General features: G+C 44.4%; 5 protein-coding genes and 1 long non-coding RNA gene across 6 annotated transcripts; 2 read left to right on the top strand and 4 right to left on the bottom strand.

Moving 5' to 3' along the window:
• The first annotated feature begins 14,041 nt into the window (after positions 1-14,041).
• LOC127301390 (F-box/FBD/LRR-repeat protein At1g13570-like) lies at positions 14,042-17,122 on the top strand. The gene is made up of 4 exons (XM_051331621.2): positions 14,042-14,960; positions 15,515-15,667; positions 15,768-16,047; positions 16,812-17,122. Exons 1-4 carry the CDS (start codon positions 14,142-14,144, stop codon positions 16,823-16,825), a joined length of 1,266 nt encoding a protein of 421 aa, XP_051187581.1. The 5' UTR covers positions 14,042-14,141; the 3' UTR covers positions 16,826-17,122.
• A 236-nt stretch (positions 17,123-17,358) lies between these two features.
• LOC127301389 (O-fucosyltransferase 35) lies at positions 17,359-23,197 on the bottom strand. The gene is made up of 9 exons (XM_051331619.2): positions 22,480-23,197; positions 20,551-20,676; positions 20,390-20,459; positions 20,229-20,299; positions 20,055-20,143; positions 19,827-19,959; positions 19,512-19,744; positions 18,247-18,723; positions 17,359-18,090 (listed from the first exon to the last, which is right to left on the bottom strand). The coding sequence occupies exons 1-9, from the start codon at positions 22,972-22,974 to the stop codon at positions 17,889-17,891; spliced, it is 1,896 nt and encodes a 631-aa protein (XP_051187579.1). The 5' UTR covers positions 22,975-23,197; the 3' UTR covers positions 17,359-17,888.
• A 1,663-nt stretch (positions 23,198-24,860) lies between these two features.
• Positions 24,861-28,149, bottom strand: LOC127301392 (uncharacterized). Its single transcript, XM_051331623.2, has 8 exons — positions 27,502-28,149; positions 26,778-26,829; positions 26,639-26,687; positions 26,017-26,112; positions 25,724-25,777; positions 25,590-25,655; positions 25,322-25,400; positions 24,861-25,165 (listed from the first exon to the last, which is right to left on the bottom strand). The coding sequence occupies exons 1-8, from the start codon at positions 27,721-27,723 to the stop codon at positions 25,088-25,090; spliced, it is 696 nt and encodes a 231-aa protein (XP_051187583.1). The 5' UTR covers positions 27,724-28,149; the 3' UTR covers positions 24,861-25,087.
• Positions 28,150-28,286: 137 nt separating this feature from the next.
• Positions 28,287-30,076, bottom strand: LOC127301391 (protein transport protein SEC13 homolog A). The gene is made up of 2 exons (XM_051331622.2): positions 29,894-30,076; positions 28,287-29,424 (listed from the first exon to the last, which is right to left on the bottom strand). Exon 2 carries the CDS (start codon positions 29,372-29,374, stop codon positions 28,457-28,459), a length of 918 nt encoding a protein of 305 aa, XP_051187582.1. The 5' UTR covers positions 29,375-29,424; positions 29,894-30,076; the 3' UTR covers positions 28,287-28,456.
• Positions 30,077-31,914: 1,838 nt separating this feature from the next.
• Positions 31,915-34,323, bottom strand: LOC127301393 (uncharacterized). Its single transcript, XM_051331624.2, has 2 exons — positions 34,034-34,323; positions 31,915-32,635 (listed from the first exon to the last, which is right to left on the bottom strand). Exons 1-2 carry the CDS (start codon positions 34,204-34,206, stop codon positions 32,137-32,139), a joined length of 672 nt encoding a protein of 223 aa, XP_051187584.1. The 5' UTR covers positions 34,207-34,323; the 3' UTR covers positions 31,915-32,136.
• A 5,460-nt stretch (positions 34,324-39,783) lies between these two features.
• On the top strand, positions 39,784-42,640 carry LOC127301394 (uncharacterized). The gene is made up of 6 exons (XR_007852042.2): positions 39,784-39,941; positions 40,068-40,177; positions 40,323-40,403; positions 41,123-41,283; positions 41,378-41,526; positions 41,687-42,640. It is a non-coding gene; the product is annotated as an uncharacterized lncRNA (long non-coding RNA).
• Positions 42,641-63,368: the final 20,728 nt, after the last annotated feature.

The raw sequence follows: 63,368 nt of genomic DNA, 5'->3' as shown, positions 1-63,368 counted from the left end.
ATTGCCGTTGGGGACTAAGGACAAAGTGTATGGTAAATGGTCTCCAAATTGGCACGGCCCGTACAAAGTCGATCAAGTTTTAAAGGGGAATGCATACATGCTTGAGCAATTGGATGGTGTGAAGTTCCCAGTGGCCGTTGATGGCGTGTAACTCACACGTTCGTTGGGAACCCCAAGAGGAAGGTATGATGCGCACAGCAGCAAGTTTTCCCTCAGAAAGAAACCAAGGTTTATCGAACCAGGAGGAGCCAAGAAGCACGTTGAAGGTTGATGGCGGCGGGATGTAGTGCGGCGCAACACCAGAGATTCCGACGCCAACGTGGAACCTGCACAACACAACCAAAGTACTTTGCCCCAACGAAACAGTGAGGTTGTCAATCTCACCGGCTTGCTGTAATAACGGATTAACCGTATTGTGTGGAAGATGATTGTTTGCAGAAAACAGTAGAACAGGTATTGCAGTAGATTGTATTTCAGTAAAGAGAATTGGACCGGGGTCCACAGTTCACTAGAGGTGTCTCTCCCATAAGATAAAAAGCATGTTGGGTGAACAAATTACAGTTGGGCAATTGACAAATAAAGAGGGCATGACCATGCACATACATATCATGATGAGTATAGTGAGATTTAATTGGGCATTACGACAAAGTACATAGACCGCCATCCAACTGCATCTATGCCTAAAAAGTCCACCTTCAGGTTATCATCCGAACCCCCTCCAGTATTAAGTTGCAAAGCAACAGACAATTGCATTAAGTATGGTGCGTAATGTAATCAACAACTACATCCTTAGACATAGCATCAATGTTTTATCCCTAGTGGCAACAACACAACACAACCTTAGAACTTTCTCACATCGTCCTGTGTCAATGCAGGCATGAACCCACTATCGAGCATAAGTACTCCCTCTTGGAGTTACAAGCATCTACTTGGCCAGAGCATCTACTAGTAACGGAAAGCATGCAAGATCATAAACAACACGTAGATATAACTTTGATAATCAACATAACAAGTATTCTCTATTCATCGGATCCCAACAAACGCAACATATAGAATTACAGATAGATGATCTTGATCATGTTAGGCAGCTCACAAGATCCGACAATGATAGCACAATGGGGAGAAGACAACCATCTAGCTACTGCTATGGACCCATAGTCCAGGGGTAGACTACTCACACATCACACCGGAGGCGACCATGGCGGCGTAGAGTCCTCCGGGAGATGATTCCCCTCTCCGGCAGGGTGCCGGAGGCGATCTCCTGGATCCCCCGAGATGGGATCGGCGTTGGCGGCGTCTCTGGAAGGTTTTCCGTATCGTGGCTCTCGGTACTGGGGGTTTCATCACGGAGGCTTTAAGTAGGCGGAAGGGTAGGTCAAGAGGCGGCGCGAGGTGCCCAGACCATAGGGCCGCGCGGCCAGGGCCTGGGCCGCGCCGCCCTATGGTGTGGCCCCCTCGTGGCCCCTCTTCGTTTCGTCTTCGGACTTCTGGAAGCTTCGTGGAAAAATAGGCCCCTGGGCTTTGATTTCGTCCAATTCCGAGAATATTTCCTTACTAGGATTTCTGAAACCAAAAACAGCAGAAAACAAAGAATCGGCACTTCGGCATCTTGTTAATAGGTTAGTTCCAGAAAATGCACGAATATGACATAAAGTGTGCATAAAACATGTAGATAACATCAATAATGTGGCATGGAACATAAGAAATTATCGATACGTCGGAGACGTATCAGCCGTCAATGGCCAGCATCTCAAGAAGTATTTCCCAAGCATGTGGGATGATGGGCAGTGAGGTATGGGGGCCGATTTTAAATCGGCCAGTAAAAAAAATGTGTACATACAAATCACAGCCGATGCATAGACATCGACTTGAGAAAATATGCGAAGACAACAGTATACTAGTACAGCCGATGCACGGACATCGACTTCAGAATAATAAAAGCCGATGCATTGCTATCGACTCTAGAGGAACAAGCTCAATTGAGCAGGATAACAGATCGGTTTCAGACCAGAGATCATGATATCTGAGATGAATCTCCCAGTGGATTTGCTGAGGATTTGAGTCTGCGCGTTTGAGGTTGGAGGATAGTTTGGACATGGACTGGACCTGTTTGACCGTGTGAATAGGCAACTGTTTGGCCTCAAATCGCGTTTGTAGTGCAGGCCGATGCCTTGCCATCGGCTCTTTGTACAGTGACTTCGTTTGACAATCGGCAAAATTGACAAAGAAAGCAAAATTAATAGGGGAATATTTTCTTCATTAATAATAGGAGTTCTTACAAAGAGAGAGCCGATTGCTCAAGGGAGGAAGAACAAAAGACAGGTCTATTGACCAATCTGCTACTACTACTAGGCCTACACTAGTAGATCCTAGTCTACGGGCCATCGCTGCCCTCATCGTCGTCCTCGGAGCTCTCGTCGGTGCTGCTGTCGGCGGGCTCCTCGCCGCTACTCCCGTAGCCCTCTACGGGAGCCTCGTCCTCCTCGTCATCGTCGCTGTCGTCGTCGTCCCACCAGGTGCGGAGGCGCTTCGCCGGTGGGAAACCCTCGAGGGAGTCGTCGTCGTCGTCTTCCTCCTCCTCTTCCTCGGAGGAGGTGTAATCGTCCCAGGAGAACGAGTCGTCCTCGCTCTCCGATTCCAGTTCCCCATCAGCGAGGAACTGGAGGTCTTCATCTCCGTTGGTCAAGGACTTGTCGTCCTCGGACCAGACGGAGGAGGCGTGGTCCTCCTGGTCCCACTCCTCTGGGGCGTGCTCGTCGTGCGCCGCCATCTGAGCCGCCACCGGATCCCACTCTGGCGTGGGTTCACGGGAGGAGGAGGAGGAGGAGGAGAAGGTCCGGGAGGAGAGATCCGACGAGGCGGAGGAGGAAGAGGAGGAAGACATTGCTCTAAGATTGGGGTTTGTTGGTGCCGATGGCCAGAACAGAGCAAGGGGATGAAGTAGCGAACTGTTTGGAGCGGTTAAATAAGAGGGGATATAGTGGAGATTCAATACCACAGCGGTTTCCAAGGAAGTGGTGCCAGGTCACGCGGAGAAGTTGAGGAGGCAAGGCATCATCATGATGGGTACTGCGACGGTTCTGCTCTGCCACGACATGACCCGACGAGGAAAAAACAGAGTGATTTTGGAATTGTCATTTCCAAAACCAGGGGGCATGTGTTATCACCAGAATTTGACCGGATCAGAGGTGGGCCGCGATTAAGATGGACTTGAAGAATATACCTGGAAGAATTACATGAATCGGCCTTGTATACAAAGTTTGGGCTAGTTTGCCCGTGTATCTGTAAATGTAGTAGGATACGTGTCGGTTAGATAGAATTTGGCTCGTGCACGGTTGGGATTACTCCCACATTAGAAAGTCTATGGACTATAAATATGTATCTAGGGTTATTGAGAAAGGAGGACAATCACGTTCACAACAAACACAAACCAGGCGCATCGCCACCCCTTATTTCGAGGGTTTCTTCCGGGTAAGCATCATGCTGCCTAGATCGCATCTTGCGATCTAGGCGATATCGTTATTCGTTACCTTGTGTTACTCGTGCTGAAGCGTTGTTGATGGCGAGTAGCACTATTTATCGTAGATGTTTTGGGGCTTGCATTGATGCTTTTCTTATGCATATTTGCTTAGCAATGCCGTCCCTCGATATCTAGCTGTCCTTACACCTATTCAGGTGTAAGGGCAGCACCTTGCTTGTTCGTTACTTAGTAGATCCAATCTGTTATAGTTGCTCCTTGTTTCAAGGATTAGTTTAATATCTGCATGATTAGGCCTTATGCTGGGGTTGGATGATCCGGTAGTGCGTGAGGTGTTGTTTTACCGTTCCTATAAGGGATGTTCCGGGAATTGACTTAACGTTGGTTTTTAGGCCTCTTTTAGGGATAGTTTCCATCATCTTTCGTATCTGCTAGGCCCAACTACGCGTAGGATGTTCCGATTATGCGGTGAAAACCCTAAACTGTCGTAGATTGGTTTAGCTTTGTTTTGATCAAGCAGGATCCCCATGTCATCGTAAATCCAACGTGAACCATGGGGCGATCGGCTCTTTGAGCCGATCCACAGGGCAACCTGAGAGCCGATCGGGCTCGTATTTAATGTTTACGTGTCTACCATGCAGGAAACTAGTTGAAGCAATCCAACACCTTCCTGATCAGGTATAGGTCAGGTGGCACGCCCTTGCAACCGCCAGGACGTGTGCTGGGACTTTGCGGGACGACGCGAGGCACCAGGGCCCACTTAGCAGTCTTGGGAGTCTCCCGGCTCTTCGTGTTGCTTAACCACTGCTCGCCGGTGGGTTTTGGAAGGCAACTGTGTTATCACCAGAATTTGACCGGATCAGAGGTGGGCCGCGATTAAGATGGGTTTGAAGAATATACCTGGAAGAATTACATGAATCGGCCTTGTATACAAAGTTTGGGCTAGTTTGCCCGTGTATCTGTAAATGTAGTAGGATACGTGTCGGTTAGATAGAATTTGGCTCGTGCACGGTTGGGATTACTCCCACGTTAGAAAGTCTACGGACTATAAATATGTATCTAGGGTTATTGAGAAAGGAGGACAATCACGTTCACAACAAACACAAACCAGGCGCATCGCCACCCCTTATTTCGAGGGTTTCTTCTGGGTAAGCATCATGCTGCCTAGATCGCATCTTGCGATCTAGGTAGTATACGGTTATTTGTTACCTTGTGTTACTCGTGCTGAAGCGTTGTTGATGGCGAGTAGCACTATTTATCGTAGATGTTTTGGGGCTTGCATTGATGCTTTTCTTATGCATATTTGCTTAGCAATGCCGTCCCTCGATATCTAGCTGTCCTTACACCTATTCAGGTGTAAGGGCAGCACCTTGCTTGTTCGTTACTTAGTAGATCCAATCTGTTATAGTTGCTCCTTGTTTCAAGGATTAGTTTAATATATGCATGATTAGGACTTATGCTGGGGTTGGATGATCCGGTAGTGCGTGAGGTGTTGTTTTACCGTTCCTATAAGGGATGTTCCGGGAATTGACTTAACGTTGGTTTTTAGGCCTCTTTTAGGGATAGTTTCCATCATCTTTCGTATCTGCTAGGCCCAACTACGCGTAGGATGTTCCGATTATGCGGTGAAAACCCTAAACTGTCGTAGATTGGTTTAGCTTTGTTTTGATCAAGCAGGATCCCCATGTCATCGTAAATCCAACGTGAACCATGGGGCGATCGGCTCTTTGAGCCGATCCACAGGGCAACCTGAGAGCCGATCGGGCTCGTATTTAATGTTTACGTGTCTACCATGCAGGAAACTAGTTGAAGCAATCCAACACCTTCCTGATCAGGTATAGGTCAGGTGGCACGCCCTTGCAACCGCCAGGACGTGTGCTGGGACTTTGCGGGACGACGCGAGGCACCAGGGCCCACTTAGCAGTCTTGGGAGTCTCCCGACTCTTCGTGTTGCTTAACCACTGCTCGCCGGTGGGTTTTGGCAGGCAACACATTCTGGCACGCCCGGTGGGACACTTTCTACAACAACCACGTCAACATCGGCAGCCAAGATGTCGGACGAACTGATCAAGTACGAGGATCTACCTGCAGAGCATAAGAAGAAATACGATGAGCTGAAGGCCATCTTTGAAGCCGATTTCATCGGCTCTTTTGAGAAGACCCGTTCGCACGGCATTAGGTTCAAAGGATTCACACCCGAAGGCGCGTTCGAGGGATTAGATCTGTCTCTCCCTTCGGAGGAACGTACCAGAGCCCTGCGCCAAGAAATTAACTATGCTGTGGCTCATTCTCTACATCGGCATTCTGAGAGCCTGGTGAATACGCTTGAACGAGTTGCGCTTCGTGTGGTGCAAGAAATCATGAAACATCAGTATTCTCCGTCAGGACCTGCTTTAGGGACTCACCAGGGAGAGATACCATTCCACTCCAGGCCACCACTGCCATTCGCGATGGCAGCTCCACAGCAACAAGGTTCACCGGCATACGTTGTCTACAAGGTTGGAGGTGATCCTGGCGACTACCAATTCTTGTATGAGCCGCCCAAGGAGATCCCACATGGATACGTGTGCACATACGTGCCGGACTGCAACAACTGGACGCGCGTGATCCAAACTTCAGCAGGAGGAATTGCCGGAGCAGGAGCGATTGTTACGGCAGGAGGGATTGCTGGAACAGCAGGGAGTTTTGGAGCAGATGCTGAGAAACAGGCGTGGCTAACTAAATATGCCACTGCAACGAGTCATGAAAGCTCAACCCCTACAGCCCCTACGGTGGATCAGATCAGCGCAATCTTGAGAGACCAGTTCGGTATCCTGCCGAAGAAGAAAACAATCGGCTATTCCAAGCCGTATCCCAATGAGTATGACCTGATCCCTCTGCCACCTAAGTACCGGCTCCCTGACTTCACAAAATTCAGTGGATCAGAAGGATCTAGCTCCATCGAGCACGTGAGCCGATACTTGGCACAGCTGGGCATGGTTTCAGCATCAGAACCGCTACGTGTGAGGTTCTTTGCCCAATCTCTCACGGGTCCAGCCTTTGGGTGGTACACCTCGCTATCCCCAGATTCAGTTCGGACATGGAAGCAGCTGGAAGAGCAGTTTCACATACAATATCATTCAGAAGCTACCGAAGCGGGCATTGCCGATCTGACGCAGGTTCGGCAAAGGCGAGGAGAGACGGTGTCTGAATACATTCAACGTTTCAGAACTGTCAAGAACCGATGTTATTCGGTTCATTTATCTGAGAAAGAAGGCCGAGCTGGCCGTGGCAGGCCTCGCAGCGCCACTCAAGGATCTGACGTTCCAAGTGGAGTACAATTCGTTGGCGCACATGGTCCAGAGACTAACTTCGTATGAACAGCGCCACCCAGAATTGTACCAAGACAAGTTCAAGCGCACGATAGGCCTGGTCGACGCTGAGGAGGAAGACCTTGCAGAAGATCAGGAAGTCGTCGTGGCTGAATGGACTCGGACGGTAGTTCCCGTGTCCTGCAAATGGGTGAAACAACCAGGGCCTCCAAAAGGGTTTGACTTTGATTTAAGCAAAACTGAGCAGATTTTTGATTTGTCGAAGGAGAAACAGCTGAAGTTACCCGAAGGCCACAAAATTCCTACGTCACAAGAGATGAACGGTAGGCCATACTGCAAATGGCATCACACGTTCACCCACGCCACCAACGACTGCAAGGTGTTGCGCGCACAGATTCAAATGGCGATAGAGTCAGGCCGATTAATCTTCGGACAATTTGCCATGAAAGTAGACACACATCCGTTTCCTGGCGTCAACATGGTGGATCTCAGTCACTCCCTGAGATGCGAGCCAGGTTTCTCTTTTGATGTCAACATGGCAGGGCTTGGGACCCGCCATGGCGAAGATAAAGCAGAAAGTAGTCGCTCCCGTGGCAAGGAGAAAGAGGAGGCCGATCCACGCGACCGGCCCCAACATGATAACAGACGGTACCTGACAAAAAAAGAAGTGAGAAGCGTGCGGTATCAACGACCACTCTCCGCGCATCTCCTTAACAAATATGAGCAGCAGTATGACCGACGTCGGCGCTACGACGTGGATGACGAAAGATATCGTCGGTCTGATGCAGATGACAGGAGGTATCGTCGATATGATAGAGACGATGAAGGGTACGAGCGTCACTCTAGAGGGAAGTCAAGAGAGCAAGAAGACATGGATAGGCATTGGAACTGTCCTTTCTTTAAACACTGCTGGGACTCAGGAATGAGCCGATTGCCTACAATCGAGAACTGCCCAGAATGTAGACCGCAGAGGAAGGGAACAAATGAAGTTTCAGTGTTCAAGCGTCTCGGGCCTCTCCCACCTCAGGACAAACGAGCTGAGTCGTCTCAAGATGAAGACTTCGAGGAGTCAGATGAAGAAGAGGATAGGTACCACCGGCCAAGGTGGTGCCCTGATGGACTCAGCCATTCGCAGAAGCGTAGGGTGCAGCGGCTACGAAACCTGGAGGAAGCCGAAGCACGCACTCAGACACGTTGAGGAAGGCACGGCCCGATCTGGCCGTGAAAATTCAGCAAACGCTGGAGACAGAAATGCGCCCGCCAAAGAAAGTGTGGCGCCCTAAACGGACAAAAGCCGATGCAGAGGCATCGGCTGATACAAACATGGTGTTCATACTCCCGTCGGAATTTTGTGCTCCAAAGGACGAGGAAGTATCGGTGGCTCAATTCGACTGCGGTCCACGGCCAGTGATCTTTGAGAAGCCACGAGAGAGGAGCTACAGGCATTTGAAAGCTCTATACCTAAAAGGTTATATCGATGGGCAGCCTGTCAGCAAGATGTTGGTTGACACGGGGGCGGCAGTCAACATAATGCCGTATTCCATGCTACGACGTTTGGGACACTCCAATGACAATCTGATCAAGAACAACGTCACGTTAAGCGATTTCAACGGCCAAGCATCAGAAGCAAAAGGTGTTCTGAATGTAGATCTGACCGTAGGCCGAAAAACCATACCTACCTCGTTCTTCATCATCGACAACAAAAGCAATTACGCTGTCCTGTTAGGAAGGGATTGGATTCACGCTAACTGTTGCATCCCATCCACAATGCACCAATGCATCATACAGTGTGATGGAGATGAAGTGGAGGTTGTTCAGGCAGATGACTCAATCGAGATCTCACTAGCTGCCATGAATATTTGGGATGCGAACGACCAAGAGCCGCTCTCTGGAATCAGTTTGGACGGTTGTGAACGCATCGAAGCTTCAAAAAACGGGGTGAGGCTGGTCTTATCCACCGGCTTGACAGAGTAACAAGATCTAAATCAGTAGGTGTACGTGGCAAGGCCGATCCCTGCGATCGGCCCCCAAAAATAAAAAGCTCGAATCTCATCTCGAGCATGTCACGTAGCCATAGTAGGAAACCAAGAAGTTGTAGACCCTCATTGGGCATTGCGATGAAAAAGGAGGCCGATTCTAGCAATCGGCCAAAATTATCCTCGACATGCATTTTGCCTGTGTTCAGCATTGATCTAAGAAAGGATGCCTGAAGAGCCGATATCTTCAATCCCTTTGAAAAATCGGCTCGGGGGGCACCTAAACGGATAAGATATAGGGCCATGAAGTATGTACTGATTGGCGATGACATGTTCTACAGGACATTGGAAGGATTACTTCTCAAATGTTTGGGACCAGCCGAGTCCAATCGGCTCTTGCATGAGGTGCATGAAGGTGCCTGTGGAACTCACCAATCGGCTCATAAGATGAAGTGGCTGATCAGGCGATCGGGATTTTATTGGCCCACCATGCTTGAAGATTGTTTCCAGTATTATAAAGGGTGTCAAGCATGTCAGAAGTTTGGGAGCATTCAGATGGTACCCGCATCAGCAATGAATCCTATCATCAAACCTTGGCCATTCTGAGGTTGGGGCATGGATATGATCGGCAAAATTCATCCTGCATCGAGCAAAGGCCATGAATGGGTTCTGGCCATTACAGATTATTTCACTAAATGGGTGGAGGCCGTCCCTATGAAGTCAGTGGCATCGAAAGATGTTATCAGTTTCGTGTTGGAACATGTCATTCATAGATTCGGGATTCCCCAGACTATCACGAGCGATGGAGGTTCGGTCTTCGTTTCCAAGGAGTTTAGAAAATTCTGCGAGGATATGGGAATCAAGCTGATCCGATCGTCTCCATACTATGCTCAAGCAAATGGGCAGGCCGAAGCGTCCAACAAAAGCCTGATCAAGCTGATTAAGAGGAAAATCGACGAGCACCCTAGACGATGGCATGAGGTATTGTCAGAAGCTTTGTGGGCTTATCGCATGTCGTGTCATGGAGCAATAAAAACCTCGCCATACCAGCTGGTCTATGGACAAGAAGCTGTGTTACCCTGGGAAATCAAGGCTGGGTCGAGACGGATAACATTTCAGAATGATTTAACTGCTGAAGAATATGCAACCCTAATGAGCGACTGCATTGAGGATGCAACGGAACTCAGACTATGGTCACTTGAGAAAATCAAGGAGAATAAAGCTAAGGTGGCTCGCGCATATAATAAGAAGGTGAAGCCAAAGGAGTTCCAGGTTGGTGATCTGGTATGGGAAGCTGTATTGCCGTTGGGGACTAAGGACAAAGTGTATGGTAAATGGTCTCCAAATTGGCACGGCCCGTACAAAGTCGATCAAGTTTTAAAGGGGAATGCATACATGCTTGAGCAATTGGATGGTGTGAAGTTCCCAGTGGCCGTCAATGGCCAGCATCTCAAGAAGTATTTCCCAAGCATGTGGGATGATGAGCAGTGAGGTATGGGGGTCGATTTTAAATCGGCCAGTAAAAAAAATGTGTACATACAAATCACAGCCGATGCACAGACATCGACTTGAGAAAATATGCGAAGACAACAGTATACTAGTACAACCGATGCACGGACATCGACTTCAGAATAATAAAAGCCGATGCATTGCTATCGACTCTAGAGGAACTAGCGCCCTTGAGCAGGATAACAGATCGGTTTCAGACCAGAGATCATGATATCTGAGATGAATCTCCCAGTGGATTTGCTGAGGATTTGAGTCTGCGCGTTTGAGGTTGGAGGATAGTTTGGACATGGACTGGACCTGTTTGACCGTGTGAATAGGCAATTGTTTGGCCTCAAATCGCATTTGTAGTGCAGGCCGATGCCTTGCCAAAGGGTTTAAAGGAGTTTTAACAACATATAAAATACAACTCTCCTCATATTTTTCCCACGGGGTTTTTGGGGGAGAGATTTTAAAGACGATGACTTTCAAGATGATACAAAGAGCACAATTGTTTACAAGGACATCCTCATATAAAAGCAAGAAGATTTTCAAGACTATGCGAGAAGATCTTGAAGATTATACAAGAGATTTTCCAGAGACAGCATTGTCCAAGGGGGAGTGTTAGAAATAGGATAGCTTTGATACTAAGCTAACTAGGCAGTTATTAAGATTAGCTTAGATCATAAGCTAAGTAGGTAGTTACTTTTGTCCAAACGCTGTAATCCCGAAGGGATGTCTTTGTAACCGCCTTATAGGCGTCTGTTCGGTGGGTATATATACCCCCAACAATCATCAATGAAAGATCACTTGATTCTCTCAATCATTAGTCTTAAACATAACTGTTGGTGGTGCAAGTACCAATTATGTTTTCCTCGGTGCTGCTTATGTAGATGTTGCTTTTGTTGTTCCTTTCTTACTTCTATTGCTTTTGACATAGTATTCCTTTGTTTTCCTTTGTTTGCTACTATAATATATTCCTTTGTTTTCCTGACTGTATATAAATATTTCGTACTTCGTTTGTAATCCGTGTGCTTTATCCTAAGATCATTCTAATGACTTTGTTTTCTGAAACCTAAAAGTCAGATTATCATTTTCCACCTATTTTTTAGCAGTGTTATACAAAGTGTGCATGAGCATGAGTTTTACGGGATCGTGCGCCAAGGCGCACATTTAAATCTAGTAGAAGAATATTGAATCATGTCCAAGCTTCTCTCCCTATGCTTATGTTCCTCTCCTCCTGCTACTGTACCCCCTCCCGATGCTTTGCTGATTCCTCACCTTGATATCTCATGTATCTATGGTTTGATTGTAACCATATACAAGGGAACTATGGTGGATAACCTAGGTGCAGGTGCACCTGATTTCAAAAAAAATCAAAAAATATTATTTAAATATTTCAGTAAAATAAAATAATTCATGCAACTACATGCCATCTTGATACTTACTCATGTAAATTTTCAGAACAAAATACGACTGTGTATGAGCAACACAAAAAAGAGAAATTGAACTTTGTTATACCGTGAATAGTATACCTTTACTCATTACATTGTGAACAGTGTAATTTATCATTTTTGTGTAGGTTGCATACTTTTATATTTTAGATTCAAATTTTAGATCAACACGACTGCATGCATGATTTATGACATGTATTTATAGTATTTTCTGATATATGTTTATATGGGTTCACGGGCACCCATGTGCCAAAAATTTACGCCCCCATATACAATCACTATCTTGCCTTTTATGTCCAATTTATGGTGATGATCTGGTTGTTCACCACATCTCTGAGTGGGTTGTGACACTGTCCAAACAAACCATAAAGGTAAAGTTACATGTTCAGCATGGGGAAAATACCAAACTGCAAGTCTGTAGCTCTGGGGGAGCGTTGGCACATCTTGAGGGTTCAAGATGGCATGTGCAAATTCAGCAAACAGGCAGGTGACGGAATCAGATTGCACTTTAGTTGTTCGAGCCTTCAGTCAACCGATACGTGATAGATCTGAAGTGTGTCTTATTGCTAAAGATTTAGCACAGCAAAAACACCATATGACTTTGAACTACTGTAGTAGAAAGAGCAACAAGGTTAATCATTAATATCTGTCAATTTGGTCCTGGGAGTTGTGTTTGGGTGTGTTACAAGGTGTTGTTCTGGCCTGCGCGATGAGATCAACCCTGGATGATTGTAACTCAACTAATTCAAACAAGTTAATACACAACACCCTTTCAAAAAAAATTGCAATTTTACACGGTGACAACATTAAAATAAATTCCAATCCGGCCTCGCTTATCCAACAATCCACGTTTATCTTAAAAGAAGACACGAGCGGAGATGTTGAATATAATTGACTAGCCTCTCTCATCGCATCAGTCTTTTTAATTGAATTGGCTAGCTTGCAAACCTACAACGCCAAGTTTTCCACACTTTCTTTTAAGACCGCTGTTGTCCAGAAAAAGCAAGCGAGTGATCTTCGAAACTGTGCTAAAGATCACTGTTGTTTTCGAACAAATTGTGGCATGAAGTTATGTGAAATCTGCATATAATTCTCATTGTTTTTCGCTATTCTCGTACTCACTAATCTTTTTTTTAACCGAAGGCAATTATTTTATCTTATCTATTAATTAAGAAGAAAATGCCTATTTAATTAGCAAAAAAGGGGCTAAAACCATACACCAACATCAACACCACAGGGCCAGGCCCACTCTCGCCAAAGGGCAAACCCACTCAAGGTCCAAGAACAACCATGACCAAGCTCAAGACACCACTCCACCCTAGATTAGATGACCTCGCACCATTACCGGAGAGAAGACGCCATGACTGCTATGAGAGGAGCAAACATGGGACACTACAACATAGATGAAGAGAGCAACACTTGGGAAGGTTGCCCCAACGTGATAGCAACAACGAGCATCAAGGGCAACCTCGTCGACCGCACGACACAAGGTCGACGGCCTCAACAAGGTCAAACTTTCGGGGCCACCAACCAACACCCATCAGACCGCCAACACCACCTTCCGGGACCGCCGTCTTGACGTGCCACTGCCCGCTCTCGAGCCACAATGCCGCATGACCCAGTCACTCGCAGCACAAGCTCCACAGGGCAAACCGCTTGTAGACCTCGGCCGTTGCACCAACATCCGGAGCCACCGCCCTGGCATAAAGTCAAACCGCCTTCTCTCAAGCGCGTCGACCGAGCCAACAACCTTGCCGCACTAGCGACACAAGAATGTCGCCCAAGCCACGCAAGCAACTGCCACACCTCATAAGGTTGTTGCCCACCATGGACCCCGAGTTCGTCGCCTCGACACACAACCACCATCAGCTGCTGCCCCGACATCGACCAACCACAACGCAAGAGAAGCCACGGACAACCGCTAAAGCTAACTCTCCAAGACGAAGCCCAAAAGAGGGAGGCGATGATAACGCCATCGACACCCGCTCCGACTAACCAAAGCTTCACCCGAAGAGCCCGAGCCATTCTCATCGGAACACAGGAAAATCCTACGACGATGCATCCAAGGAGGGAAACGACGTCCGTAGACGCTGCTCTCATCGGCACCGACACAAAGGTCGGAGGCAAAGCTTTCGTCCGGATCTTCTCTTCTTCGATAGAAGGCATGATGGGAGCTCAAGAAGCTTTGCCGCACATCTCCGATCTTGGTCACCAACAGCCAAAAGCGTGTCTGATGTGAACAAGATCTTCAGTAATGAAAATATTGCGTCACGTTTAACAGCCACAACATCAATACGATTGCAAATTTAGAAACCTGAAGGCCTCTATTGATGCAAAAGCGGGAGGCGTCTTCTCCTCTCCTCGATGAAATGTTGCGAGGAGTGAACTTTTAGAAGGAAACCCTAACACTAGGGTCGCAGATTCACAGTACTGATAAATGGCGCCACCGTGCCACCGCGCGCGGTCGAGCGAGCCGGCGGCGGATCTGCTGACCTCCCTCCCGCCGCCCCTGCTCGACTGCATCCTCACCCGTCTCGACCTCCGTGACGCCGTCCGCACCTCCGCCCTCTCTCGCGCCTGGCGCCGCCGGTGGGAGGCCCTCCCCTCCATCTCCCTCTCCTTCCTCGACAAGCGTGGCACACCCCCGGTGGCTGTCGACCGCCTTCTTGTTCGGTACCCCGGCCACATCTCGCATTTCTCCTTCTATCTCGACGAGCACTCCTTAACCCGCGTCGCCGACTGGCTCATCGCCCTCTACAACCGCGCCGTCAAGTCTATTAACCTCCAATGCGCTCCCTACCTCCCCGACTTCAACCTCCACTCCTCTGTCTTCTTATGCACCCAACTCGTGTACCTGGAGCTGCACCAATGCTGCATACCACCTCTCCCAGTGGGATTCACTAGTTTCCCTGTGCTTGAGGAGCTAAAACTAGACTTAGCCAGATTCCCCGAGAATGGGGAGAGCCTGCTGGAAGCAATTCTTGGTGCGTCACCCTTGCTTAATACCCTAAATCTGTCATTTCTGAGTATCCGCGGTGATGGCTCAAACGAGTGGGTGATTGGGGGACCAAGCCTGCGGAGCCTTACGATAAATTGTATGGATTATTATGGCTGGCGAATTGCGGATCTGCCATGCCTTGATGAAGCCAGCATCGATTTGGTTAACTATGTGAGGTCTGGCGATTTCGAAGGATTCATTGCCAGGTTTGCTCCAGTTAGGAAGCTCAGTCTCCATACAAGCTACCCACTGCCACCGGTACATTCTTTTTTTTTCCTTACCTCTCATTAGGTTGCGAGTTGGTAATTGAGATCAGATATCCTCATATCCACTAGTGGAATTAAGTTATATCAAGCAACAGGGAGTTGAGCTTGTAAATCCATGTTCTGTGTCTGATAGTTTCAATTCTTTTCTCCTGCCAAACTTTTATTTGATTTGTATCGCAATTAGTGTTCTTATTAATTGATGCTACAGATTGTTTTCTAACTAAAAGATTCTCAAAATGGAAATTGAATGCTTGGTGCTTATATTAGTACTTGAATTGATCTTCAGTTCCAAGGCATTGGAACATTTCTCGTTGTAGCCTGCTCAATTCTTTTTATGAGTGGGTTTCCTTGTTCTAAAAGCAACTGTTTAATTGTTCCTTTGTTCTGAAGATATACACACGGTGCCTACATGTGCTTTAAAAAAATCTGATCGTTTTAGTATTATGACAATAACCTTTTTTAGTGAAGCTAATAATGCCAGTTTTGCAATAGTTCACCTAACTCACCTTTGCATTGAGATTCACAATGTTTGTTTTTATTTTACAGCTAACCAACGGTCATTTGATGGAAACACTTCCATGTACCTTTAACAACTTAAAGAGTTTAATCCTCTGGACACACTTCTGTGAGACGCCTGCCATTCTGTCAACCTTTTGCTTACTAATGAATGCTCCTAATCTAGAAGAACTTGAAATCACGGTATGAACTCAGAACACCCCCTTGCAGACTATCATATTTTTTGTGCTTGGAGGTGATCACTGCTACGTTTGGTGTTTGACATTTTTTTTTTGGTTTCAAGATCGACCGTGGTGACGTGGATGGAATTGAAGCAAATGCAGTGTATCAAGATACACAACTGACTGATGCCTTTTGTGCCAACCTTCGGGTTGTGAAAATATATGACATTGGCTGGTTGTCAAATGAAATGTGTTTTATCGAGCTCGTTTTATCGAAAGCAAAAGTTCTTCGCACAATGCATCTTAGACTTGGTTGCTTAAGCTCAAAGTTTAACGAGGATGCTCTACGTGAACTAATGACATACAGAAGGGCTTCACCTCATGCTCAAGTCTTCTTTAATGGTAAAGAACCTTTAAATTTTAGTCATTTATACTATCATGTATTTCCTCCAAAAAAATATGGAGTATAACATTAATTTCATAACTAAAATTAGTCATTGGGTTATTACAAGTGTGACTGTATGAGTACTATTATCAATACCCGAGAGAATGGCATTGATGCTTAGGAGGAAGGGATGGATGGTAATACAAGAATCATGTGAGAGGAGATTGGATCCATCCAAGCTTTCTTTACAACATCATGACTTGTTTGTTTGTTTAGAAAATAAATGGAGTCATTGATTATCTTTTCCAAATGGCTACCTTCTGGTTGGATTCCATTATCATCACATAAAGAACATGGGTTTTGTGCTAGTATCTGTCTTTAGCTTAGTTGCCGTCTAATGCTAACAACCTCCATTCATTCTTTACAAAAAGAAAATGAAAACAAGACAGAAGTGCATATTTTAACATCGGCCACTGAACAGACCATTAAGTGATAATCTGGCTGCGTGTCTTGACAGCTGACATAGGTTTGTACTGCACATTGGGATCCACAGTGATAGCATTGTGCTGAAGCATGTGGATGTACAAAAAATTGGCAGTTTTCTAGCTCCTTGTTGACTCCCGCGGGAACCTGACATTCGAGTTTCATGTTTCACTGAATGCATTGTAGATCTGTGAACTACCATATGCTGCTAATTCTTCACTAGTCTGATATTTTTATCACCTGCTTAATATCGTGTAACGAGTCGCTTAAATTCATATTGACTGCTATCTTTTTGCAGGTGAGATCGAATAAATTGTTAGGTGGAGACAGTATCTTTTGTGTCTTGCTGGGAATGGGCGCATACAATTAGGTGGCTCACTTGCACAAGATGGTGTAACACCTCTTTTGACCTTCTCTAACTACGGACCCTTGGAGGCTAGATATGCATCGTGAAGAAAATAGCTCCTGGCAGGAGCAACTATAATGCTCTGTTTTGGTTATAAGTAATCCTTGTACGAGTGAACGGCCTGCAACAATCTCCTTGGAAAAACCTCTTATTATGTATTGTTTCAAATTTCTGAGAACTTACAGGTTGCTATTGGATCACTAGCTTAAATTCCTTACAGAAGTGTTTGCAAGAGCTTCACGAATGGGATACTTATGCTGACAAATAGTGACGTAACCATAATGTATGGGCACCATTACCCTTCATTGTTACCATTTCTTGGGTAATTCTCGGCACACAGCCTTCTGCACATAACTCAGGAACCACGGAAATGTTTCTGGTAGCACATTAGATTATGCAATAACCATGTTTTGTTACTTGCATTTTACTGCCACAAGCCTCCTGCAAGATCTACGTGGTATACTTCTGTATATATCTGGGTAAAAATACACGTGTCAAAATTTTCAGTTGTACACATAAGGGCACAAGGCAACCCCCATGCGAACATCTGCATATATCCAATGTTTTCTAGACAAAATGCAACTTAGCAGCAGCAATAATGTGCACACTATAAGTGCAACAAAAAATGAACATATACCAAGAATAACCTAGGCATACTCAGACAATGTAGGTAATTATATACGGCAGCAAATCATTGTGATATGCTGGATCTCCATGTGCTCTGGTTGTATGGGAATTAGTTTACCACCACCAATTGCTTCCGCATTTTGATCATCTGCTTGGATTGAGCTTCAGGGGAGCTCATCTATCAAATTTCTTGCATTGAGCTTCAGGGGATGCGCTTGAAAATGGATGTGGAAATGCCCCATGTCTCGACAATGAATGATCAGCGTACATGCTGCAGCTGGCAGGAAGCAGAGGGCCTCAGGCAGTTTGTCAGAGAACTATCGACTGGGCTGGATTACTTGTTCATTGTTCACTATGTTTTTCACATATACAGCCCGGCATGGGGTTTGCGAAGAAAGACTCCTCTAGCTTTGGGAATTCTCCAGGCTCCCGGAAATATGGAGCTCCTGTTCTATCTTTGTGCAACCTTCTCACTTCTGAACTGAATTTCTCCCAATCGATCCTTCCTTCATCAAATTCATCTACCAAATTCACAAAATCCATCCTGCAAGAGCTCTATACATTGAGAAAAGAGTGGAAACCCAAAACCATAACATATAGTGCTACTTCTTATAAGGGAAAAAAATGCAACACATAAAATTGGGTTTCTGCCTGTTGGGTCATTGGTTGTAGAAGAATGACCATAGGAAAAAGGTGTTACCTATCTGGGTTAATTGTCTTCCTGAAGTCCTCGAAACGCCTATGGCCTTGTACAGCTTTTGCCATGTTTCCATCGTATGTGTACATAAAGACATCACTCTGAAGAGCTACACTATAGTCAAGACCAGCAAGCATGTTTTGGTGATTTTTGAAGGGCTCAAGTTCCTCTTCAGTTGCAAGGGTAGAATGAGAATAGATATTGGGAAAATCGTCCAGCAGCGCTTGCATGCTTCCATTCCCAAAAGCTTCACCTGCAACTAAGTAAATTCTGGTGCTTCGTGTGAAACCCAATCCCTTCAACAGAAGTGAAGTTTCCCTTGGAGTCAGAGGACATCCACCGATGCTTCTTCTCTCGGTTCCGTTAATTTCTTTCTCTTTCCAATGACTGACCTCATAACGCATCTTTTGCAACTCCTCTTCCTCATCCGATGTCAAGCCATGACTACAACCAGTAAAAGCTAGCATATCCTTCTCATACCTGCAAAAATCAGTATTGTTAATTCAGAAAATCTCATTGCAAATAAAGAATAACTAACAACCCAGAGGCTAACCCATCTTATTTTCGTGCAAGTGAATACCACAATGTATACTAGTGCATGGTTTCTCACTTGTAAGCTTGCTAAATGGTGCATCTGAAAAGAGTTCATTAAGTCATTATATGTTATGAAAGATTTCAAGTTAAGAGTTACAAGAGCTACAACACAGCTCAAAACTTCTGGAATTTTAGCAAAATGGTTGTGTCCCATGGTTTGCTGCTATAGTTATAAGAACTAGTAGAACTTCGCAACCTAGTTGAAGCAATCCAAAACTTTCTTCACAAGATTATTTTGTGAAATGCCTGTGAAGTATCACGCCTAACATCATTGACCAGTGATTTACATAGGCAACCTATTTTATCAATAAAACATCACCGCAATGAGACCCACTGCACTTCAAGGTTCACAAGGACACCTATCTTTACTGAAGAGATCAACGGTTGATTAACTTGTGGTAGAAGCTACCATAGACAGAACGATTAATGTGCCAAACAAAAAAACAATATGCTCAAGCCCATTCTACTTGCAGTATATTTGGAGACACGCAAACCAATATTTCATTCCTTGGTATGACTGAAATGATAAAAGCTGCAGCTACAACACAAATTGCGATAATTAGGATGAAAAAAATACTTACTAAGAGAACAATGTTGGTAAGTAAGTATGCAAAACAACAAAAAATAGTGCAGACAAGAGCATACTGAGATAAATGTAGGAGCATAAAACTTGCCTTAGATGAAGAGCAAGATATGGGATTCCATCCTGGTGCATCCTCGAAACTAAGGTAGCACCAAGATCTTCGATTGTATGAGAATACTTCAAAGATCTATAATTAACTCGGCATCTTAGTTTCTGAATATAACTAGGAAGCTCATTATTTGCTAAGCGAGAATCTGTATGTGTGAAGTAAATGACTTTGTGTTTCTTCAAGAGAGGGAGTATTTCATCTCTGTAATAATTCACCTGCCAAGATAAAGTAGTGAGTGAGTATTTCCAACATATATCGATGTAAAATTATATGGATCAAAAAATATCTAGTTTTAACCTTTGACCAGGATATTGGAGCTTTAGCCATAGGCTCGATATGCTTGTATGCAGGAGGTAGTGTTTCAACAATATCAATGTCTTCTTTCAGCGATTCGATGAAGTGCCTCCAATTGAAAAGATCCTTAAATTCACTACAGAATTGAGGAGCACAATAACTGTAATGAGCACAGTGATTGATAACCTAGGGTGAAGACTGAAGAGTTAAGGCTAGGGCCAAAGGGCCAACCTGTCATCTGCCCAGTAGGATGTATGATCAAGTGAAGGTAGAACCAATGTTGCCTTCAAAATCTTAGCAACAGCAACCATATCGCATATCTGAGATGTGAAAAATAATCAGATATCAGGCCAAGGAATTATAATGGCTACAAAAAATCAATAGTATATAGGATAGCAATCACACCCCAAATCTCATTTGGTTCAAGCCTCCATTTGCGTTTATGAGAATGTAGCCACTCGTGCGAGAATCTTGCTCTATACATCAAGAACAGGCAGTCATATCATGTTAACAAAGGTGTAAAAGATTGATAAACAAACGTATTTATGAGATAGAAACCAACCTACTTTTATGAGAGTTTGAAACAATACATTGTCTGAAGTTTGCACTGCTTGGCTGGGACCAGACATCAGAGGCCTATATGAAGCATAAAAAAAGAGAACCAAATGTTACTTTGACTGATTATGGTATCAACAAAGGAATAGATCTAGCACGATATATTACTTGCCTCACCCACACTTCCTTGTCTTTCAGCAATGCTAGATTCAACTGTAATCAACATCCTGTCGCGCTCTTTCCCTCCCATGTACCCGAAGTGGTGATGCCCTTTATCACTGAAGGAAACAGAGAGATCCTAGAATCATGCACAAAAGACAGCTAGGTTACACTTCAGTACGAAAGCATTTCATTCCTAAATGTTACGACATAGAGTTCTAGATTGAGTCAATAACTTGGGATAACAGTTATGTCCAGTCATATAAACTTCATGCGATGTCAAAATAATTGAATAAGCTCAATAGCTCATCATATTCATAATATAACTGGGAAAAGAATACAGGCCAAGCACAATACTATCATGTAGATTTTTACGCTACACTAAAGCCAATTGAAAGTATATAACCCATACTTGCAATATATGCACAAATTTGAATTTATCATCAGCTTCCAATATCACAGCTACAATCAAGGATATGTGACAGTTGCAAACTTTTAACGTAAAGGTGGACATTTGCAAAAAGAGGACAAAGTATTAAAGATCAGGTGTACAATATTTTTTTATGAGCAACTGAGGAATTATCTCTCCATCTAGTTCTGGTTGGTCAGGGCCCTGAATGAGAAGATTAGTCTTATGAAACCTGATGCAATTTTAACTCGATATTGCTTGATTCTGCCAATAAAAAAATTGTCCAGTTGTGGCTCTACACACTATCATATTATTATTATTAGTTTCAACCATAATTTCCTCTTGAGTAACCAGCAATGGAACATTTTAATATTGCGACAGCAGACTCATAGATGCCGTATATCCGCACTATGAGTAAATATTATATCACATGTTAGCAGCTAATTTCGTTGTTGAATCTAGCTTGGATACGCACACTAAAAAGCACCATATGTATGTAGTTTTTTTTATTAAAATTTGCATCGTCAAAGCACTATCTAGAACCAGAGCTAAGGAAAATCTGGAACCGATGGGATAATTTACCAATGAAGTTCTGAATCGTAGACGTTTGATCTGAATAAACTCAACTAAGCACACCTACTAGCACATTATACTCCATGGAATAAGACAGTAAAGCGTACTTCCTGAGATCCTATGGACATAAAGAATATTCTGCCCAACTCTACAACAACCAACAGCCAACAACTACAAGTACCAAAGTGGCAAGTGTTTTAAGTAAACCAACTTGAGAAGGGCTCCAAACCTACAACAAGTGAGGAAACGTCCGACTAAAAGGTTAAGTGTCTGCTAAAACACCCGTGCTCGCGGAGTTCCAAATAAAGCTATATAGCCTAGAGTGTATTGATTGCATGCTACGACCAATTCACTCGAAAGCTCAAGCTGAAGGAAGACAAGGAACCAATCTAGCGGTTCTTCAAGCAGACCAAGTGCTTCAGCGTGGCATTACACTATGAGGCAGTCCGGCGCAGGAACCGCAAGACAGTCCGGCTAGTCTCGTTCCCAGCACGACGGACAGCCCCCCCCCCCCCCCCCCCCGACTGTCTAGGGCGGATTGTCCGGCTGTTCATCGCGCCGCCACACGGCCGTCTAGCCTGCACGCCGCCCCAACCCTGCCGGCACGCACCTACGAGGCATTGCCGAGGCTCGTGTCGCCCATCGCCGCCTCGCAGTGGCCGGCCAGCACCGCCTTGTCGTCCTCCCGCCCGGCGGCCACCACCACCACCGCGTGGAAGAGTCGCCGCCAGCCCTTTTGACTTTTCCAGAACGTTGAAATATGGTAGTAGAACATTACGCCGGTGGCCGAGTTGGAAGGTTACAATTCCGAATGTGAGTGGTCATTGCAAGTTATTACTATTTATTCGTGGTAAGCACTAAAGAAGCGAGGAACAAATGCAGAGTTCTCGGAGCACCACTTGCTGTTGATTACTACCAAATGGCAGCTAGCAGCCTAAAGCAGAATGCAAGTTTCCATACCTGCAAATCATCGCCAGCCGGCAGCGCGGCCCGGCCGCCGGCCCAGATCTTGGCGACGCCGAGGAGGAGGCAGACGCCGCAGAAGGCGAAGAAAAGCAGGTTGCCGAGCTTCCTCCGCTCCCGGATCCCCAGCCCCAGCACGACCTCGCCGGCGGACCCGCCGGTGCCCGGGCGCTTGAAGAGCCGGAACCGCAGCTGCTGCTGGTGGCTCTGGTGGTGGCCGCCGCCGACGGCGGAACCGGAGGAGGAGGAGGAGGGCTCCGCGGCGTCGGAGGGCGGGCTCCCGAGGGCGTCGGCCCGCGGCGAGCGCGGGGAGCCGGTGATCTGCAGCTCGATCTCGCCGCCGGGGGCGCAGCGCTTGAAGGAGCTGGCGCGGCGGGTCATGGAGCCGCCGACGCCGACGCCGACGCGGGGGCTGTGCAGGCGCGGCAGGTGGTCCCCGGCGCCGCTGCCGCCGGCGCCGCCGCCGGCCCCGTGCTTGGGTTGGTAGCCCATGTGGCGGTGGGGAGCTCCAGGAGGCTCCGAGGACGTACTGCGTGGACCCTGAAACTGGTGGCGGGCGGGCGGGCTAGGTTCGGCGTACCCCGACTTGGTGGCGATGTTATAGTATGGCGTGATTGCTAAATTAGGGGAGGCGCCATTAATGGAGCTCGGTTGGGCAGTGAAAGGGGGAGTGAGGTGAGGCGTGAAGGAGACGGCAGTTACGGAGTTGCCATTTGGACGCGTCGGCGCGGATTATTCCTTCTTTTTCCGTGTGAGGTGATTAAAGGCCGTTTTCGTCCGAACGGCGAAAAAGTAAGCCGATTATTAGTCGACTTCGTCACGTGGGCCGCACCCTCCGGCGCTGTAGCGTGGTGCCTGCATCTGATCTGACCGAGTGTGAGACCAACGGAACGAGGTGCGTTTACTTTGAACGGAGGAAGGTGTCTCTACTGCTTGACGCGCAAAATGTTTCACGTGCTTCTGGTTTTTCTACTCCCGTTTTTGGAATCAGGCTCACGAACGACCTATCGCTGTCCGCTGATCGAACCATTTGTATACTGCCACCACTTGGAGACTTGGAGTATTGCGCAACATTTAAGATTTTTCTTTTGTTTTCTCATTATTACTTGCCACTTGGATAGTGGGATTCCGGGAATGTAAGGGGCATCTCCAACTAGCAAATGTGTCTGTCTGTTTCGATACTAGGATCATGGAAATGTAGGAGCATGCATCTCCATCGGCACATGTCGGCAGGTGCGTCGGTAGTGTCTTGTTAAGAGCGGAGTGGAGAGGAGACAAGTCATCCTCCGGGTCCTCATCGTCGCCGGTGTACGCCACCTGCGCCTCCGCCTTCGATCGAGCTTTCGCCTCCTTCTTCTTCGCCGCCTCCAGCTGTGCCCACATAGCACCTTCATCCTCCTCATCCGCCTGTCCGCCAGCAATGCCTCGCCCTCCTCTTCCTTGACATCGATGGATGGTGTTTCCCTCCTCCTCCTGGCCTTCGGCTATGGCGTCATGCGCCTCCTGGTCGTCGGCATTGGCGTCGCTCGACGAGGAGCTTGAGCTACTGGGCGTTTGATCCCTTTCCCACCAATGGTGCCATCCGGGCGGCTTGCCCTCGCTGTCGGTGTCCGATGGCAACGACAGGTTGCTCATGGCGCCAATATGTCGTCGATGGTAGCAAACAGAGCTTGGCTCTAGTGGTTAGGTCACTTGTGGTGGAACCAACCCACCCAGGTTCAAGTCCTAGATTTGGCATGTGTGTTTGCATTTACCCAGGATTTAACCGGCGCTATGCTTTCAGTGGTAGATGATGTGCCCGCCAACAGCGAGACGCCAGTGGTGAACCTCAAGATATACCGGCTCAGTTGAGATGTATATCGATGCGGACGGTAGCCGAGAAGGTGCCATGGAAATCGAGGAGGGCGGTGGTTGCTCTTCAGCGGCTGTTGGGAAGGCACCTCGATCATCACGGTTGCCATTCCGGCAGATGTTCTTCCGCGGCAGTTGCTCTTCCACGGCAATCACGCCCTTGGGCTGGCCGACAGGGCTGGCCCGCGGCGTTAATTAGGCCATCCGGCGTCCCCGCTAGCCCCCATGGCCTAGGAGCACCGGATAACTCGTTGGGCCGCACTTGCGGAAAAACAAATATGCGGGCAAACAAATATGCGGGCGCGTGCACCTCCCATGTGGCTATTGGGGACCCCGAGTGGAGATGCTCTGATAAATAGAGAGCCAGAAAGAGCTTCAGTACGTTAAAACCTATGGTGTTAACTCTCGTGGTATAACTACCCTCTTATTCATCCTCACACTGGTTCTCAAATTTAAGTGATTAAAGGGGGGAAATAGAGTTCTTATTTGATCAACAAAAAAGTTACAAGCCGGCTAGAAGAGCATGATGATGTTTGAATCCAGGGGCTTTCTGAACATCAGAACAGATTACATCTCCACACCACAGGCTGATCAGTTTGCGCTAGGTCTACTAAACACATGCCCGACAGGATCTTGATACAGGAATATATTTATGTTGAAGGTGTCGTACGCCCATTAGTTAAGTCCGGAAACCTATGCCCCTGTACCTCCGCAGCATCTTGCCATGATCCCTCAGCCGTCAGCAACAGATGCGCTATGCCCAAAGTACTGTTAATCCAACGAACATGACGGCAGCAAGTGCAAAGCACAACCCTACGATTGTGGCAAATGCCTACAAGATGGTAAATGTAACACAAAACAGTTAGAAGATCAGTGACTAAACCTAACACATGCTGTTCCTTTTGGTTTGAAGGAACTGTTTCACCCTCAGAAGGGAGTTTGAAGGGATTGCTTAAAATAGAATTTGAAGGGGTGGCTTCATGTTTACCTTTCCCTCTGACTTGAAATGGAACTTGACTGTGAACCATTTCAGCCCTCTATCAACAAACGGAGCCATTGCCAGGGCTCTGGAATATACCAAATGAACCATCTTTCAGGATACAGGGCAACGTATTTTGAACCATACATTCTCTAAAATTTAAAGAGGTGTGTGCATGAGGATGTTCCTCAAGTACCCACTGAAAAGTAATAGCCAACTATGCTTCACTACACTGATTGATTAAACAGGTTATACAATAAGTTGGATACCGACTTACCCTCCTGCCCGAAGAACTTTAGTAACTTGACTGCCAGCCCATACCATTGCCATTAATTTAAGAAACCTGCTTTAGTTTGTTTAGAACACATTATTACAAGAACTGCTGGAAAAGACAGATTTTGCAACGGTTACCTCTCCACTGCCGCAGCATAACCCATTCTACCAGGAGCAGGAGAAAAGCGGAACCTGAAAAGTAAGTCGTTGAATAACTCCCTTCCCACCCAGTTCTCCTATTGTATATATGCAGTTGTTTTGGCTCATTGAAATGCATGAGTGAAACAAGTGTTCAGGTGAATCATGACCAATGAGTTGCCAACTTCACATTTGATGTTACAAAACAAAATGTTTCTTCTGAAAGTAACAATTCCATCAAGATAAAACTTATGTAAAACCAGCACGGCGTCACCAACCGTGCATTGACTTACCAAACTAATAGAAAGGTTGTGACATAATACACGGTATTAAGCAGTCCATATGCCAAAACTCCAGCAGCACCATATCTTTTCAATTTTTCTAGCAACCTGAACCAGCAACATGGCATGAGGAATGATGAACTATCACCTTATCTCATAACATTAAAAGAGTAAACTGGGCGCACTTCATTCCAAGTATTATTGGTATAATAATTCATGAGAAGTGCTGAGAGATGGAAACTGGCATTTGCTAGACTCAAAAACAGATATTCATGAGAAAAACAGATCATGTTAAGCTCTTTTGTAATACATTTCAAGGTTACTGCTCATGCTGCCACTATGCTATATCTTGGCCCCAGCCTCCCATCCAAGCAATTTATTTTTCTTCCAACATATATTTGCATAAAACTAAAAGACAATTCTGTATTTCATGCGAAGCCAGATAAATACAGGAGAACCAACTTATGTGATGACTTCTGCCTCTTTGACTCTGAGCACATTCTAGTGCACAGTACAAGCTTAACTGTTGAACTTATTAAATGCATGTACATAACTACTGAAGAACTATACCATGAGAACAACATAAAACAAAAGATGTATTACTGTCTTTGGATTTACAGTTAGTTGTGAATACTCTTTGGGTTGGAAAAATCTCAAAAAATCTTTGCCATAATTTCTTGTGCCTGTATGAAAGAAAAGGAAAAAAATAGTTCAGCCCTATCCCGAAATGTGGATTGGTGAAGCAAAGTGAGTACTTGTCACAAATGTCATACCAGTGGAGCTTCCTAGTGGCTGCTTGGTTTCTTCAATATTAAGTGCGTCAACCTAACAAGGAAATGCATATCAGCATATACATCAAGAGAAACATCTAATGAAAGTTTCTTTTTAAATGCATTTTAGTGATCTCTTATTCCCCAAATTAGTGGCTTACTTAACAATGCTGCAATTTCCTCGTGTTCTACCGAAACAACATTACATTGGATTTTTCATGTGTTTTGCAATCCTTTGTTCCTTATCAAATTCCCGTGATTTTTCTATCACAAAGTTTCATTCTTGTTTCCCATTTTCACATCAAATTAACTCAATTGAACCATATGCACAAACTTTCTTCAATATATAAAACCAGCTAAATTTTCCATATGAGACAAAAGGGTTATTGCTAACATATGAAGGACAAGACTCAAAAAAATCTCATGATTATTAACCGGACACTGTGCTGTCCAACCAAACAAGATTTTCATGTGCCAATTAACTGACTCCTGAACTGACAAACAGGGTAGAAAGTAGAAACCATCCTCTCCAGCAGATTCATATCTCCGCAAATGAGCTGACCTAGATCTCTAAGAAATGTCATATCAACACTGATAAACTGAGCCTAGAATGAAGAGTTAATATAGTTAGACAGCATCCCCAATCTAATATAGTCTAGCAGCAAACGAAATGTGCAATACATTACCAATTGATTAGAAATGATGGAGTAAAATGAGAATTTCATACCTTGCCGGAGCCGTCAGAGCAACGGGTGGGGCTCGGTTGGCGCCGCCTTCCGATGAGAGGGGATTCTCGCCGTCGCTGGAAGGAGACGGAGGAAGCCCTCGAGGTGCCGCAAAGAGAGATGAGACCACGCGAGGAGGCAGCTGGGAATGAGGAGGAGGGGCATATGATGGGCATGGGCCGCGCGCCAGCGGTGGGGGTCGGCGTGGACGACGACGACGCCATGTTCCCCGCCGTGTTCGCGGTAAGGTTTGGTGCCGCGGCCGTGTTGCTGTATCGGTTGGGAAGCCGATGGATACGGCATGGTGTGGCCGTGCGTGCTACTACTGCGTGGTCACTGCGACAAATTTTTTTTTGGCACAATGGTCACTGCGACCTGAGAATGCTGTACGTTCTTACTGAAAGAAATTCATGCTGTTTCGTTCAAACCGACAGGGGAGGTGAAATTCTCGACACAAATTACAATCCCGAGTCTTCGTGCAAGTCTCTGCTCACAGGTCCTGATTTTGGCCTGAGGATTCCTTCAGACAAAGTTGGCCTGAAAATAGTGAGTACCCTTAGCTGTCTCCTCTGTGTGTTTGCTCAAGATTCGTCAACAATTTGAAGAACGGAAATAGTTTGCCAAGTCTCATTGTACTAACACATGACAGGATTAACAGTTTACTGAATATGCAATTCCATACATGCTCAAACCTCAAACAATGCAGATTGTGCAATTATGCTTCTGTTACAGCATCATTGTTATCACACATGTTCAGCAGAGAAATAACAGCAAGACAGCATGGCGATGACAAAGTTATAGGAGTATTAGAGAAACAGGGGAAGTGGGCTGGTCCTCTGATGTTACCCAAGTCGAATGTTTGATCTATCATTTCAAAAGAAAGAAAAATGTTTGAACTAGCATACAGCAAAATGAGACAGTAATCATGATAAGCAGCAAGCCAAACATGCCGACCGCCTAGGGCTCAACAGCCGTCACTTGCTGCCATTCACCATCAACAGCTTCCTTCCACAGGGTCACATTGTTATTGCCATCAGAAGCAGCCAGAATGTTCCCAGTCAGCGACCACGACACCCTCCACACAGGGGCTTCAAAGTCATGCAGAACCCTGCCTTCCCATTGCTCGCCTTCCTTCGCCTCAGTCCAGATAACAACGGTTCCATCTTGAGAGGCACTGGCGATCGTAGATTTTGGAAGGCCAAGGTTCGGAGCCCAGGCTACATCCCTCACCCAGTCCTTGTGCATCTGGAGAGCTGGGAAGCAATCCATCCTCCAACTTCCATTGGTGAGCTTCCATACCTTGACAGTGTTATCACAACCTCCAGATGCAAGTTTCTGAACATACTCAAACTGGCCAGAAGGTCCTGTGGTGATCAGGGAACCAGGGGCCATGGCTGGAGCCCAGGAGACGGAGGTCACCCCCACTGGATGCGCCTGGTCAATGCGCGAAGTGTCCCAGACACCATCAGAGCGAGCCGTGAAGACTGAAATGTTCCCGTCAGACGAACCACAGGCTAAGCACAGCCCAAGCTCATGAGGCGCCCACGCAATGGAGTTGACAGAGGAATTGTGCTCAGTGAACGTATGCGCCTGAACCCACTCATCGGGCTTGTTGCCTTCTTTCCAGATGATGACACGGCTATCGTACCCGCAGGACGCGAGCATGGAGCCGAACTTGGGATGAGCCCACGCCACCTGCCAGACTGGCCCCTGGTGCCCGCTGAGAGTTGCGAGCAGCTGGTGCGAGTTGCCACTGACGCCGATGACCTTGATGGTGTTGTCGGAGGAGGCCGTCGCGACACGCTTACCGTAGTAATCCATGACAACATCGTGCACCACATCCTGATGTCCAGTTTCTATCTTGTGGGGAGGCATCTTCACACCCAGCAGCTAAGCACTCCAAAATCTTCTCCTGTTAAGAAAACCTGTTTCATTGAAACAAAGCACGAATAAATTACAAAATCCTCGTCCACGTTTCTTTTCATAGGAGGGAGTAAAGCAAACAGCAATACAAAATTGTGAAGGAGTAAAGCAGCACAGTGCAAAAGAATCCCGAGAGAATTACACAATCTGATACTACTTGCCACTCTACTTGTCACTTCGCAATACTTCAAGCAATTATCGTCCAAAGCGAACTATTGGGCAACAAATAAATCTTGTGGATCCCTTTTGACTCGTCGAAATCTGATCCACTACTGATGAACATATCGGTGTCCTCGAAACGGATAGAGAACTAGTGCGGTGTACGGGATTGTTATCATGTCAAAGTCGATAAGGAAAACTACAAGCCGCATACGTGATTAGAATCTGCATCAAAATTTCCCGTGTGAATAGGATTTGGGGGAGGCAGAGCCGTGGGCGTCGCATGTGGTGGAAGGGAGGAATCCGACTCACCGTCAGCGGCGCGGGTGTCGCCGGAGTTGACGACGCGAGACCTCCTTGTCGCCGGAGTTAGCAGGAGGTAGGGCTTGGGCGTCGCCCCCCGCCGCTAACCAGAACCACGGAGAAGAGAGCCGGCGAACGGATCTGGCTCGCCGAGTCGCCGTGGTTGGGTCGACACACCACCTTACCAAAGGTCCACATTACAACCTGGCCCAATGGGTAATGGATGAGACAGACTGGGCAGGCCTAAGCCCAAAGAAGACCCAAATGGGCATGTTTGTCCTTTTTTCGGGCGAAATTGGTTCACACACGACATTCTTCGTCCGATAACTGTACAACGATTCATTGCAGCACTTCCCTTCCTGCCTTCCCCGAGCGCGTCATCTCCCTACTTTTGTTTCGTTTGTTCCCGAGCATCAGCAACAGCTATGCCAGAAATCGCAACAACAGCCACGCCTCGATCCTCGCCGTGCGGCCGCTGCGTTGGTCTTCCTCGCCGAGCAGCCGCTGCCATAGCCGCGGTCGAGCCAGCGCACAATCTCTCCATCCGCAGCCGCGACGCCCCATATTTTCCCTCATCCAGCCTTTCTTCTTCCCCAGTGGATCTCTTCCTTGTGTTGCTCTAGCCCTGTGCTCTTTGCGTCCATTGGAGATGGATCGGGATGTTGGGAAAGAATCACATAAAATCAATTTTCTTCCTGGTGGGTCCTAGATCGATGCCAAACCGTTGTTTTCTTGGACTACCGACATCGTAACAAAATCGTACGAAATTAGTCGTACGTATAGCAGCGCTCTTTTTCGGGTGGCTGAAAAATGATTGCCCCCTCAAGTTATAACAGAAAGTTATGAAAATGTTTTCCATACTAAATATGATGGTACATCAGCTTACATATATAAACATTTTGCATCTATTAGTAGTCAAAGTTGCATACTAAATCTGATGGCATATCAGCTTACATATATAAACATATGTTAGCAGTCAAAGTTAGATAAGTTTAAATGCACCTTTTCTAGGAAGACATTTACATACACAAATGGAGGAAGTATATAAAACCCTACTCCCTCCAGTCTATCTTAATTAACTCGGAATTAGTACAACTTTGTACTAAATTTGATACAATTGAAAAGGACCGGATGGAGTACATCCTTATGGATCTACTCCGTTTAAAATTGAGCAAATACTACCTCCATCCCAAGGCTTAAGGCCTATATTTTTTCAGAAAGTCAAACTATGTTAAGTTTGACTAAGTTTTTATAAAAAATCATTAACATGTCAAGTACAAAATTAATATTATTAGATAGACAATGAAATATATTTTCATGTGTTATCTACAAAATATCATATTTATTGATAGATTATTCTAAAATTTTGGTCAAACTTTACTTGCTTTGACTTTTCCAAAAAAATATAAGCCTTAAGCCTTGGGATGGAGGTACTATTATATTTCTCTCTTCTGTTAGTGTGCCACATCTCCTTAACTTATTCCACCTCCACCCCCCCCTCCCCTCCCCCACCTCCCACAAAAAAAACTTATTATACCTTCCTGCAAAAAAACGATTCTACTCATCACATCAAGGTTATACATGTATCAACTTAATAGCCGCTAGATCTGTTATTTTTGCAAAAAAAAATTAAGTTTCTTTGCAAATATTAAGATTTTTTTTACAAATCACATTGGATTTGTTAAAAAAAACAGTGTTTATTTTCTATTGCATCCACAAAAATTACGGGTCAAATAAGTCAATATCTAAAACATTATCTATATATGAAAGCAGGGAGTATTAAGACACATGGATATTGTCAAAAATTAGAACCTGGCATGTCTGTATTTTAACAAATATTTAGGTTGAGATCTTGGTAATCAGCCGAGGCCAATATGAACATTATGTTGATCTTTGTTGTATTGGAGAGATAACTTTGTCAAAAACATCAGTTCATGTAGAACTAGACGGAGCCTGAGTTGAAATAGATGTTGCTAAATTTAGGGTAAATTTGGACACTAGCATTCGCAAAATGGTTTCTGTGACCGAAATAAAACCAACCGAGGCATTTTGATATTAACATATTATGTTAATTTACACATCATCAAACATGCTATATTACACGCAATACAGCCACCATGCTTACTCCCTCTTATTTATGCAAGCACCTCCAAAAGCAACCTTAGGTTACAGAAGGAGAGATGAGGTATACTGCCCCCCAGAACAAACAAAAAAACAAGACACGAAAAAATGGAATGTCTGTGAGTTGCTTGTTAATCAGCCTTTCGCTCTTCTTTCAGGCGAACAGATGAGCAACGCCTATGCAAACGGTGCAGGTTCATCATCGAAAATGACCTCATGGGCACGGGCACAGGCAATGGCTTAGGCACGCAAAAACCAAGCCAAGGTGCGGTCATTGTTGGAGAAGCAAAATGTGAAGTGTGATCAGGTGACTGAACAAAGATGGACTGCTGAGGCAGCTCGTTTTCGTCACTGCTGAGGCTGCTGCAGCTGCTGTTGGGGCTAATACTGTCCACGGGCCTCAGCCTGCTTAAACTGGCAATCCTCTTGGGGATGCCATTCTCATATGTTTCAGCTTCTGTGGTCTGCGATTTATCGTACATGATACTATGCGCGAGAAGGATTTTCCTTTTCCTGGTGTAAGCATTGTCTGCCTTGGCGATGACCTTTGCAGAACCAGATGTCCCAATAGCATCCTTGAGGATTGTGAAAGATCTGGACTTGCCATTGTAGAATTGCGAGATGCCATGCCTGCTCCACAAAAAGGATGAGGACATCAGAGATAGCATCTGGATAAACATCATTAATCATGCAATGAACACTCCCATTATGCAATTTATGCATGTAGTGCAAAATGGTAAGAAACTAACAACATAATCGCAGATGTGGTGATAAGCAACAACGTTCTGCGCTATGCATTATTTATGAGCCAAGCATTACAAAATCAGAAGGAATCAAGGTAGTTTATGTCAATAGACAGACTGACCTTAGCACCACCATACTGCAAGATAATAGTTAAGCTACTTCTCATAGGAAACGCAAGTTATTCAGTAGACAAGTTGTTAAGGACTGTATATCGGGATCTGTAAAACAAGTTGAATATGTTTCCCTGAATGGACATGGTTACACTTCATCGTAGTGGAAATATCTCATCTCATGTGGAATACAGTCAACTAATGTAGCTAGAAAAGACATGTTAGATCATATTGCCCGCACCAGAAATTCTGATGGTTGCCCTCATTTTGATCATATTACCCGCTATCTTTATGGTACCGTCAATTTTTTTCCAGAGTTCATATCCCAAAATAAGAAGGTTAAACAAACTTGTGTGTCGCTTCGAGAACCGACTCAATCCCTCAGGTTGAGAATTTACTACTCTAGAGTTCAGAGAAAGTAAAACATGAAATTAAATTCTTATAGAAATTGTTCATCTTGATTCACCACTTCTCTGTCTAAATGTACAGCAAACGATCCCAGTATGCATCTTGCATCAAGCACCATGTATATTTTTTTTTCTTTTGCGGCTAAAGCATCGCGTATTTTTAAGAGCCCGGTTGCATAATTTCAACTAATAATATGCTTTAGGAATTACCTTTACAAGCAATTTGGTAGAAAAATGTGCGAGCATTGACGTGAAGATTGGTACACCTTGCCAACCTCAATCAATAAGATAAACATTACTAACGCAGAAGGGACATGAAAAGGACGCAATAGAACAGTCATCACCACGCAATTCATGAATTTAGTAACATCCCACGATTATCCGGAGGCTAGCCCATACTACGAAACTGGCACCCTACCACCAGTTAAACAATTCGGAGCACTCCGTAGAATCGCAGGACTCAATAATGGTCAACCAATATCCTAACCACGAACACGTACAGCAGCCTGCGACGTCGCCTTATCTGTTCAATCCGAATAATTAAACCCTCCATTTGGACCAATTCCGCCGAAACATCGTTCGACTCGATCGCTGGCAATCCGCCAACGCAATCCATAAACATATTGGGCATCCTACTCTTCGATTTACAGTTGCAGGAAAAGAAAAACAGAACATACAGATACGCACAAATGCAGCCCAATGCAGACAGAACATTCGAGAAACTGTAGCAAAACAAAACGAAACGATGATGTAAGAAGTCTGCTCACCGGATGGGAAGCGCCTCCTCCAATGCGCCGAGCCCGGCGAGCCCCGCCCCGCCGTACGCGCTCTGCACCTCCTCCTCCCCGTCCTCCTTCCCCGCAGGAGACGGCCCCTCGTCGCTGTCCTTCCCCAGCGACGACGAGCTGCACGCCGCCGCGACGCGGTCCTCGAAGGCCATCCGCGCCCGTCCGATCTTGGACCGGCTCCGCTGATCCGCCCACCGCCGATAGGATCACCCTCACCCGCGCGCAGAGCACAATGCCAACGAAAGGAAACGAAACGCTCCACTGTCGTGGTCGGGGTGAAGAGGCCGGATTTAAATACGCGCGAACTGGGAGGCTGACCTTTCTTGATGAGCAATAACGATGCCACGTCAGCTGAAGATCAGCTCGTAATCAATTGGGAAATGGATTTGGTCGGCGATTGGCGCAGGAGCGACGACGGGGTTTTGGGTTACCGGGGCGTGAGCTGGAGGGGACGCCGCGCGCGCTATCGGCTTATCCACATATCTACTAATCGATACACTAATTTTCTTCCCGAAAATTCCAACCATCTAATTAACTAGTACAAATGCCCGTGCTTTGCCACGGGTACGGTGCATAAATATAATGCAACCTAGTAACGATGTGTCATATTTGTTGGAAGCTGCATAAAGAATGGAGTCACTATTGCCTGTTGTTTATTTGATATTTGTGTAAACATATTGTTGTCTGAAATCATAAATTCAGTCACCTGCAATTTTAATTTTCTTCCACATCGATCTTGGGTTCTAAAATAAGTGCACTGCAAATTAGTTTTTCAAGATGTAAAAAGAGTGCATATACATGGCTTGTGTGCGGCTGGATACATGGCTTGTCACCTGTAAGATGTAGATGAAAAATGAAATTAGTTTTTCAAGATGTAGAAGATGCACTAAAATATATGGCTTGTCTGTTGAATTTAACTTTCCTTTTAGTAAAACACATGTCTTTTAACTCCAATCTATTTTTTACTGAGTTGTGTTTTGTTGCCGGAGTAACTTAAATAGGTCTCATAGCCCAACAAACTTGCATTTGAACAGTAGACCAAATTTATCTATTAGGTTAGCATTTGGTGGATCGACATATGGTGAAATGACCAATGATTACAATAGAAGGTCGACATTAGAATCCACAATCACACAACCAATTTGTCATCTTTCAAGTCTCAGTTTCTCATGTTCATCATTTAGTTTTAAGTCGAGAAAACTCAATTTTCACCAATGTGTCAGATGACCCTAGCAAGTTGTAATAAGAATTCCTTATTTTTCAAATAAAAAATGTCATGATACTGAGTGAAATGTATCTATCCAGAGGTCTTAGACAAAATACTTCTTGTCTAGAATTTCATGATATTCTTTTATGATATATACAGTTTTTTAATTTTTTATACCAAGAAGTCACCTTAATATTTTAGCTACCGAGCCACTTTAAATGTGCCTAATGCCTTAACATGTAAGAAGCAAAATTCTTAAATCTTCACATAAAATTTGTTACCATATAATATTATCTAATGATGATTACAATGTTTTGATGATTCAAATTTACTCTTCCAATAAAAACAGTAATAATTTTTATACTTTCTCTTTTTAAAATTAATTGACACAACTTTAAATTAATAAAACACAAAAGTGAATTACGCACACACTGCCCACGCACAAACCGCTCACTCCCCTTTCTCTTTCTCAATCCATCCCTCCCATCGGCCTGCCGGTCCCTCTTCTCTATCGCCGCCGGCTCGGGTGAGCTCCCTATCCCGTATTGCCACTGGTCCCCGCCGCCCGGTCAGGTCCTGCTCCCTTAGCCCTTGTATCGTCGCCGGTCCCTATTGCTAGTACTCCCTCTGTTCCGGAATGTAAGGCGTTTGGGGTGTTACTTACAAAATAATTTGCACTACAAAATATAGCGACTTGCCCGTTTTGCCCCTCCACCACCCACTCGTGGAGCACACCTGCTCCACTCGCTGGCCACTCCACCCACGCGGCCGCCCTCTCCCTGGCGCGCGCCGCTGCCCCCGCCCTCTCCCTGGCCCGCGCCGCCGCTTGCCCCTCTCCGTGGCGTGCGTAGCCGCCGCCCTATCCTCTAGCATGTGTCGCCGCTGGCCGCTGCCGCTTCTCAACCGCGCGCAGAGCCACCTGCTCGCATCGCTCCACCCCCTCGCCTTGGTCCACCCGCTCCTCCCATGTCGCCGCCGCTCCCTGTCTCCCTAGCGCACATCGCCGCTGCAACCTCTCAATTGCCGTCCTCTCCAACAAAACTACCGCATCGAGGTCGACTTCAAAATGCATTTTTTCCTCCACTGGCGACCAGATTTACAGCGGCGGTGCTCGATCTGAGAGAGCCATGGTGAGGGCGGAGCTCCAATCGTGGTGTTGGCAGTGGTGCGGAGCTCCAATCGTAGCCAGAGAAGGCCACCTTCCAGATCTTGGCGAATGCACGGAGGATGAGGTGGTTGTGGTGGTGCGGTGCCTTGAGGGATTCGAACCGGTGGAGGAGCTTCCGCAGCTCGTCGCCGTCCACGATCTTCGGTGGCGTCCTGGAGAGAGCGGACGGTGCGCTCTATTTCGCCGAGCTGGAGCACGAGTGCGGCCACGCTGGGCGTGCTCCTCACGACGGAGGGCGACCCGCGACGCGACCTGGAACCAGGTCATCTTTTGGCTCACCGGCGGCAGCGCAGGGCGTGTTCTTACCAAGGTACGTATAGAGGAAAACAGCAATTGCTACTGTATCTTACCACGGCAAGATTGGCCCTGCTGCTACAGTTTTAGTACTCCACATGAATGTTAGGAACTTAGCCATGAGATTGTAATCCCGCATGAACCTTATTTTACCTGAATATTTTCTGGAATCAGCGACGATTTTGGCCGAGCACAGTAACATTCGTTGTTTGTTTTGAACATTGTGAATGAGAAAATACATTCAGTTTTGCATCGCATAGATTAGTCAGTACTCGATGGTTTAGCTTCCAATTCCAGTGGCAAAGGTCAGTTTTATTTAGTTCAACATTAGTTTAAGCTTGTCCTTGGTTTGGATGACCTGTTCTTGTTCTTTTACTAAGTTGCGGCAACTTCTGTAGCAATGTTGTTGTTTTTTATTTAGCTCGAGTGATATGTTATGTCATTATAGCCTAGAAGTTGCAGAAGAGTTATATTCATACAGGCGAAATGGAGTAGGTGTGTGTATAGCTTTACTGGATGTTTCGTAGATAAATGCCTCGATTGTCCCTCAACTGCAACTGAACTCTCCCTCAAATGTCTGTTTGTTTACTACATCTGCCTCCTTTTTTTTATTACCTGCGGGTGATAAATTTTCAATTTGCTGTGGGTTATACTCCAGGGAAGCCATTATACTCTGTAATTCGGCATTCTTCTTTCATAATTACTCTGGCTAACTTCTGTGTTTATAATAGGGAGGAGCATGCCTGAAGAAGACGAACAAATCAAAGACATCCAGTGCCTAATCGAGGGAATTTTATCAGTTCGATCCTTGCATTTAGTACGACACAAGCTGGTGATTCTGAAGATCTCTGTTGTTGTATCTTCTCAGTAAGGTACTCTTTTCTATGTTGGCCAAATGATAGAAATTGCTTAACTCCTGTTTCTTTGACACATAGTGTTGCTTGTGCACTGAACCATGAATTTGTAACTGAAAATTGCTTAACTCCTGTTTCTTTTTGACAAAAGCTGATAATTCTGAAGATATAGTGTGCTTGTTATATAAAGTTGCAAACTAATGCTTATTCATACGACTCTGCACGTCTTACATGAATTTGCAAATGAAAATTGTAGAGTATATAAAATTTGCAAATGAAATTGTTGATACAATCGAGAGTTTGTTCACAGTTCATTGAAATATGTAAATAGTAGGACAAATGTCGGTTTCAAACACCCGCAATAATATGAAAATGAAACCTTGACTGCTGAAACTATTAAGCATGCACCTATATGTTAGTAAATGGGTTTTCAATCAGTATGTAACTAAGTGCAGTTAAAAGTTTAGACGTAGAGGAACAAGCGGGGTAAGTTCTCTAAGAGTTATATCTGCATTTACATTTATAGGGGCTTCTTACTCTATGTAAGGGATGAGACAATAAAGAGGTGAACTCGAAACATACTGTTAATATGTTAGCCAGCTCCTTTTTGATGTGGTATGGGGAAAGAGAACTTATAGAATATCAGTGGAAATATTCTGACCCAGAAAGATTGCAACACAGAGAAAAGCAAGAAAAAAAAGGAAAAGAAGGCAAGCTGCATCTTGTATTCAAAATAATTGGGATTAGTTTAATTCTTCTCAAAATAATTGTCTTACATAACCTTTTGTTTTCATTACATGAGTATATATGTGAAATACCGAAACTCTAGGCTTCCTTATCTTGGGAATACTTCCTTCCATTGTTTAACATGTTTAATATTAAAAACTCTAGGCTTCTTAATAACCATGCTTAATATTCATGTCGGAATGACATGCGCTATTTCTTTAAATATTTTTTTCCATATCTAGACATATATTTTTCATGTATATAGCTGCCTGACATCTTGGTACCGTATTTTTGTGTTTATTATTGCAGCCAAAATTTGCACAAATCACATATAAAGGTAAAAAGTGGGAACAGAAAAGTAAATCAAAAGGTTTACATAGGAATTCGCCTCCGATGCATGAATTCTTCCTTAAAGCAGTGAAAGAAGCAATGCGGTCCTTCATTTGAAATATTGTTGAGGAATTTGGTTCTGCTACTCGAAATGAATAAAAGTTCCAAGTTTTGTTCGATGGTGATTCTTAGGAAAGCTTATCAGCGAAGTGTTTAACACAATGATTCTGCAATGGCATTTGAGTCTTGAACTCTTGTTCTATCTATCAATTTTCGACTGACTTAAGTTAACTGCTGCCGTTCTATTGTTGAAATCATATGAGGTAAACTTTATTGAGCTTCCTCCTTGTTGATGCATTTAAGCGATACATTATTCAGGATCTATTAGTCTTTGTTGTTTAGGAGAATAGGAACACATCTCATGTACTCACTGCCTTCCGAGACGTAGGGTTTTATAGCACCCATGTCGGGTTGCCGTACTTCCGCACCAAGGCCATAGCACCCATGTAGCGACGCATCTTGTCACGTGGACCACCGATAAATGTTCCCGGCAACATTGTACGCTTTCCAATAGCATCGACACTACCCTGAACATCTATTGAGCTCACCTATGAACATGTGGTAGTCATAGAGTTAAAAAAATACTAAAGATAGTCATCAAGATGATGATTGCCTTGACATGCATTAACATCATTTTTGAACGGTATCATAGAGTTAAAAAATAAAGAAAGAGCTTAAGCAAGGTGATGAATTGCCTTACCTGAGCGTTGTCTCCTGATTCACTCTCTTTCTTATCATTTTCCACAATCTCTCCCATCTGAATATCAATCGAACACATATGTGAAAGGTAGTCATGGAGTTAAAAAAATAATAAGATAGTTAGGAACATGATGAATTAGTTTGTGAATAGTTTAATTTATACTGTTGTATTTCTTCTCTAATTCTTAATCACACATATATACCTTTATATCTGAAACAGTCACCTGATTTTGGGTGAAAATTAGCACACTTAATCTGTGTTTCACAAGTGATTTAAAACTTTTATATGTGATAAGATGTTGATGATAAGGTCAATTTTGAGCTATTGGGCTGCACTCAGTAAGCTCCTTGATTAGTATGTTAAATATGCTAGAGTTTTCAGACATCTTATGTACTATTATTACTGTATAAATTCAGAGATTCAATACAATAGAGCATTGGGCGCTTGGTAGCACCCCAGAGCAAGTGGTCAGGGTGAATACATGTACAGAGTATAGAGTATGGACCTGGAATCATTTTGCTCGGACGGGTAGAAGCCTTATACATATGGTTAGTGAAGTTTGATGTTAAGTGCAGTTTAGCGACTTCATTGCTTTTTAGTATTTAGTACTACATGGTTACCGAATTTGACGATGGTTCATTCCAAAATTAGCTTAAGTTGCCTTTTGTGTGCAGGTTATAGCACGAAATTAGCTGAAGTGGACCAAAGTGTACTTTTTGTGTGAGTTGTTCCGTAGGGAAAGCGGTGTTCTCCTCGACGACAACATCAACAGGTAGTTTTTACAGTTGAGTGTTTGATTGAAGTTTGTTACTTATTTTGATTTAGATGGGCGAGTCATCGGCCGGAGAACACATGACCCGGCACTAAAGTTGATTGTATTTTATCTGTGCTCTCTAAATTAATTGTCTGTTTGCTCTGTGATTTGATAGCCATCAGGATCAGTAAGGAGCATCTGGAATTAAAGAACAGATATGGTTACAAGCAAACTCCCTTTCAATCTGAGAACAAAGGTGAATAGAAAAATCTTTGGTTGTGATTCTGTTTGTTAGTCGGCAAGTTGGTAGTAGTATATTAAGTAGTCAAAATGGTCTATTTCTTTGGTTGTTGCATGGATCTTTTGACGATAAGAAAAGAAGACATGCCTTTTGACGATAAGAAAATAAGACATGCCAAAGAAGATCATTTATTCAAATAGTACAGGAAGTGCTTATTGATGATGAAACTATTTTGCTATTTCTCGCTTTCAACAATAAACTATTTTAGTGTGATGGATGCAAAGAATAAAAGTTATGATCTTTCTTTAGAAAAATAGTTTGCAAAAATTTGTTAGTTTCAGATAAAGTGATACTACAAATGCTTTGTTTGTTCATCAGAAATAATTTGTACTTCTAGCTGCATATATTCACTTTCGTTCTTCAAAATGAGTATACGATAGGCAGGATGGTAGTTAGCTATATTTGTATTTCCAGTAGCACAATACAAGAGTAAGCTGACTTCTATGTAGTTAGCTATATTTGTATCTCTCCGAAAATTTTACGAAGGACATATTGTGTTAAGGAATGTTTCCAGTAGCACCATTTCTGTATTTTGTTCATATTTGTCTGGGCGGTTCAAAATTTCTGGGCAGCAACTTGATATGTCATTTTACCATTTCAGAAGTGCTCAAATTTGGATATAATTTGAACAGTAGGCTCATATTAGTATGTTTGTTTTTCTGTTCTTTCCCCAGATTTCTCTTCCCAGGATCTTCCCTTGGAAGGCTATGCCGCCAAGAAAGCAAATAAAAAGGGGGTGACCACCGCTGCAAGTAGCAGCAACCACAACCGCCCGACCCGCCTGGACCTGACGCTCCCGTGCAGGAGAAGCTGCGGTGGCTTGCTGACCAAGAGAGTAAGTGTCTCAGAGCCCTAACTCCTTACCGATATGCTTTGCTTTTTATTCTTTTTTTACTGATTTTGATTTAATGCTTGATTTCAAACGTCAGCTAGGATTCCTCATCTGAAGTAGTTTGGAGTGGACGGAGAGTACAATTTCATGGTCATTGATCTTCTTGGTCCAAGTCTGGAAGACTTATTCAACTATTGCAACAGAAAATTCACTCTTAAAATAGTACTTATGCTTGCTGATCAGTTGGTAAGTTTTTCTTACTGTATCATAGCATTTTGGCTGTTAATATTGGCCCACCTATTTGACATAATACCAACGGAAGTATCTATGTGCAAAATCAAATCTTATGTGTAATTGTTTTGTCATTTTTACCGCCAAATTAATGCATTCAAATATTTTTATACAGATTGCTAGGGTAGAGTACATGCACTTGAGGGGCTTTCTTCATCGTGATATAAAGCCGGATAACTTTCTTATGGGTTTAGGCCGTAGAGCAAGCCAGGTTGGTTCCATTCTTGCACATTTTTATTTGCCCGACTTGATTTATCAATTTTGTTTCCTTTGTATTTGCATAATTCGTAGTGGCATTATACTATTTATAGTTTTTGACCTGGTCCGTGATACGCTAAAGAAAAGTTATATCATCTGGTAGCTTGGCACTTCAAACAGGGTAGAAGCCAGGGTTGGGCAAGCTTGTGGCTAGTCCAGCCTGATCATATACTCTACTGGGCATTGGGCTGGGCCAAAAAAAATCACAAGCTTGCCCCATTCCTGGCTCTAGTCCTAGGCCCTGGGTGAAAGCCTAGCTGCCCCAGGTCTGTTTCCACCCCTGAATTCAAGCCCCTCAAATTATAGTTAGGAGAGGCTAAATGGTATCACAACAGAAATTCACTGGGTTATAGATGGTCCTGTACATGATCTTTTCTTGCTTTTTAGTTAAGCAAGAGATTCATCTCGAAACTGTTACAGCTGATGTTCATGCATTATGATTATAATGACTGTAATGGTGTTGTACAACTCTACTTAATTCTACTCCTGGTGTTAAATAATAAATAATTATTAATACATCAGTTGCTGCCCTGATGGAATGACTTTGCAACGTAAACGGTTAAAAATACTTCAGTTCTTGCGAGATTCCAGAAAAAAACATGTCTGATTCGAGAGGGGGAGAGGGTGTTACATACCTGAACTCCCTGCTCTGATGATCCGCCTTTTTGATTCAATGAAATTCGGGAGGGGCAGGTTGAACTCCAAATACACGAGATCTCTAGCCCGAGCCATGGTTCAGTGTACCCTTTATATGGGGCGTTTATGGGAAATGTTTTAATTACCATAGCGTAATGTATGGGTCGAGTTAATTTACATTATTTGTGGGAAGGTGATATTACATACCTGAGGAAGGTAATTTGTAAGATTACCATAGCGTGATTCCTGGGCTGATGGTTTTGTAACATTGCGGCCCGGGCTGATTAAATGCGCGAGTTGATATTGTGGGAAGGTTAGGACGACCAAAGTGCTGGATTGCAGCGTGATTTCATATTGACTGTTTCGAAAATGGTAAGAAATCCATGCCTTTATGTGACGTCATCATATTGAAAAAATTCAGGAGACACGAATATTTAGTTGATCTGATTGACATTCCTTTTGCCAATTTACCAAAAATTATGCTATATTTATTAACAGATCCGAGAACTTCCATATTATGCTCTGTTTTCCAATAAGATTTTTAAGAACTTCCATAAGACTATATTGCGCTGACTATAGATGCGGTTTGGAACAGTTTTTGGAACCTTGTAATTTATTGTAAAGAATTGAGATATGGTAAGATGGTTCATTCCTTTTTGCAATTTATTGTAATTTATTGTAATTAAGATCGTTCTGGGGTCGTCAGTCTGGGCCGTGTGATGGCATGTAACCGTGTTACGTGATTTGTGGAGATGCGGGTTGGAACAGTTTTTGGAAAGTTATCTCTATACTGTAAATATCACGGGATTTGTGGAGTTATTATTGACGTATTGGGCCTGGCCCATGTGGAGGACGGACAAACGACGAAACGTATTGACGAAAGGAAACGACGAAACGACGAAACGGATTGACGTATTGGCAGATGGCGGAATAAGGAACCAATTGAGTCTTTTTAAGTAGTAGAGATTAGAGTTAATAGCATAAAACCACCACTTTGACGGTGAAATTTACCGTATACCACCATTTTTTGTTTGCGAGACAAAAAACCACCAGATTTTGCAAGGTTTTTTGCGGAATACACTAAACGCGAATTGACAGCGAATTAACAGGGAATCTGACAGGTGGGTCCCATTGTCAGCGCTGAGGTGGCAACGCTGTGCAGCAGTTTGCTGATGTGGACAGAGGGCCCACGTGTCAGTCCACATTAAAAAATAAAAAAATTCCAAAAAGCATAAAATTGGGGAGGTTATCTCCTCCCGTGAACACCGGCTGCCGGCCGTCGGAGTACTCCCGCCGCCGCCCCAGTGAGAAGGACGGCGCCGGCGAGGATATCCCCCAACGCCACCGTGCCCCCTGCAGCACCCGCGCCGGCGCGCCGCTGCCCCGAGCCAGCCACTAGCATCGCCGCCGTGTTCCGGCCTGCTCGCCGCCGGTTCCCTTGCTCGCAGCCGAGTAGCACCGCCGCGGTCGAGCAGCGCCACCGCGGTCGAGCTGCGCCGTCGGGCCCTTGCTCGCAGATCGAGCAGCGCCACCACGCCCTGGATTCCGTCGTGCGAGGCGCGATGCGTGAGATGGGGTCAGTCGCCGGCCGTCGTGCACAAGCGCCGCCGCCCGCAGCGCGCCCGCGCGCCGTCCCCTCACGCACGGCCATGCGCTGCCGCCGCACCCCAAAGCTCGCGGCCAAGCACCGCCGCCTCGCGACCCGAGCTCGCCGACGACCCCGTCGCCCCCTCGCGTTGTGGCCAGGGCTCCCCGACGGGGCTGGGGAGGGGGACGGCCCTGGTTCAGCAGCGGGAAGGCCTGGGAGGAGGGGCGCCCGCGCCGCCGTGCCCTCACTCCACGCCCATGGCGCGACGGCGGTGGCCAAGATGCAGCGGGAGGCACGGTCAACAATTTGGAATTTTTATTTATTCCAATTTTTAGCTTTTTGGGATTTTTATTTTTTTTAATGTGATCTGACATGTGGGCCCTATGTCCACATCAGCAAACTACTGCATAGTTTTGCCACCTCAGCGCTGACAATGGGACCGACCTGTCAGATTCCCTGTCAATTCGCGTTAAATTCGTATTTAGCGCATTCTGTGAAAAACGTCGCAAAATGTGGTGGTTTTTTGTCCCGCGAACGGAAAGTGGTGGTATTCGGTAAATTTCGCCATCAAAGTGGTGGTTTTATGCTATTAACTCAATTAATTATCATCAACGGGCAATACAAAAAATCTTAAAAATAAAAATAAATTAGCAATAGATTATTGGACCACCTAGCAATGACTACACACAAGCGCGAGCCGAAAGGCGTGCCGCCACCTACACCACTCCATCGCTGGAATCACGTGAAGCTTGTCATAGTAGAGCTTGTTGTAGTAAACACATGAAAAGTCGGCGTGCTAAGGCTCCGGAGGACCATCGCACCAGAGCAACAATGACCACCAATGGTAACAACCGTAGATCGGAAGATGCTGCCATCCAACCACACCACCAAACACGCAAACCGTCGAAATCCTAAAAGATTTGTCAGACACACGACACCACGCTCCCTCCGCAGGCGCTAGGCGCACCACCGCAACGAGGATAAGACGGGAGGACCTTATTCTAACTTTAGGATGTCGTCACCACATCACCATGCTGAAGAAGATACAAAAAAAAAAGAAACAATAACCCTCTCATCATCGAGAAGCCAATCCGCCGTACCTACAAGGCCCGAGTGGCCATAGGAGGTGGGCGGAACGGCTCAACGCCGGTGGAGGGTATGGAAACCCTACCCGCCAAGGGGGTCACCCATACTTTCTGCTTTTCCACTCGTACCCATTCGGGGCTGTAACTTCCGGTCTCGACGTTTGTATTTTTATGAGGACATACAATAATTTTTATGGGTGTAAACATATTGGATCGGATTTTGCTCGCACCATATCTTTTACAATATTTGTTTTCACGAATTCTCATCGGATCAGATATTGGCTGGTTGCAGATCAGATCGCGGATTCAAATCGAAAATAGGACAGACTCGATCATTTGATTTGATACATTATGATCCCTAAGGTTGATGAATTAAGAAAAATGGAAAGAGAAGGATTCGAACCCTCAGTAAACACAAGTCTACATAGCAGTTCCAATGCTACGCCTTCAACCGCTCGGCTATCTCTCCTACATAATCTTATTATGGAAAATAAACTGAGTGAATAGCGAGTTTCCTTATTCCTGCAGGACAGGTATAACCGCAACTGCTCGGGGGTTCCATAGTTCTCTTGGAAAAATCCCTTTTTTTATTTCTCTAATTAGCAAATGCATTTTTCTATATAGAATGGATTTGATTCCAATTTCTATAATGGAATTGTATTTCAGATATTTTCAATTTGATATGGCTCGGACGAATAATCTAATACATAGAAAAGAATAATATATATATATATGAAATATATAATAAAGAGAAAATACAAATTTATTGGCATTTTCATTCGATCATTATCGACTTTATTTTGAGATATTTTTTATTTGTAAATAATTTGAGAATTCCTATTTAACTAAGGAGAACATAGAGTCATAGCAAATAAAATTGCTAATTCTGATTAGAAAAAAATTAATATCAAGCGTTATAGTATGATTTTAAATACTCTAAAAAATTCATAAAGGGGGTCGGGGAGAGAAAAACTTTTGGATATATTGGTTCGGATTGAATGGCAAATACATCTTTGATCACTTACTTCGCTCGCCCTTTTTTGATCGGGTTTTTAATGGAAATAGATTCAATCTAGTAATTTCTTTTAGATTAAGTCTTAGGTCTTGTTTGACCTGTGAAAGAAAGACCTTCTTTCTTAAAATGTTCCAAAAATTCCTAAAATAAAAGGAGAAAAACTTTCTACTTTCCTAAACTAAGGACGGTAAGGAAGAAGGCGAGCATTTTCATTACTATGGAAAATGATGGATAGCAAAATCCACAATTGATCATGTCCTTCAAGTCCCGCGTTGCTTTCTGCCACATAACAAACATTCCTCTTTTCATTGCAAAGAGGTATAGAGAATTGCTCCAATATGGATAGGGATCGTGAATAGTCATTGGTTTAGTTTTGTGTATACTAATTCAAACTTGTTGTATATGGAGTAATTTCCTTTTTTCGTTAAGCTCAAATCTAGCGAGAGTAATATTCTACCACTAACAACTCATTTATTTTGAGACCGACCCACTTCCTATCTAGGATTTTATTTACTAGTCCTTTATATTCTAATGTGTCAATCATCAAATTCTTTGGAATTTCCCTGGGTCGGATGAAGCCATCAAAGTTTGAAGCCATACAGAACTCAAAATAATATTTTCCGACGATATTCATTTCCCAGCAACCGCATCAGTTTTCCTCTCGACCACAATCATTGCGTCTACTAGATGCAGCAAAATATTGTTAGCAAATAGGCAGGTTACGTAACATGAATGCTGTAGATTTTTTGATACTGTTGACGTTGTTTCTCAGGTTGGCGATGGCAGATTCGTTATTTGGGTGTGTTTGGTTGGAGAGGAAGATCAGGCCACCGCCGTGGAGGAGGGGCCGGGCCGACCTCAGGCGCGACACAGAGCCGGCAGACACGACGCCGCGCTGGGATCGTGCTCGCTGGAAGACGCCGCCGCCGTCGTGGAGGAGGACGCGGAGCCGGCAGCCACGGGGGCCTGAGGAGCCGCGCCGGCCATCCTCCGGTGGCGGTGCCGCATGGAGCAGCGACGCGCTCCTGGGGCCGTGGAGCCGATCGCCGGTGCACCGCACGATCGCGGCTGGCGGCGCGAACGAGCTAGACGACATCCTCTGTTTGCCCTGCGGCTGGCGCGGCGGGTCGCTGCCTAGCGGGCGACCTCTCCTTCCTAGCCAGGTCGTCCTCATCCCCACAGCCTCAGCCGCCCCCGCCAGCCCACCCACCGCTTGAGTAGGCTGGCACCCATCGACACCGGCTCCGGTGCACGCATCAGCCGCATGTCGGCTCCACCGCGTACTCGAAGCCCTCGACGTTCACATATGTGCCACACCGTCCTTCGAGCAGCCTCCTCTGGCCGGTAGTAGTCTTCACCCGAGGTAACCTCACACACCGGCGTGGCGGTGGGTGCCACGAGCTCGGGGAGAAGCATCGGGCGCGTGGGTCCGTCTGGAACATCATGTGCAGGTGGTCGCGTTGGTGCACTACAGCGTGCCGGCAAGTCACCGCCGATTCCCACCTGCCGGCGCCGACTGCAGCCACGCCGTCATCGTCTGGGCCTTCCTCCCCTTCTTCGCTGCGACGGCTCCGCGCCCGGCGCCTCTGACCGTTGGCATCGCCTCAGTGTCACCTCGGCAGCAGCCACTGCCCCTTCGAGTGCGAGGTCCTGGCTCGGTACCAGGAGGTGTGCTGTCTGCGCGAAGTCGTCGCGACAATCCAGGTTCTCCAACTTTTTTCAATGTTGACATTTCGATCTTGCAGCTACATGGTCAATGCAGCGCTCCGTAGGAATATGTGAAGTGGCTTGATCTTCTTAATTTATAAATCTTTTCTTTACCGATACTCTGAACGATAGCTGAACATATGCGGCTCATTCACTAAATCTATCTAAACTGAAGACATCATGTATAGTTGTATACACACTCTTGCAGATCAGTTGCAACAGGTTGCAATCTGACCAGCTCACAAACACACAGAGTATCCACATTCTATTTGCTTTGCTCTCCTGCCAGAGTTTAGGTGTTAATTGGTGGTACTTTAGTTGATACTTCTAGGCGTAGTTATTAGTCCTTTGTTAGGTCCTTTCTGCTCGGAGTCCATATATTTTGTTCAACGGAATGTTATTCCTTTTGAATCCTCAAAGATTTCGCAAGAAGTAGTACCATATAACTTCCCACTTGCGAATGCAGAATATATGAAGTCCATTCTCTTCTTTGTTACAGGCAGCCATGCTAAGCAAGCTGTCGTGAAAAGGTGGCTCGAAGAACTGGATTTGTTCTTGAGGTCAAACATATTTCATTGTAAACCTGAAAGGTGAGAAGATCAATTGCAAAAAAAGTAGGAACCGCCTAAGCAACATATACAAGCAACAAAATCTAAAATAGTTTTTGTATTTTTGGAAGATGCATGTACCCTTTACATAGATTGATTGTAAGTTTGTGTCATGGTGGAGTGTGAAAGGACACTGATGCCGCCTAGAGGGGGGGGGGGGGGGGTGTGAATAGGCGGTTTAAAACTTTTACGAATATGGCTTAACAAATGCGGAATAAAACTAGCGTTTAATTTGTCAAGCACAAAACCTATATAACTAGGGTTCACCTATGTGCACCAACGACTTATGCTAAACAATACAAGTAATTATGTGATAGAAAGATCTATAACTTCAAGCACGAAGGCTATCACAATGTAACGTGCATAAGTAAAGAGCTCGGGTATAGGAATAACCAAAGTAACACGGAGACAACGATGTATCCCGAAGTTCACACTCTTGCGAGTGCTACTCTCCGTTGGAGCGGTGTGGAGGACAAGTCACTCCAACTGCGCGAAGGCCACCGTATTCTCCTCGAGAATTCCCACCAAAAGGGATGTCCTCGATCCACTATGAAACCTTAGGGTGGTCACCGAACCCGCACAAAGCTTGGGGCTATCTCCACAACTTAATTGGAGGCTCCCAATAAATCGTCATAAAGACATTGTCCTTGAAGAATCACCACAACTTAATTGGAGTCCCCAAGAACAGCACAAAGACCACAAAGACCACTAAGCCGTCTAGGGTCCAAAGACCCAAGAGGAACAAGCTCCGGGAACAAGCTCCCGAAGTGAATATCTCACGAACTTTCACCTACACGTATCACCGCGAAGAAGTCAAACCGATGCACCAAATGCAATGGCTAGAACACCACAAAGATGATCCAATTCTTCACTCTCAAATTCCAACAAAGCTACTAAAGCTATTGGGGGAATAAGAGAGGAAGAAAAAAGAGGAGAACACAAAATTCTTCAAGATCTAGATCCCAAATTTTTACTCACAAAGAGATGATTTGGTTTGGTCAAAGTGTGGATCTAGACCTCCTCAATCTTTCTCTCAAATAGATGCAAGAATCATGGGATGGGGAGAAAGATCTCAAGCTCAAATATGAACAACAATGGTGGAGAGAGAGGCTTGAGAGAGAGGAAGAAGAAGGCCAAAAAACGTGGGGAGAGAGAGGAGGAAGAAGGACTTAAAAGGGGTCTCAGATTTCTGCCCGTTGGGGCCAAAATCGTGACCGGCCGGTACTACCGGCCGCGGTACCGCCCGTGGTACCGCCCGCGGTCGCGAGGGTACTGTAAGTTTGGCCATATTTCCGGTACCCTGGGCGTTACCTCGGGCGGTACTACCGGCCGTGCACGGGCGGTACTACCGGTCGTGCTCGGGCGGTACTACCGGCCATCCTAAACTCCTCTCTCTTTGAGCAAATTTAGAAAATCAATAACTAGAGTTTGGAAACTCCGATCGACATGAAACCAATTTTGTTGGAAAGAGAACGACAAGAGCTACCCCAAAAAAGAGTGAAAATATAGAAAATAGTTGGGGATGATCTTATATTATTTTTAGAGTGAAACCTCTCAATACGAGAAACCGGAAAAATCACCGATATCGAAAATGCAACAAGTGATAAACCCGAAATCCATTTTCGATGAACTAGAGCTTGTCATGGAAATAACCACAAGCTCTAAAACACCACATGGATAAGATCCAAATAAAACCAATAAAGATAATGCAAGGATGCAAAGGTTTGACCGCACTCTGAACGATACGATCGAGTTACTCACTTGAGAGCCCCTTGATAGTACGACCACTATCCTATCAACGGTCTCCCAACTAAACCACGAGACCGGTAAGAAAGAAACCCTATCAAGAGCAAACCTTAACATTGTGCCTTCCACTTTAGCTCGATGATGATGATCTTGATCGCAACAAGATAAAATGCCGTTCTTGATTGTGCTTGCTCGATGAAGATGAGGTCTTGCGGATTGCTCCCCCATACTTCACTATGGATGAGATTCTTCTTCGGTGCAACTTCACATATCCATGGACACATATGAATGGCAAGCTTCAAGCATGTGAGCTCTTCAAATTGACTCATCTTGAACTTGCACCTCATTTCTTCGTATTGTAACCTTGACGTCATCTTGAACTTGCACCTCATTTCTTCGTATTGCAACCTTGACGCCAACTTATGGTTCAAGAATTGCCTATGGACAACTCCTACACATATAACTCAATGCAACCATTAGTCCATAGGGATTGTCATTAATTACCAAAACCACACATGGGGGCTCTATGCACTTTCAGAGTGGAACTGTCAGATTTTGGATGCCGGTGTTCATCTAAGTAAAATCAGAAAACTTAGCCGTTTAAATTTGGGAGCTGGTACGTTAACTAAAGAGTTTCTACAAATGACAAATCAAAGTGAACGCCCAAATTCAAGTTACCTCTCCCAAATTATTATCCAGGGTGTGGCTAAAGATTCTTGGGTTTACATCTGGATTGGTCACCTATAAGTAGGAAGGGCACATTTTTGCCTGCATGCTCTAAGTTTTATAATTACTCTCAGGTAACATATTTCATGTACACATGGTCGAACTTTTTTGGCAAAATATTGTGTGTGTTTTTTGTAGGAAAAATAATTAATCCATGTCTGCACCTCAATGGTTAGCAAAAAGTTTTTAATGGAGTTTTTCGATTTGATCTTTATTGAAAATAGTTTTGCTTATCACTTATAGGTAATTTTCTTGATTCCCTGCATCTAAATTTCAATAGATGTTTTTCCTGCAACTGCAATAGGTTGGTTCAATGGTTTTGACATAATGAAGTTGTCTGGCATAGCATTAGTTTTTTATTGGGTGCTCACTGATTCAAGGACATGTAGTTTTTTCGAAAATATTAGCCCTTTTATGCCCTTGATGTTTGATACGTCTTCGACGTATCGATAATTTCTTATGTTCCATGCCACATTATTGATGTTATCTACATGTTTTATGCACACTTTATGTCATATTCGTGCATTTTCTGGAACTAACCTATTAACAAGATGCCGAAGTGCCGATTCTTTGTTTCTGCTGTTTTTGGTTTCAGAAATCCTAGTAACGAAATATTCTCGGAATTGGACGAAATCAACGCCCAGGGTCCTATTTTGCCACGAAGCTTCCAGAAGTCCGAAGAGGAGACGAAGTGGGGCCACGAGGTGCCCAGACCCTAGGGCGGCGCGGCCCCCCTTGGCCGCGCGGCCCTGTGGTGTGGGGCCCTCGTGCCGCCTCCTGACCTGCCCTTCCGCCTACTTAAAGCCTCCGTCGCGAAACCCCCAGTACCGAGAGCCACGATACGGAAAACCTTCCAGAGACGCCGCCGCCGCCGATCCCATCTCGGGGGATCCAGGAGATCGCCTCCGGCACCCTGCCGGAGAGGGGATTCATCTCCCGGAGGACTCTACGCCGCCATGGTCGCCTCCGGAGTGATGTGTGAGTAGTCTACCCCTGGACTATGGGTCCATAGCAGTAGCTAGATGGTTGTCTTCTCCCCATTGTGCTTCATTGTCGGATCTTGTGAGCTGCCTAACATGATCAAGATCATCTATCTGTAATTCTATATGTTGCGTTTGTTGGGATCCGATGAATAGAGAATACTTGTTATGTTGATTATCAATTCATGTCTATGTGTTGTTTATGATCTTGCATGCTCTCCGTTATTAGTAGATGCTCTGGCCAAGTTGATGCTAGTAACTCCAAGAGGGAGTATTTATGCTCGATAGTGGGTTCATGTCTCCGTGAATCTGGAGGGGTGACAAGAACCTCTAAGGTTATGGATGTGCTGTTGCCACTAGGGATAAAATATTGGTGCTATGTTCAAGGATGTAGTCACTAATTACATTACGCGCAATACTTAATGCAATTGTCTGTTGTTAGCAACTTAATACTGGAGGGGGTTCGGATGATAACCTAAAGGTGAACTTTTTAGGCATAGATGCATGCTGGATGGCGGTCTATGTACTTTGTCGTAATGCCCAATTAAATCTCACTATACTCATCATAATATGTATGTGCATGGTCATGCCCTCTTTATTTGTCAATTGCCCAACTGTAATTTGTTCACCCAACATGCTGTTTATCTTATGGGAGAGACACCTCTAGTGAACTGTGGACCCGGTCCAATTCTCTATCTTGAAATACAATCTCTTGCACATCTTTGTTCTACTGTTTTCTGCAAACAATCATCTTCCACACAATACGGTTAATCCTTTGTTACAGCAAGCCGGTGAGATTGACAACCTCACTGTTTCGTTGGGGCAAAGTACTTTGGTTGTGTTGTGCAGGTTCCACGTTGGCGCCGGAATCTCTGGTGTTGCGCCGCACTACATCCCGCCGCCATCAACCTTCAACGTGCTTCTTGACTCCTACTGGTTCGATTAAACCTTGGTTTCTTACTGAGGGAAACTTGCCGCTGTGCGCATCACACCTTCCTCTTGGGGTTCCCAACGGACGTGTCAACCACACGCATCAAGCAAATTTCCGGCGCCGTTGCCGGGGAGATCAAGACACGCTGCAAGGGGAGTCTCCACTTCTCAATCTCTTTACTTTGTTTTTCTCTTGCTTAGTTTTATTTACTACTTTGTTTGCTGCACTAAATCAAAATACAAAAAAAATTAGTTGCTAGTTTTACTTTATTTGCTATCTTGTTTGCTATATCAAAAACACAAAAAAATTAGTTACTTGCATTTACTTTATCTAGTTTGCTTTATTTACTGTTGCTAAAATGGCCAACCCTGAAAATACTAAGTTGTGTGACTTCACAACCACAAATAATAATGATTTCCTATGCACACCTATTGCTCCACCTGCTACTACAGCAGAATTCTTTGAAATCAAACCTGCTTTACTGAATCTTGTTATGCGAGAGCAATTTTCTGGTGTTAGTTCTGATGATGCTGCTGCCCATCTTAATAATTTTGTTGAATTGTGTGAGATGCAAAAATATAAAGATGTAGATGGTGACATTATAAAATTAAAATTGTTCCCTTTCTCATTAAGAGGAAGAGCTAAAGATTGGTTGCTATCTCTGCCTAAGAATAGTATTGATTCATGGACTAAATGCAAGGATGCTTTTATTGGTAGATATTATCCCCCTGCTAAAATTATATCTTTGAGGAGTAGCATAATGAATTTTAAACAATTGGATACTGAACATGTTGCACAAGCATGGGAAAGAATGAAATCTCTGGTTAAAAATTGCCCAACCCATGGACTGACTACTTGGATGATCAGCCAAACCTTCTATGCAGGACTAAATTTTTCTTCGCGGAATTTATTGGATTCAGCTGCTGGAGGTACCTTTATGTCCATCACTCTTGGTGAAGCAACAAAGCTTCTTGATAATATGATGATCCACTACTCTGAATGGCACACGGAAAGAGCTCCGCAAGGTAAGAAGGTAAATTCTGTCGAAGAAACCTCTTCCTTGAGTGATAAGATTGATGCTATTATGTCTATGCTTGTGAATGGTAGGCCTAATGTTAATTCTAATAATATTCCGTTAGCGTCATTGGTTGCTCAAAAAGAATATGTTGATGTGAATTTCATTAAAAATAACAATCACAATGATTCTAGGCCATACCCTGCTAATGGTAACTCTTATGGTAGATACGTTTCACCTAATGAAGAAAAGATGCTAGAAATTGAAAGATCCACCAAGAGCTTTATGCAATCACAATATGAGCAAAATAAATTGTTTACTAAAACTATGAATGAGCAATCTACCTTGCTGAAGAATATAGGGAATCAACTTGAAAATCTGAATAGGGAGATCTCGGGGTTGCAAACTAAACTTGCTAATGCTGAAAACCGAATCTCATACATGTCTGCATCACAATCTTCTTTAATTAATAAAATGGCTGCTAAACCTGAGGATTTAGATGACAAAATTACTACTACAACAAATGCCATTCAAGTAAGAATTAATGAGAATATAAGATTAATGGCTGAACTGCGTGCTAGGTGGGATAGAGAAGAAAATGAAAAACTAGCTAAAGAGAAGAATGTAGCTAAAGTTTGGACTATTACCACCACTAGTAATGCTAATGCTACACATGTTGCTGCACCTCCTACTATTAATAATAAAAGAATTGGTGTTAGCAATGTTTCCACTTCTAATGCAAAGCGCAAGAAACTACCTGAAACTGCTAAAACTGCTGAAACTGCCTGTGATAAAACTGCTGAATTTTTTTCCAACATTGGGGATGATGATCCCATTGCTTTAGATTATAATGGTTTGAATTTTGATGATTGCCACATCTCTGAAGTTATAAAGTTCTTGCAAAAACTTGCTAAAAGTCCTAATGCTAGTGCTATAAATTTGGCTTTCACGCAACATATTACAAATGCTCTCATAAAAGCTAGAGAAGAGAAACTAGAGCGCGAAGCCTCTATTCCTAAAAAGCTAGAGGATGGTTGGGAGCCCATCATTAAAATGAAGGTTAAAGATTTTGATTGTAATGCTTTATGTGATCTTGGTGCAAGTATTTCTGTTATGCCTAAGAAAGTCTATGATATGCTTGACTTGCCACCATTGAAAAATTGTTATTTGGATGTTAATCTTGCTGATCATTCTACAAAGAAACCTTTGGGGAAAGTTGATAATGTTCGCATTACCGTTAACAATAACCTTGTCCCCGTTGATTTTGTTGTCTTGGATATTGAATGCAATGCATCTTGTCCCATTATATTGGGAAGACCTTTTCTTCGAACTGTTGGTGCTATCATTGATATGAAGGAAGGTAATATTAAATATCAATTTCCTCTCAAGAAAGGTATGGAACACTTCCCTAGAAAGAGAATGAAGTTACCTTTTGATTCTATTATGAGAACAAATTATGATGTTGACACTTCGTCTCTTGATAATACTTGATACACACTTTCTGCGCCTAGCTGAAAGGCGTTAAAGAAAAGCGCTTATGGGAGACAACCCATGTTTTTTTTACCTACAGTAATTTGTTTTTATTTTGTGTCTTGGAAGTTGTTTACTACTGTAGCAACCTCTCCTTATCTTAGTTTAGTGTTTTATTGTGCCAAGTAAGGTCGTTGATAGAAAAGTTCATACTAGATTTGGATTACTGCGCAGAAACAGATTTCTTTGCTGTCACGAATCTGGGCTGTTTTCTCTGTAGGTAACTCAGAAAATTATGCCAATTTACGTGAGTGATCCTCAGATATGTACGCAACTTTCATTCAATTTGAGAATTTTCATTTGAGCAAGTCTGGTGCCTCGATAAAATTCGTCAATACGAACTGTTCTGTTTTGACAGATTCTGCCTTTTATTTCGCATTGCCTCTTTTGCTATGTTGGATGAATTTCTTTGATCCATTAATGTCCAGTAGCTTTATGCAATGTCCAGAAGTGTTAAGAATGATTGTGTCACCTCTGAACATGTTAATTTTTATTGTCGCTAACCCTCAAATGAGTTGTTCTAAGTTTGGTGTGGAGGAAGTTTTCAAGGATCAAGAGAGGAGTATGATGCAACATGATCAAGGAGAGTGAAAGCTCTAAGCTTGGGGATGCCCCGGTGGTTCACCCCTGCATATATCAAGAAGACTCAAGCGTCTAAGCTTGGGGATGCCCGAGGCATCCCCTTCTTCATCGACAACATTATCAGGTTCCTCCCCTGAAACTATATTTTTATTCCATCACATCTTATGTGCTTTGCTTGGAGCGTCGGTTTGTTTTTGTTTTTTTGTTTTGTTTGAATAAAATGGATCCTAGCATTCACTTTATGGGAGAGAGACACGCTCCGCTGTAGCATATGGACAAGTATGTCCTTAGTTTCTACTCATAGTATTCATGGCGAAGTTTCTCCTTCGTTAAATTGTTATATGGTTGGAATTGGAAAATGATACATGTAGTAATTGCTATAAATGTCTTGGGTAATGTGATACTTGGCAATTGTTGTGCTCATGTTTAGGCTCTTGCATCATATGCTTTGCACCCATTAATGAAGAAATACATAGAGCATGCTAAAATTTGGTTTGCATATTTGGTTTCTCTAAGGTCTAGATAATTTCTAGTATTGAGTTTGAACAACAAGGAAGACGGTGTAGAGTCTTATAATGTTTTCAATATGCCTTTTATGTGAGTTTTGCTGCACCGGTTCATCCTTGTGTTTGTTTCAAATAAGCCTTGCTAGCCTAAACCTTGTATCGAGAGGGAATACTTCTCATGCATCCAAAATACTTGAGCCAACCACTATGCCATTTGTGTCCACCATACCTACCTACTACATGGTATTTCTCCGCCATTCCAAAGTAAATTGCTTGAGTGCTACCTTTAAATTTCTATCCTCTACCTTTACAATATATAGCTCATGGGACAAATAGCTTAAAAACTATTGTGGTATTGAATATGTACTTATGCACTTTATCTCTTATTAAGTTGCTTGTTGTGCGATAACCATGTTCCTGGGGACGCCATCAACTACTCTTTGTTGAATATCATGTGAGTTGCTATGCATGTTCGTCTTGTCTGAAGTAAGGGAGATTTACCACCTTATGGTTAGAGCGTGCATATTGTTAGAGAAGAACATTGGGCCGCTAACTAAAGCCATGATCCATGGTGGAAGTTTCAGTTTTGGACATATATCCTCAATCTCATATGAGAAAATTAATTGTTGCTACATGCTTATGCATAAAAGAGGAGTCCATTATCTGTTGTCTATGTTGTCCCGGTATGGATGTCTAAGTTGAGAATAATCAATAGCGAGAAATCCAATGCGAGCTTTCTCCTTAGACCTTTGACAGGCGGCATAGAGGTACCCCTTTGTGACACTTGGTTAAAACATGTGCATTGCGATAATCCCGGTAATCCAAGCTAATTAGGACAAGGTGCGGGCACTATTAGTATACTATGCATGAGGCTTGTAACTTGTAAGATATAATTTACATGATACATATGCTTTATTACTACCGTTGACAAAATTGTTTCATGTTTTCAAAATCAAAGCTCTAGCACAAATATAGCAATCGATGCTTTTCCTCTATGGAGGACCATTCTTTTACTTTCAATGTTGAGTCAGTTCACCTATTTCTCTCCACCTCAAGAAGCAAACACTTGTGTGAACTGTGCATTGATTCCTACATATTTGCTTATTGCACTTATTATATTACTCTATGTTGACAATATCCATGAGATATACATGTTACAAGTTGAAAGCAACCGCTGAAACTTAATCTTCCTTTGTGTTGCTTCAATGCTTTTACTATGAATTATTGCTTTATGAGTTAACTCTTATGCAAGACTTATTGATGCTTGTCTTGAAGTGCTATTCATGAAAAGTCTTTGCTTTATGATTCACTTGTTTACTCATGTCATATACATTGTTTTGATCGCTGCATTCACTACATATGCTTTATAAATAGTATGATCAAGGTTATGATGGCATGTCACTCCAGAAATTATCTGTGTTATCGTTTTACCTGCTCGGGACGAGCAGAACTAAGCTTGGGGATGCTGATACGTCTCCGACGTATCGATAATTTCTTATGTTCCATGCCACATTATTGATGTTATCTACATGTTTTATGCACACTTTATGTCATATTCGTGCATTCTCTGGAACTAACCTATTAACAAGATGCCGAAGTGCCGCGATTCTTTGTTTTCTGCTGTTTTTGGTTTCAGAAATCCTAGTAACGAAATATTCTCGGAATTGGACGAAATCAACGCCCATGGTCCTATTTTGCCACGAAGCTTCCAGAAGTCCGAAGAGGAGACGAAGTGGGGCCACGAGGTGCCCAGACCCTAGGGCGGCGCGGCCCCCCCTTGGCCGCGCGGCCCTGTGGTGTGGGGCCCTCGTGCCGCCTCCTGACCTGCCCTTCCGCCTACTTAAAGCCTCCGTCGCGAAACCCCAGGACCGAGAGCCACGATCCGGAAAACCTTCCGCAGACGCCGCCGCCGCCGATCCCATCTCGGGGGATCCAGAGATCGCCTCCGGCACTGCCGGAGAGGGGATTCATCTCCCGGAGGACTCTACGCCGCCATGGTCGCCTCCGGAGTGATGTGTGAGTAGTCTACCCCTGGACTATGGGTCCATAGCAGTAGCTAGATGGTTGTCTTCTCCCCATTGTGCTTCATTGTCGGATCTTATGAGCTGCCTAACATGATCAAGATCATCTATCTGTAATTCTATATGTTGCGTTTGTTGGGATCCGATGAATAGAGAATACTTGTTATGTTGATTATTAATTCATGTCTATGTGTTGTTTATGATCTTGCATGCTCTCCGTTATTAGTAGATGCTCTGGCCAAGTTGATGCTAGTAACTCCAAGAGGGAGTATTTATGCTCGATAGTGGGTTCATGTCTCCGTGAATCTGGAGGGGTGACAAGAACCTCTAAGGTTATGGATGTGCTGTTGCCACTAGGGATAAAACATTGGTGCTATGTTCAAGGATGTAGTCACTAATTACATTACGCGCAATACTTAATGCAATTGTCTGTTGTTAGCAACTTAATACTGGAGGGGGTTCGGATGATAACCTGAAGGTGGACTTTTTAGGCATATATGCATGCTGGATGGCGGTCTATGTACTTTGTCGTAATGCCCAATTAAATCTCACTATACTCATCATAATATGTATGTGCATGGTCATGCCCTCTTTATTTGTCAATTGCCCAACTGTAATTTGTTCACCCAACATGCTGTTTATCTTATGGGAGAGACACCTCTAGTGAACTGTGGACCCCGGTCCAATTCTCTATACTGAAATACAATCTACCGCAATACTGTTCTACTGTTTTCTGCAAACAATCATCTTCCACACAATACGGTTAATCCTTTGTTACAGCAAGCCGGTGAGATTGACAACCTCACTGTTTCGTTGGGGCAAAGTACTTTGGTTGTGTTGTGCAGGTTCCATGTTGGCGCCGGAATCTCTGGTGTTGCGCCGCACTACATCCCGCCGCCATCAACCTTCAACGTGCTTCTTGACTCCTACTGGTTCGATTAAACCTTGGTTTCTTACTGAGGGAAACTTGCCGCTGTGCGCATCACACCTTCCTCTTAGGGTTCCCAACGGACGTGTCAACCACACGCATCAATGTTTTTGCAACAGGAGGTTGTATAATCTAGCTATATTTCTTTCTACAACTCCTGAAATACAGCCATTTTTCTCTAGAACCATACTGCGGCTAAGAAGCACTAATGGATGGGATACCAGGGAACATCAGCACTACAAGTCTTACCATCCTACTTTGCTACTTCATCCAAGCTTTGGTAACCAAGAATATGTCTTACTTCTGTTTAAGTAGAAACTCCTATCTCTTTCATATATCCTATATGTAAAATTATCCCACAAACTATGTTGTCCGACCTAATCCCTTCAAAAAAGTGTTGTTAGATCTCATTATATATTAGTGTACTTACTACTTATGCAAGGCAATGATATGTGCTCTGTAACCAAGTCTAATTGTATAGTAGTGCTACTGCCTCTCCATTGGTTAATAGCACTAACACAAAATCTTTACTATCATCCATGGGTGACGTCTTTTTGTGTGCCTTCCCGCAATCAGTGTATTCCGTGTCCAAGTTAATTACCAGTTATTTTTATTCCCTCCTTCTTAAGGTGGGTAGAATTCTATAAATGCCACTTATTTACTTGATCTTAAGGAGTAAATGTTCATGCACCTAATTTCAGTGTATAATATATTCAGATTCATTGCCAACCATTGTGAAACCTACTTGTTAAACAAGAAAATATTAATTACTTTCATCAATTCAAACATGGTCTTAAAGATATATCAACAATCGCATTATTGTAATCGGCGCGGCGTGCCTCCACGCCCTTCCATTGCTAGTTACCCTTACCCTCGGACAAAAGTAAGTTCAGAACCGCGTCATGGCTCTCTTGCCCGTCGTTTTTGCAAGATTTTGGTACCGGACAGGATACGGTTCTCCTATATTGGCATGCCATAACTAAAACTCCTTCGGCCTGACCTAGCGGGCTGCAATCAGCCATGATCCTCATTGCTTGGGCGCTCTAGAAAGAAAGAAACTCAAGAGTGTTCAACAACAAGGACTCTACATATATGGCTGTTAAACAAAAGATTAAGCATCAGAGCACAAACTCAATCCTAGCCGGCGCAAAGCATCTTGCGGAGATCACCACATAGTCCTTGTCGTGATGTTGTTGTTTTTTTGGGTTTGCTTTGGCCGTGCTATGTTTGCTTCTTCTATATCAATATAAAAGGCAAAACTTTTTTGCCTCCTTGAAAAAAAGGTTTAGAACCAGTGGTTATGATTATGACTTTTCATTGCTCAACATCAACATGGCAGATTTGATTCTCAATTTCTTTTTTGACGAAGTAAGCAACCCCACTTCTATAGATCGACGTATCATCTCGACGGTAAAAGTTTCAAGAAAGTAGCACGCTACTAGCTAGATGTTTATGGCTAATTAATCCAAAATTGCATTTTTTTGCTTCGTCACATTCATCCATGTCCTTGTAATCCTATATGATCTAATTGAACGGGCACTACCCCTCAAGGTCCTGCAACGTGTGCATTTACCTCTGCGTCGCTGCTCGCGCTGGCAACGTGTCCTGCACCGACAAGGTTATCATTCTCCTCGCAAATGTCTAGTGGTTTTGGCTCGATGAACCACAAGCTCCTGCAAAGCGGACACGTGGTGCCCCTCTTAAGGACGAGCTCCAGACACGCGCCATGTAAGACGTGCGGCTTAGAGCATCCCGGCCAGGCGGCAAGGTCGTCGCCTTCGAGCAGCTCCCAGCAAACGGCACAATCCTCGCCCGCGCCGCACTGCGTCGGCTGAGGCAGTTGGATCTCCAGGTGAAGCTCCGGCTGGAAATCCTTGCGCGCCATGCCCTCCAGTGCGGCGCGCATTCCCTCCATGCGCTTCGGTGTTTTGTCTACCGTCCGGAGGATGCCAACATCGACAAGCACCTCCACGAGGGAAGCCCGTGTCGGGACGCTCACCTCGGCGGTGAGGGTCGACCATAGCCTCTGGAGCCGCTTGTAGAAGCGGTCGGGGTATAGCAGCGAGGCCTGAGACGCGCCGACACATAGCAGAGACCTCGCCGTGTCGCCTGCGGGTGGGACGATGAACCGCAGCTGGTGCACCACCGTCGTGTTTTCGTGCGCCCGCACGCCTCCGCAAGACGCGCCCAAGAAGTGTGTGCAGCGGTAGAGCACCACGATCTTCCTGTCGCAATTGTCTCCTTCTTCGATCTCCAAGGCAGCTACCCGCATGAAGCCGGCCGTGCTCCCGGCGGAGGCGAACCGCGGCTCCAGCCCAACGAACTGCCCAACCGGCACGAAATTCCTTCGTTGTAGCATCACCTCCTCGCCGGCGCTGCATGCCATAGCCGCTTGTCCATTGACCTCGCCGTCGATCTCCTCCTCGGTGCTGTATTGGTAATCCTCCTCGTCGCTGTCATTATCGTCCTCGCTGCTGTCTTGGTCCTCCTCTCTTGGAAATCGCCCACAGATGGATCCCATCCCGCTCTCTAAATTTTGCCTCACGGTGCTTCACAACTCGACACAGCTTGATTACATGTGGCAGCAAACCTAATTCGTGTGTTCTAGACCAACTAACTAGAACACCTAAACTAAACTTGGTATATAACTGAAACGATCAAGAGTTCTAGACCAACTCCAAACCCATTGTATGACTCTGATGACTAACAGTACTGGTACAGCACGGCCGGCCGATAGATTCGGATACCTGCCTTGCCTAAAACTGTACAACACTAATTCCTACTTGACCTACCGTGTAATACTACATGTACTAACATAACCATAGACTTTTCGTATGTGACTCGAACTTGTTTAAGTGATTCAGATTTGTTTAAATTTGGATATATAACCTCACAAAAATGTGTCTAGATACATGCAGATCCAGACAAATTCGACCACCCGCAACAATCTCCAACCCTAGCTCGGGGTTGCATGACGGCAGACGCTCTCTCCGTCGACCTCACTGGTGCTTCATGGCAGTGGTGACCACGCGCGTTGACAGACGCTCCTGGTCGCGGCTTGGCACAGGTCCAGCGCTGTCGTGTTTATGCTTAAATGGAAACCTATCTAGGCTCCTATGTTGTTTGGTTGTTTCAGTTATATGGATCAAAACATGTCATTTGTATTATGTGATCGTTCTACTATTACTTGGGCATGCATGTAAACTTTTCGATCTAGTGGTTGGTCTACTTGCTTATTTATGCATTAGGATTCCTCAAACTGGTCTCTTTGTGTGTATACATTTTTTGTTGAGGTGATCGACCTCTAACTACATTATGGTCGTTAATGTGCTCAACAGCCTAGAAGAGCCAATCCTATTCAGCTTGTGATTGCTCTCAGCAAACATCTAATGTCCAATCCCAGTTGCATTCTCTTTTGGTTATGGTTATGATGAGTGCAGTATCATGACAAGCAGGTGTTAGTCTGAATTTCTTCCATGACCCATGGATGGCCTCTAGTAGCAGAAGAACTATTGGCAAGGCAACATGGCGACGTGGGTGGTTGGTGCTGTGATTGCTCCAGGTCTCTTCTTTCCAGACAGTAGCTGCTGCATCAGGGGCTTCCATGTCTGACTGAAGCCAGAAGCCTCCACGTGTGTACGATTGTGTGACGATTCTCTTTATTCTCTCCCATGATTTGTTTGCTAAGTAATTGTTTGTTGATGGCGTTATATACATAAGAGTGCTAATTGCATGGGTGGTGTAGTTGAGTGTGTCAGCCTTGTGGAGCTAGTCTTCATTACAGATGAACAAATATTCTTATCTACAAATCTATTCAATGCCGGAATTGGACCCGCTATTAATGTGGGTATTTCTATTTCCAGAGTAGGCTCCGTGGTTCAAATTAAAGCCAAGAAACAAGTAGCTGGCAAATCAAAATTCGAACTAGCTCAATT

The sequence above is a fragment of the Lolium perenne genome, chromosome 5 (assembly GCF_019359855.2).
Source record: "Lolium perenne isolate Kyuss_39 chromosome 5, Kyuss_2.0, whole genome shotgun sequence".
NCBI classification, from domain to species: domain Eukaryota; kingdom Viridiplantae; phylum Streptophyta; class Magnoliopsida; order Poales; family Poaceae; genus Lolium; species Lolium perenne.
Note: the sequence above shows the minus strand (reverse complement) of the source record. Positions and strands in the feature narration are given on the sequence as shown.

What these genes read in the sequence shown, in the direction of transcription:
- LOC127301390 (XM_051331621.2), top strand. Translation starts at nt 14,142, where the DNA reads ATGGCGCCACCGTGCCACCGCGCGCGGTCGAGCGAGCCGGCGGCGGAT. An exon ending in CAAGCTACCCACTGCCACCG is followed by an intron (nt 14,961 to 15,514) that starts GTACATTCTTTT and finishes TTTATTTTACAG; the next exon opens with CTAACCAACGGTCATTTGAT. An exon ending in TAGAAGAACTTGAAATCACG is followed by an intron (nt 15,668 to 15,767) that starts GTATGAACTCAG and finishes TTTGGTTTCAAG; the next exon opens with ATCGACCGTGGTGACGTGGA.
- LOC127301391 (XM_051331622.2), bottom strand. Translation starts at nt 29,374, where the DNA reads ATGCCTCCCCACAAGATAGAAACTGGACATCAGGATGTGGTGCACGAT.
- LOC127301389 (XM_051331619.2), bottom strand. Translation starts at nt 22,974, where the DNA reads ATGGGCTACCAACCCAAGCACGGGGCCGGCGGCGGCGCCGGCGGCAGC. An exon ending in TGTTTCAAACTCTCATAAAA is followed by an intron (nt 20,300 to 20,389) that starts GTAGGTTGGTTT and finishes CTTGATGTATAG; the next exon opens with AGCAAGATTCTCGCACGAGT. An exon ending in AAGACAATTAACCCAGATAG is followed by an intron (nt 18,091 to 18,246) that starts GTAACACCTTTT and finishes GAGCTCTTGCAG; the next exon opens with GATGGATTTTGTGAATTTGG.
- LOC127301392 (XM_051331623.2), bottom strand. Translation starts at nt 27,723, where the DNA reads ATGGCGTCGTCGTCGTCCACGCCGACCCCCACCGCTGGCGCGCGGCCC. An exon ending in GCCACTAGGAAGCTCCACTG is followed by an intron (nt 26,688 to 26,777) that starts GTATGACATTTG and finishes TCTTTCATACAG; the next exon opens with GCACAAGAAATTATGGCAAA. An exon ending in AAAGTTCTTCGGGCAGGAGG is followed by an intron (nt 25,401 to 25,589) that starts GTAAGTCGGTAT and finishes GGTATATTCCAG; the next exon opens with AGCCCTGGCAATGGCTCCGT.
- LOC127301393 (XM_051331624.2), bottom strand. Translation starts at nt 34,206, where the DNA reads ATGGCCTTCGAGGACCGCGTCGCGGCGGCGTGCAGCTCGTCGTCGCTG. An exon ending in GAGGAGGCGCTTCCCATCCG is followed by an intron (nt 32,636 to 34,033) that starts GTGAGCAGACTT and finishes TTTGTGGAGCAG; the next exon opens with GCATGGCATCTCGCAATTCT.